At 49.5% G+C, this 69,684-nt stretch overlaps 2 protein-coding genes and 1 long non-coding RNA gene across 4 annotated transcripts; 2 read left to right on the forward strand and 1 right to left on the reverse strand.

The window, feature by feature from the left end:
* Positions 1–9,058: 9,058 nt before the first annotated feature.
* Positions 9,059–10,199, reverse strand: LOC125114681 (uncharacterized). Its single transcript, XR_007131874.1, has 2 exons — positions 10,123–10,199; positions 9,059–9,835 (listed from the first exon to the last, which is right to left on the reverse strand). It is a non-coding gene; the product is annotated as an uncharacterized LOC125114681 (long non-coding RNA).
* Positions 10,200–10,698: 499 nt separating this feature from the next.
* On the forward strand, positions 10,699–39,655 carry KPNB1 (karyopherin subunit beta 1). The gene is made up of 22 exons (XM_047756873.1): positions 10,699–10,835; positions 10,938–10,996; positions 13,151–13,333; positions 16,338–16,538; positions 17,453–17,605; positions 20,173–20,232; positions 20,877–20,966; positions 22,334–22,444; positions 23,110–23,211; positions 24,635–24,859; positions 25,971–26,162; positions 26,957–27,087; positions 27,964–28,111; positions 28,434–28,505; positions 30,629–30,773; positions 31,917–31,999; positions 32,477–32,584; positions 33,052–33,195; positions 33,309–33,414; positions 34,098–34,212; positions 35,516–35,677; positions 36,590–39,655. Coding segments are annotated over exons 1-22 (2,631 nt in total). The 5' UTR covers positions 10,699–10,795; the 3' UTR covers positions 36,591–39,655.
* A 7,033-nt stretch (positions 39,656–46,688) lies between these two features.
* TBKBP1 (TBK1 binding protein 1) lies at positions 46,689–65,249 on the forward strand. Of its 2 annotated transcripts, none has more exons than XM_047757497.1 (10): positions 46,689–46,791; positions 48,718–48,977; positions 49,829–49,951; positions 50,409–50,513; positions 51,831–52,011; positions 52,613–52,785; positions 52,985–53,046; positions 61,397–61,515; positions 61,725–62,452; positions 63,738–65,249. In XM_047757497.1, the coding sequence occupies exons 2-10, from the start codon at positions 48,753–48,755 to the stop codon at positions 63,864–63,866; spliced, it is 1,845 nt and encodes a 614-aa protein (XP_047613453.1). In that variant the 5' UTR covers positions 46,689–46,791; positions 48,718–48,752; the 3' UTR covers positions 63,867–65,249. The 2 variants fall into 2 exon arrangements, with proteins under 2 accessions (XP_047613453.1, XP_047613454.1); XM_047757498.1 differs by lacking the exon at positions 46,689–46,791 and adding an exon at positions 46,896–48,350.
* Positions 65,250–69,684: the final 4,435 nt, after the last annotated feature.

The following is a 69,684-nucleotide window of genomic DNA, read 5'->3' on the forward strand; positions in this document are numbered from 1 at the left end:
CACTATTCCTTTGTCCTAATCACCCCAGGGCCAGATACTAGACAATGAGACAATCCCTGTGCCCCAAGGTCCATTGAAATGATTAAACTAGCTAATCCTAAACCTGCTTACCCTGCCTCACCTGTCCCTGGAAACCACGGGAAAGCCTCTAGCCAAGTTGTACATCCACACAATGGAATACAGTGAAAAGGAAGGAACTATTGATATATGCCACCACATTGATGAATCTCGAAAATATGCTGAGCAACAGTGAGTTAAGAATCTGGTGTTGCTGCAGGCTGGGGTGTAGGCCAGCAGCTGCAGCTCAGATTTGACCCCTAGCCCAGGAATTTCCATATGCCTAGAGTGTGGCCCTAAAAAGACAACTCCCACTACCGCCCCCCCCCCCCCCCAAAAAAAGAATGCTGAGCAAAAGAAGCTAGGCACAAAAGAGTATATACTGCATAATTTTATTTACAGAATTCTTTTTTTTTTGTCTTTTTTGTTGTTGTTGTTGTTGTTGTTGTTGCTATTTCTTGGGCCGCTCCCGCGGCATATGGAGGTTCCCAGGCTAGGGGTTCAATCGGAGCTGTAGCCACCGGCCTACACCAGAGCCACAGCAACGCGGGATCCGAGCCGCATCTGCAACCTACACCACAGCTCACGGCAACGCCGGATCGTTAACCCACTGAGCAAGGGCAGGGACCGAACCCGCAACCTCATGGTTCCTAGTCGGATTCGTTAACCACTGCGCCACGACGGGAACTCCCAGAATTCTTTTTTTTAATTGATTTTTTTGGCCACACCCATGGCATGTGGAAGTTCCTGGGCCAGGAATCGAACCCACACCATAGCAGTGACCCAAGCCACTGCAGTAACTGCTGGATCCTCAACCCACCGCGCCACAAGAGAACTAGCTGTTTTTTTTTTTTTTTGTCTTTTTGCTATTTCTTGGGCTGCTCCCTCGGCATATGGAGGTTCCCAGGCTAGGGGTTCAATCGGAGCTGTAGCCACCGGCCTACGCCAGAGCCACAGCAACATGGGATCCGCGTCTGCAACCTACACCACAGCTCACGGCAACGCCGGATCCTTAACCCACTGAGCAAGGGCAGGGACCGAACCCGCAACCTCATGGTTCCTAGTCGGATTTGTTAACCACTGTGCCACAATGGGAACTCCCAGAATTCTTTTAAAAATGCTGTGTGGGGGAGTTCCCATTGTGCCTCAGTGGTTAACGAATCCGACTAGGAACCATGGGGTTGTGGGTTGGATCCCTGGCCTTGCTCAGTGGGTTAAGGATCCAGCATTGCCATGAGCTGTGGTGTGGGCCAGCAGCTGCAGCTCTAATTCGACCCCTAGCCTGGGTACATCCATATGCTGCACCTGCAGCTCTGAAAAGGAAAAAAAAAATTGAATTATGTTGGGAAGTACACCAATTTAGTGGATATAATTTGGGATTATACGTGTTTTCTGCTTAACTCTTTATGTGTCTCAAAATTTCTCCAGTGAGAAGCATGTACTACTTTGATAATCAGAAGAAGAATAAAGGAAGGAAATAAAGGAGGACTGAATTGATGAATGGAGAAAGCAGCTGAGGGTGTCTGGTCCGTTGCCAGGCTATTTGGCAAACACAGAAGGGGGCGGGATAAAACTACTGCACCCACAGGGCTCAGAGGCCCTCCTAACTCAGGATTCAGGAAACTTTTTTTTTCTTTTGGTCCTTTTAGGGCCACATCCACAGCATATGGAGATTCCCAGGCTAGGAGTCTAATCGGAACTGTAGCTGATACCAGAGCCATAGGAACGCCAGATCTGAGCTGCATCTTCGACCTACAGCACTGCTCACGGCAACACTGGATCCTTAACCCACTGAGTGAGGCCAGGGTTCGAACCGGCAACCTCATGGTTCCTAGTTGAATTCGCTTCTGCTGCACCACGACAGGAACTCCCAGGAAACTTTTATCTCTACATTCTTGCCTTTTTTCTTCTTCTTCCTTCTATGTTCCCAGTTGTGAGTTCCTTTCTGCTTTGGGGTGTGGGGAATACAATTTTTTAATTTTTTTCTTTTTTCTTTTTTTTTTTTAATTTTAATTTTTATTTTTGGTCTTTTTAGGCCTGCACCCATGGCATATAGAGGTTCCCAGGCTAGAGGTCAAATAGGAGCTGTCGCCGCTGGCTTACACCACAGCAACATCAGATCCAAGCCGCATCTCCAACCTACACCACAGCTCACGGCAACACCAGACCCTTAATCCACTGAGCGAGGCCAGGGATCGATCCTGCATCCTCATGGATGCTAGTCAGGTTCGTTTCCACTGAGCCATGATGGGAACTCTGGGGCATATATATACACATTTTTTTTTGTCTTTTTTTTTGCCATTTCTTGGGCCGCTCCTGTGGCACATGGAGGTTCCCAGGCTAGGGGTCCAATCAGAGCTGCAGCCACCAGCCCACGCCAGAGCCACAGCAATGCAGGATCCGAGCCTCGTCTGCAACCTACACCACAGCTCACGGCAACGCCGGATCCTTAACCCACTGAGCAAGGGCAGGGACCGAACGCGCAACCTCATGGTTCCTAGTCGGATTTGTTAACCACTGCGCCACGACGGGAACTCCTGGGGTATATATTTTTTTAAATCACCTATTTTCAGAAAGTTTATAGGGCCTTAGTTGTGCCAGGTATTGCAGGGCCCTTGCCCCTTAGCTTACAAATCCTTCCTCAAATTTTCTCCCTACCCTTCTTCCCTAATTTTTTTCTTCATAACAATACCAATTTATTTATTTATTTAGGCCATGCCCATACTTGCCAGTCCCCAGGCCAGGGATTGAACTAATACTGGATCCTTAACCCATTGAGCCACGAGGGAACTCCCCTTAATTTTTAAAAACCACTTTTAAAAATATTTTTTTCTGGAGTTCTCATTGTGGCTCAGTGGAAACGAACCCAGTCAGTACCCATGAGGATGTGGGTTCAATCACTGGCCTCACTTAGTGGGTTAAGGATCCTAAGTTGCCTCGAGCTATGGTTTAGGCCGAAAGTGCAGCTCAGATCTGGCACTGCTGTGACTGTGGCACAGGCTGGTAGCTGTAGCTCCAATTTGACCCCTAGCTGAGAACTTCCATATGCCATACTTGTGGTCTGAAAAAAAAAATTTATACATATATATTTATACACACATGTTTTTTCTAATCAAAAAAGTAATACCTGTTCATTGAAAAAAACCTGAAATATACAGCAAAGAATCACAAATGAATATAAAAATCCATCTGTGGAGTTCCCTAGCAGCTCAGCAGGTTAAAGATCCAGTAGTTACTGCTATGACTCTGATTACTGCTGTGGCATGAGTTCAATCCCTGGCCTGGGAACTTTTATATACACGAGACACAGTCAAAAAAATCATTTGTAATTCTCCCACCCAGAGGCAATCATTATTAACACCTGGTTTACATATTCTGTCTTTTCCTTATTCACAGATATACAAGTGTAACACATGTGTATCTTCTTTGAAAAAATAGGACATCTATATGCAAAACTTTATTGAGGTATTTATACCAAACCTACAGTCAAGTGCAAAAACTGCACGACTCTTTTTTTTTGGCCATGCCCGTGGGCGATCAAACTGACACCACAGCAGTGACGATGCTGGATCCTTAACCCACTTAGCCACCAGGGAACTCCAAAAAATGGCATGATTCTTAAGTGTACCTCTTGATAAATTTTTAATATAAGTACCTACAATATTTTAACTTGCTTTTCATGCTTGGCAATGTATTATGAACATTTTTCATATGATCTGATGATCTCCCACAGCATAATTTTTAATGGCTAACCACAATTATAAAAGTCTGTAACTTATATGTTGTAACTTATTTAGCCAATCCATCACTGTTCGGTACCGAGGTTGTTTTCAATTGTTAATCATTGCATTCGTTTCCTATCACTACTGTAACAAATTACAATTTTACTGGCTTAGAGCAACACATATTTATTCTCTTACAGTTCTGAAAGATCTAAGGGAGAATCTATTCCTTGCTTCGAGCTTCCAAGAGGCTGTCGACCTTTGCTGGGACACATCTCTCAGGCCTTCACTTCTGTCATCTCATCACCTTCTGCGACTCTCATCCTCCTGTCTCCTTCTTAAAAGGATCCATGATTACACTGGGTCCACCCAAACAATCCAGGATAATCTTCCCATCTCAAAAATCCTTAATTTAATCACAACGGAAAAGACCCATTTGCTAGGTAAAATAACACATTCTTGGGTTCTAGGAACTAGCACATGGACATCTTTTGGGAAACATTATCGAGACCACCCCAGCTATGAACAGTTTACGCTCCCATTTTTTTTTCTTCCTTTTTTTTGCCTTTTCTAGGGCCGCATCCGCGGTGTGTGGAGGTTCCCAGGCTAGGGATCTAATCAGAGCTGTAGCTGCCAAGACTACACCAGAGCCACAGCAATGTGGGATCTGAGCCACGTCTACAACCTACACTACAGCTCACGGCAACGCTGGATCCTTAACCCACTGAGCAAGGCCAGGGATCGAACCTACAACCTCATGGTTCTTAGTAGGATTCCTTAACCACTGAGCCACTAACTCCCTCTCATTTCTTTCTTGCTTTTTTTGTTTTTTTTGTTTGTTTGTTTTTTAGGGCCACACCCACGACATACAGAAGTTCCCAGGCTATGCCACAGCCTCAGCTATGTAGAGATCTGAGATCCGAGCCATGGGATCAAAGGCCAGGGATCAAATCTGCATCCTCATGGGAACTCCTGCTCTCCCATTTCTTTTCCTACCTTTGCTGTTCCTTCTCTTCTTCTCATTTTTAGTGTCTACCTGCTTGTAACCCCATTTCCAGTCCCAAAATCTTCTGCTTTTCTTTCTAGAATGTTCTTCAAGATGTAATTTACTCTTGGGAGCTCAATGACTGTTCTTGATCTATTGACTTTTTTTTGGTCTCTTTTAGGGGTGTATCCTCGGCATATGGAGGTTCCCAGGCTAGGGGTTGAATCAGAGCTGTAGCCACCAGCCTACACCAGTCACAGCAACACCAGATCCCAGCCGAGTCTGCAACCTACACCATAGCTCACGGCAACACTGGATCCTTATCCCACTGAACAAGGCCAGGGATTGAACCAGCAACCTCATGGTTCCTAGTTGGATTCGTTTCTGCTACGCCACAACAGGAACTGCTTGATCTACTGACTTCTAATTTATTTCCCAAACAGCAGCCTTTCTCCCAAATCCTAATTAAGAATGTACAGTCTGGAGTTCCCGTCGTGGCGCAGTGGTTAACGAATCCGACTAGGAACCATGAGGTTGCGGGTTCGGTCCCTGCCCTTGCTCAGTGGGTTAACGATCCGGCGTTGCCGTGAGCTGTGGTGTAGGTTGCAGACGTGGCTCGGATCCCGCGTTGCTGTGGCTCTGGCGTAGGCCGGTGGTTACAGCTCCGATTGAACCCCTAGCCTGGGAACCTCCATATGCCGCGGGAGCGGCCCAAGAAATAGCAATAAAAAGACAAAAAAAAAAAAAAAAGTACAGTCTCAGAGTTCCTGCCATGGCTCAGCAGTAACAAACCCAACTAGTATCCATGAGGGCATGGGTTCAATCCCTGGCCTTGCTCAGTGGGTTAAGGATCTGGCGCTGCTGTGAGCTGTGGTGTAGGTCACAGACATGGCTCGGATCTGGTGTTGCTGTGGCCGTGGTGTAGGCTGGCAGCTACAGCTCTGAAAGACCCCTAGCCTGGGAACTTCCACTTACCTCAGCCCTAAAAAGACACACACACACACACACAAACCCAGAATGTACAGTTTCCCTTAGGTGTCCCCTTATGATCTTAAAAACTAAATGTTTCTAAAACTGGATACATGACCCTTCCCCCAACCTCTACCCCCCTTTACTGTACCAACTTAGCTTCTAAATGTGATTTTTTTTTTTTTGGTCTTTTTGTCTTTTTCCAGGGCTATACTCACAGCATATGGAGGTTCCCAGGCTAATCGGAGCTGTAGCCGCTGGTCTATGCAACAGCAATGCCAGATTCGAGCCGGGTCTGCCACCTACACCACAGCTCACAGCAACACCAGATCCTTAACCCACTCAGCGAGGCCAGGGATCGAACCCCGAAAACTTGTGGTTCCTAGTCGGATTTGTTAACCACTGAGCCACGACGGGAACTCCCTATATGTGATCTTGTGTCACGATCAGGACACAATTTGCAGGCCCCTTTGTTCAAAAATTATTAGGAATTTCAATATGGTGACAACTGAGTATTAAGCCAAGTGAGGAGCCAGCATTTCTAAGCACCTGTGTGACTGTACAGGTCTCATACTCACAGGCCAACCCTGGCTCCAACTATTATTCTCATTTTACAGACGAGGAAACTAAGACACAGAGCACCAAATAAGCTCTCACTGTTTAGGTGGCGAGAGAAGCATGCACAACAGTTAGAGAAGGGTTCCTTGTAATCTCTACAAAGTTCTCCAATCCTTCAAGGTTCAGCTCAAAACTCTCCTTGTCTAATAAGAGTCCTCACCAAAGGCCAGGAAAAAAAAAAAAATCTCTCCCTCCTCTGAAATTTTAGCTTCATAAGGGTATTTGGTTTGTACATTTCTTATGGACTTTCTCCCATAGGGATCTATGTTATACCTGAAATAACATGGGGTGGGTGTACATCTAATAAATTCATGTGGTTGAATAAACAAATTAAAAAGAATGAAGGGACAAATTTGTGCATGACTTGAAACACTGAGGGGGGCAAGCAGGGAACTCTTGGCAGGGGACAGGCCTAGGATAGAGCCGAATACTTATGCAGGAGCAGGGATACGGCTGGCTTGATTGGGCAATGGGACCATGGGTGCTAATGTGGATAACACTGGAAAAAAGGACAAGGTTATAAAGTGCCTTTAACAAAGCTAGACAGTCACTTCCCACGGCCCATAAGCTTTATGTGCTGCATGTGCCCCTCTCAGGTCAGCCAGCTTTGCCCAAGAGGAAAAGGCATCGGGTCATAGTCTGACTGCTTCTCCCCTTGCAGCTGGTCTTCTTACACATAAGCACAAGGATTAGTGAGGGGACTGAGCTATGGAATGCCAGCTGATCTCATCCATTCACAAAGTCACTTGTTTAACAGAGAGCAGTGAGCTTCTCCCAGCACAAGATACTTGCACCAAGCACCTCACAGAAAGGCTCCCATTTATGATCAGACCAACCAATGGCAGAGATTCACCCATTTCACAGATCTAAGAGGTTAAGTAACTTATTCAGGATCAGACAGCAGAAGTGGTAGAGTAGGACTGAAACCCAGTGTCTCTCTTTAATTTCACTTTCTTTTTCTTTTTAGGGCTGCACCCATGGCTGTTCTGTTCCCAGGCTAGAGAAATCAGAACTGCAGCTGCTGGCCTACGCCACTGCAACCCAGGATCTGAGCCGCGTCTGTGACCTACAGCACAGCTCACGGCAACACTGGATCCTTAACCCACTGATCGAGGCCAGGGATTAAGCCTGCAACCTTGTAGTTCCTAGTCGGATTCATTTCCACTGCCACGCAGGGAACTCCTCATATCTGGATTATTGCAATGGCCTCCTAACCAGTCTCCTTGCATCAGCTCTTCCCTCTTTCCAGTCTAATCTCCACATTATGAACACCAACCTTTTTTAAACTTTTGAATAGCTGCCTTTGGCCTTAGAGCACAGACAAAAGCATTTACACTGCATGCAAGGGTCTCATATGGGTTTTTCCCTTACTCAACACTCTAGCTTGATCCTAACCCCTTGTTCTGTTGCGGGGGTGCTGGCCTTCTTGTGGTTCCTCATAATCCCCAAACTCTCTCCCACCACAGGACCTTTGTACCTGCTCATCCCCCCTTCACCTGAATAACTCTCTTCCCTTTCTCAGGTACACATTTCCTGAGCCCCCAACCTAGGTCATTCTTTGGCATCTCTCACTTTTACAACTTTACATGTGTTTGTGAGATTGATTAAAGTCTTTCTTCTCTAACAGGCCAAGGATCAAGAACCACTCACTTAGTACAAAATGATGCTAAGCAGATAATAGCCTATGTACACATAACATATGCAATACGCCAGGTGTTTGGCACACTTAACATGTATAAAGTCACTAAGACCTCCCAAAAGCTCCATATGAGGCAGGTACAATTATTAGCCCCATTTTACTTATAGTAAATCATACAAGCTAAGAAGTGGAAGAATTGGGTTATGAACTCATGCAGTCAGTTTCTGGAGTCTGAGTGCTAAACACATTACAGCGCTTCAGCAGCAGTTGCTGAGAGCAGGACAATGTTGAGTGCTTCTGATAGGGACTAGATAGCACCCTCCTTAGTTCAACTAAAACATCAATTCAGTTGGGTTGTGGTAAGGATCTTAACGTTTGATTGGAACTTTGCTGCAAAACATTTAACTTCCCAGCATTTTATTTCAACCACTTTTTTTTTTTTTAAGGGCAGCACCTGAGGCATGTGTAAGATCCCAGGCTAGAGGACGAATTGGAGCTGCAGCTGCCAGCCTACACCACAGCCACGTGGGATCTGAGCCGCGTCTGCTACCTACACCACAGCTCACAGGAACACCGGATCCTTAACCCACTGAACAAGGCCAGGGATCAAAGGTGCATCCTCATGCATGCTGGTCAGGTTCATAACTCGATGAGCCACAGTGGGAACTCCTATTCCAGCTACTTTAAAAATCCACTTGCCATCACTGGTAGTATCATGACTGATGGTGAGCAGAGGAGGTAGCTCAACAAACTGGTAAGAGGATAGGAGAAAGCTATCTTGGAGTGAAACAGAACTGTGGAACATTTGTAGTATGGGAAATCCTCATCAAGGCAATTCAGAGATTTTCAAGAAAGTCATCTCACTTAAACTTGGATGATTCGTAATAAAATCACACACAGAGAGCAGTTCTTCCTCAGCTGAAAGGTGAAGCAGAAGGCTGAGGTTTGGAGGACAGCTAAGCCATGGGAAATCAAGCAGGCACAGGACGGGCAAGGAATAGTGTCCCCACACTTGCAGCTTCAGAACTCAGATATTTCTGATAGAGAAAAATGTCTTTTTTTCTTTTCTTTTCTTTCAAGGATTAAAGGTAGCTGGCCAGCCTTTCCTAATTTTTAGTTGGAACTTCTTAGCAAGGCCAGAGTTGCTCTTAGGTTTTCCCAGTATGGCGAGAGTAGGGCAATTATTTCAGAAGCTCGAGCTAGTGTAGAGAAGAGATCTGTAAGCTAGCTACATTCTATTAACCCTAGGTCAATATGGTGAAAATGTAACCATTCAGCAACTTCTTCACCTGGAGCCCATTCCCAATCTAAAGGAAAGTCCAGAAATTGTATGCACATTTTCCTTATGCACATTTTGCTAAGGAAAGGCTTTCATTAGTTTGTCTCAGGGCTTATAACTAAAAAAAGGCGATCTTTTAGGGCTGTACACACATTTTCTCTGGTACACGGTTGTGCCTTTATAGAAAAGGTACCTTCCAGGGTGAAACATTTCTATTCCTTCAAGTACCCGAGAGCTTACGGATGAGGGTTTAAGGGGAATCCAAGTGTCCACCCCACGTGTTACGTCTCACAACAGCACAGGCCTCAAACTATGCATATGTCCAAAGGGACTGCTTTTGCATTCACCTCCTTGGAGGTGCTGCGTGTAAAAGCCACGGTAGTCTGGAGTGCTTGAGTCCAGTCCCAACCAGGCCACTAACTGGCTGAGTAACCTTGGACAAGTCGCATACCCTCTCTGGCCTTCAGTTTCCACATCTGCAAACTGGAAGTTGAACGGCATGGTCTTCAAGGTCCTTTCCAACCAAGAGTCTGGTACCAAGTAGGCCTAGCCATTAAAGCAGCTTCCTGTGGGTGCGGTGCAGAGTTTTAACGGTCCCCCCTCCCCCGCTCGAGCCCGCGAAACCCTCTTTAGCACGCCCCTCGGAGTGACGGCGCTTCCCAACCGCAGCCCGGACACGGCTCCGCCCCTTCCCGGGGGCGTCCCATCGTGCCCCGCGCTGGCCTTCTAAAGCAGTGGGGCACCTCCCGCCTTTCCGCGGCCCCGACCCCGAACTCTTCTCCCCAGTTCTCCCGGGTGCCCTATCCTATCAACGTCTAATATCCCAGCCAATCACGCGGGCCTACATTCTTACCTTCGGTCCACCCTCCTCTCGGCGCCCAGCCGGCCTGAGCTGAAGGCCTTTACCAGGCCAACCCAATCAGCGGCCGGCTCTGGCCTGCCCCACCCCAACCTCCCTCCCCTCGGCCAATCCACGCGCTCCATCCCACTGCCCGCCCAGCCAACCCGGGCCTTGAAACCAGCCGGCGAATGGGCGCAGGGCGGCCCTTCAATGCTAACCGCCTGGCCAATTGGGGATTCCGCGTGGCCACGGCGGTGGCCAATCGACATGGAGCGCGGTGCCGCCGCGGAGAGGTCCGGCCCGAATATCCCTCCGCCTTCCTCCCTCCCTCTCTCTCCCTCCCTGCGAGCCGCCGTTCACTTACCGCCTCCCTTCCCTTCTTTCTCCCTCCGCCACCCGAGCACCAGCCGCGCTCAAAGCTGCCCCCGGGGTCCCTCCCCCGCCGCCAGAGGAGCAGCTGCTGCCGCCGCCAGCAGCAAATTAGGAGGGAGGAAGGAAGGAAAGGAGGAAGGAAGGGGAGCTGGAGCGACTACCAAGAGGGAGCCAGTGAATGGGATTGTGGTGACCCCCGCCCCCCACCCCACCCTCCCTTCCCACCCGACCCCCAACCCCCATCCCCAGTTGGAGCCGCCGCCCGAGAGGCCGGACAGCAGTCTTAAGAGGAGTCGCCGCCACCACCTCCGCCATGGAGCTGATCACCATCCTCGAGAAGACCGTGTCTCCCGGTAGGACGCGGGGGCCGGGGGTCGGGCTGAGGTGATTGGGTGGGGGGAGGGGAAGCCCTGGCCCCTCTGACCTGTCCCCTTTCCCACTTTCCTTCCCCCCAGATCGGCTGGAACTGGAAGCGGCGCAGAAGTTCCTGGAGCGTGCGGCCGTGGAGAACCTGGTGCGTGCCACCCCGCCGTCCCCGATCCCGCCCGTCTCCCCATCCCCTGCGTGCGGGCCTTCCCGCCCTCCTGGAGGCCCAGGCCTCGGGAACCCACCCCGCCCCATCCCGTCCCCCTCCCCCTCCCCCGGTCCAACCTAACCCCTCCGTCGGGAAGCCGGTGGGTGTGTCCCGCCCCGGGCCCCGGCACCTGGCCAATGGCGCGGCGCGCCGGGGTGACTGCCGCCCAATCGCCGCGCGGCCTGAGGGCGGCGGTGCAGCAGGAGGGAGAAAGAGCGAGGGAAGGGAAGTTAGGTTGCGCGGCGCTGCGTGTTCAGCAAGGGTGGGGGTGGGGGAGCCGGGCCTAGGGGCCATGTGGAAGCTCCGAGCCCCGCTGCCCGCCCAGTTCAGACCCCGGCCTCCTCCTCCTTCCTGTCCTGTGACCCCTATGATTCTCTCCACCTACTTCCCAGATCCCTACCCATTCCCTTCTCCCTTGGTCTGTGCTCCTGGCCAGGCCTGCACCCAAATCCCTTTTTACCCATTCCGGCAATGTTTTTCCCTTTCTTGACGGGTTATTCCTCTCCAGGGGAATTTTTTCCCCCGGCCCCGATCAACAGAGACTTCATCTGCACCCAGATAACAGGCTGAGGCTTATCCTTGAGATCGGGCCTGTTTCCAGAGGAAATCATAGAGGAAAGTTCCTCGTTTTTCATGGTTTCAAATTTAGGGGGTACAGAAAAAAAATGAGTGTTAAGTCCACTAGAGGCTGGACCTCTGTATAAAATCGAGAGATGGATTGATTGAAACAGCCTTTGTGCCGGTAATATTTCTCCTTGGATTCACTCCTCCTGTTGGGGGGTGGGGAGCAAAGAGAACGGTGGATAATACGTCTCTTAAAGGTAATAGGTAATAGATCTAAATAACACTGTAACCAAATGTGTTCTTTTGTGTTATCTAGGCAAGCCAAAAAAAAAAAGTGACAAGGCGTTTTTTTATTTTCTACAAACTGCCTTTGAATTGTCTTGGATTTTTTTTTCCCCCTTACACGTTCTGGTTTTTACCATCAACCTTTTTATACTTAGCTTTCCATAGAAAAGATTTTTATCTACTAGCATAGACCCATATTTCCGTTTAATGTGTATTCCTGTTTCTGCTTTTGCTAAAGTAAGACGGCTTTCATCTTATTCCTAGCATTTTATCTTATTCCCATCATTCTTAACATTCTTTAGTGGTACCTAATTAATAAAACTTAAGAATTATCTTCTGCTGTAACTGCAGAACTTGTTAGCGGTAAGAAACTATCTGCTTTTGGTTTTTCCTGTTAGCTTTTCCATTGGAGAGAGCTTTTTGTGGGGAAGAAGAATGTGTGTTAAACATTTTAAACAAAAATAGTAGTTTTGGGGGCCTGTGCAGTACGAAAGATTGACTATTATTTTCAGTAATCCACTGTGTTTGGTGAACAACTGAGAACCAAAACGAATAGTAACCTTTAGTGTTTTAACTGTTGACTAGTAAACATAAAATTATTTTCCTTGACATTTTTATTTTCTCAGTTGCTCCCTATTTCTAAATATTTGTTAGCACATTTTCCTTGTAATTTTTTTTTTTCATTATTAGTCTCTTGCTGAGACGCTTTAAAATAGAGACAGCTAGCCTCCTAAGCCTGTGTTTTAAAGTTTTGAAGTACTTTTCTCTCTTCGATAAGATTACCTGCTTCCATGAGATCCCAAGCCCCCCTGAGTATCATTCTTTTTGGGTTAAGATGTTTTTAATCTAAAACAATTTTTTCTACTCTGTTATAACATATTTATGTAACAAAAATAATTTACGGAGTACCAAGTACTGTTCTAGATACATAGAAGAGTCTTCTGACCACCAGATTGCCAACTTGCTTTAATTCTGTGGAATTTAATGTGAAGATTTGGCACTCAGAATGATGTTAATAGGAGAACCTGTAACTCCGTGTTTAATGCTGAATCTGTGTGAGAAGGAGGATGACGTCCCTATGTACTAAGTAACATTTTTATAGGAGTCTTGAAGTAGATATTTTGACATTTTATGAGACATTATAATGGGTCCTTAAAAACTTGAGGTTTTCCCCATTGTTTCGATGCTTTCTTCCATCGGTGAAATTCCTAAGAGACAGTCTTCCTTCACGTCTTCTCATAACAGCCCACTTTCCTTGTGGAACTGTCCAGAGTGCTGGCAAATCCAGGAAACAGTCAGGTTGCCAGAGTTGCAGCTGGTCTACAAATCAAGAACTCTTTGACGTCGAAAGATCCAGATATCAAGGCACAGTATCAGCAGAGGTGGCTTGCTATTGATGCTAATGCTCGACGGGAAGTCAAGAATTATGTAAGTAACTTTCATCTCCTTTTGGTCGTGCTAGAGAAGGTCAGTTCTTTTTTTCATTTACGTGGGATAGAACTGACTGTAATAGATGTCTGTAATCTAAACTTAACTTGAAGATTTGATTTGTCTTCTTCCTCGAACTGTCTTTTCCCAAGTGATTCTTCCTTAGTTAACTATAACTAGTATCTCGCTCTTGTTGAACTGCTGCTGTAGGTAATTCTCATCGTTCCGTGACTCCACAGTGTGGAATCAGAAGGGGACGTGCATGGTCTCTCTTGGGCCTTTTAAGCCTGAAGAGTTTGTGGAATAGGATTGACACTAATCATGCTTTTATCTACTTAGCAAAGTATGAGAAACGTTTAGCTTTTTGTCAAAGTGTTTAAAGAGTGAGCCGATGGTTTTTGTGTGCAGTGGTTTTGTTTTGTTGTTTTGGGGTTTTTTTTGTTTTTGTTTTTGGAGGAAATTTGAATGCCCCTTGTTCTTCTGCATTATGGAGTTCTTGTGGGAGTTCCTGCTGTGGCTCAGCAGGTTAAGAACCCGATTAGTATCCATGAGGGTGCAGTAAGGTTCCATCCCTGGCCTTGCTCGGTGGGTTAAGGATCCGGCATTGCCATAAGCTGCGGTATAACCCAACGCCACTCGGATCTGGTGTTGCTGTTGCTCTGGCTCCAATTTGATCAGCAGCTATAGCTCCAATTCGACCCCTAGCCTGGGGACTTCCATATGCTGCAGGTGTGGTCCTTTAAAAAAAAAAAAAAGAGTTCTTGGGACTTTCTTGTTGAATCAGAATTCTTGCTGCACAAAGAAGGATTCAGAATATATGGACAAATGCTTTTTAAAAAAAACAAGAAAACTTTGGTTCTTCAGTGGCCTGTCTTACATGGATAGTGCACAGAGGGTAGTAAGTCAGACACCTGCTCAGTCATCAATTGGTCCTTGGTATTTGAGGGGAAACCAGTCGGGGGATTCCTGCATGTGTACTTGAGCTGGTCATGCTTCTGCACATCATATTTGCTATTTCCTGCTTCTGGGTATCAGCAGTAGGTAAATTAGTGCCCCTTACGGCGGTAACTTCTCTTTCTAATTCTGTACCTCCTTCCCTCTCCAGTCTTGCATGGAGAGACTCATGACAGAAAACTAGGTTACAAAAGCCAACTTATTTTGAATCTTATTTGAAATATGTAGAGCTATTTCTATCCACATTGGGTCTGCTTATGTAATAACATTTTAATCCTCTCCTCAGTAATTTGATATAAATGAAGTTTATTCACATCAGTCACTGGAACTCTTGATGCTTATTGTGCCCATTCGATTTCTCATTTTCCTCAGATTACACAATAGTAAATGAGAGAAGGCATGATGGGAGCTCTAATTGACTTTTGGGGGATGGGGCACATCACATCAGTTTTAACGCCTAAAATTTTTATTTTGAGTAAGAATTTGTATAGGTGTTCTTGAGCTTTCGTGCACGAAAAAAATAGCAATTATCCTGGGTTTTTTTCCCTTTTCATAGCACATCTGGTAATACATTCTTACTGCTGGTGGTTATTTGTTTTTTGAAATCTAGGTCTTGGACACAATTGAGAGCCAATTTCTTATTCCTCTTATTTCTGATAATTATATCATTAGCACCACTTCTAGTTTTAAAAAAAACTTTCAGTACTCAGGAGTTAAATACTTGTAGTCTCTAAATCACCTTAAGTAATATTAATTAAGGGTCTTCTAGAAGCAATTCAAAGGAGAGGAGTTCCCACTGTTGCACAGTGGGTTAAGGATCTGACTGCAGTGGCTCAGGTTTCTGTGGAGGTTCAGGTTCGCTCCTTGGCCTGGGAACTTCCATATGTTGCAGGTACAGCCAAAAACAAAAAAGGGAGAAAAGATAAAGATAGAATGGGATTCAGTATGTGTCCCATATCCGTTAGGAGATGGCGCAGTAGAGAATGAAGGCACCCTGGACTTCTCATTTAGACCTGAATTAATACTTATTCAGCCCCGTTCTGTGCAGTTCATCTCTTTCCTGCCTCTTCCCCACCTCCAGGTGTCTCTGACATACAGTGGGGTTTTTTTTGTTTGTTTTTGTTTTTTGTGTTTTTGTTTTTTTAAAGGGCCACACCCGAGGCACATGGAAGTTCCCAGGCGACATGTCAAATCGGAGCTATAGCCCCTGGCCTACACCATAGCTACACCAACACCAGATCCGAGCCATGTCGGCAGCCTGCCACAGCTCACGGCAACGCTCGATCCTTAACCCACTGAGCAAGGCCAGGGATCAAACCTGTGTCCTCATGGATACTAGTCAGAATTTGTTTCCGCTGAGCCATGACGGGAACTCCTGACTTAGAGTTTTTGTTAAAGTCTGGTCTAGTTTCGGTCCCCCTAAGAGAGCAAAACCTTCATTTGGAATCCATCAGAACTGTTACTGGGTAGGGCTGTTGGGAGTGAGCATGGGCAGGGATGATGATGTACCCTATAAGGGGGAAAGATGGGGAGTCCATCATTATTAGCTACAAAGCAGGATACTCAGTGACCTGGCCCAGTCAGCAGAGCTGGCCTGAAAATCTGGCAGCTACTCTTTGTCCAGTGTTCATGCCAGGAACAGTTAACTGTTTGCCTTTTGAGTGATTCTTAGTGAGTTCATTGACTGAATTAGCTGATCATGGTAATGATTAACCTTGGGTCAGTTGTGGCTTCATTCTTTATCTGTACCTGTGCCTTTACTACTCTTCTGCCTTGTGTTGACCATTGAGGTGAGGTGTCTGGCTTTGGAGAATTCCATTTGGAAATAAGGGGGTGGTTGGTTTCATTTTCTAGCCTTTGGGGCAGCACAGATTGTGCTGCTGTTGGTACTGAGGCTGGCACTTTTCCTGACAGTAAGCCTATACTATGTATGCCTTTTTCTACTTGACTATAGAAAAATCAGACTGATGTAAGAGGTATGCCGGTAGGCAAAATGTGTTCCAATAAGGAGCAGTTGACATCTTTTGTCTTTGTGTGTGTCCATGCACAGGTTTTGCAGACTTTGGGCACAGAAACTTACCGGCCTAGCTCTGCCTCACAGTGTGTGGCAGGTATTGCTTGTGCAGAGATCCCAGTGAACCAGTGGCCAGAACTCATTCCTCAGCTGGTGGCCAATGTCACGAATCCCAACAGCACAGAACACATGAAAGAGTCGACATTGGAAGCTATTGGTTACATTTGCCAAGATATAGTAAGTGCTGTGTCTAACTTATCTACTTCTTATTCCCCCTAGTTGTAACATGCGTGGTGTTAGGATTATGCTTTATCATCATGAACAAAAAAACCAAGCTATTGCAGTGTTTTAAGAGTAGAACTGCTTTATTTGTTAATTTAGACTTCTGTATTTGGACAGTTAGCCTATCCTTACGTTGCTAATCATGCCCTAAAGCAGAGACTTGGGTCACAAACTCAAAATGGAAATCCCTGTTTGGAGAGGCATAAATATTTCCTCCTATCTTAGCGCATCCTTGACCTGATCCCTTTCTGAAGGTCCTCAGTGTACCATGGATGTTGTGTTACTTTTTCAGTTACTATTTTACTGAAACATTTCAAGCTTTTGCTATAGTTGGTTGAGCCACAACACAGAATGTTAAATGCAGCCCTCCTAGGACTGTTGCTGCTGCTGAGGTTACCACTCTGTTTTGATGATAGAGATATGAATATCAGCAAAGAGGTCCACAGCACTTGACATGGACTTGGACTCCATAGATGTGCCCAGGTGTTGATCCTTGGTCCTCATGTCCTGAAACTTTACTTTAGTTGGTCCAGATGGTCTGGAGAGGGGGAAAAAAAACCCCACCAGACTACCATCTCCATTTGCACAGACAAAAGGGGAGGGGAAGCCAGCATTACCTCATGCCCAGAGTCGTCATGCTGAGAAAGTCAGAGATGAACTTGATGGGTTTTTTTAACTTGTTTCAGTTCAATTTTGGACTGCTGGGCCCTGGGATATTTTGCAGGTGGTTTGTCCCTAAGTGGAAATGTGTGGGAAAAGATCAGAGAAAGTCTCATGATACTCTCTGGAGTAGATTTTACAGTTAAAAGGACTGCTGATTAGTCATGAGCTCAATTATTATATTCACTGCACTTCTTTGCTTGTTTCAGGACCCAGAGCAGCTACAGGATAAATCCAATGAGATTCTGACTGCCATAATCCAGGGGATGAGGAAAGAAGAGCCTAGTAATAATGTGAAGCTCGCGGCTACTAATGCACTCCTGAACTCACTGGAGTTCACCAAAGCAAATTTTGACAAAGAGGTAAGTGTCTTTTGAATAAGAGGTGTAGGTTCAGAGGATGAGGCACGCGAGTTAAATGAAAGTTTTCTTTTGTTTAAGTTTATGATTTAGAAACTGCCATATTATTTAGAAGCGTTTGTTTCCCTGTTGTGTGAAACATGGCCATGGAGTAGGTGTTTGCCATTTTTCATCAGGCATTTGGGAATAATGTGATCTAAAATGTTTCTAAGCTTAGGTTTTCCCTTTTGCAGTCCAAAGTGTGAGTATGCTTTGGGGTTTTTTTTTTAATTATGGATTCATACTCTCTTAGAAAGGTGCTTTGGAAAATTAATGTGTAAACAAGTTTAATTTACCTGAAGGTATTTCCCCACCTTAACTTTTAGTTGTGGTAAAATGTGTAATAACATAAAGTTTACCATTTTTAAGTGTACAGTTCAGTATGTGCACATTGTTTCGCAGCCAATTTCTAGAACTTTTTCATCTTGCAAAATTGAAACTATGTTATTAACCTTTCATTTCCCCTTCCCAATCCCTGGCAACCACCTTTCTACTTTCCATTTCTTTGAGTTTGTTTATTCTAGACAATTTATATTAGCAGAATTTCAAAGTGTTTGATTTGTCTCTTTGTGACTGACTGATTTTACTTAGCATAATATCTTGGGTTCATGCATGTTAAAGCATGTATCATCAGAATTTCCTTTTTATTTTATTTTATTTTGTCTTTTTGCCATTTCTTGGGCCGCTCCCTCGGCATATGGAGGTTCCCAGGCTAGGGGTCCAAGCGGAGCTGTAGCCACCAGCCTACGCCAGAGCCACAGCAACGCGGGATCCGAGCTGCGTCTGCAACCTACACCACAGCTCATGGCAACGCCAGATCCTTCACCCACTGAGCAAGGCCAGGGAGTGAACCCACAACCTCATGGTTCCTAGTTGGATTCGTTAACCGCTGAGCCACAACAGGAACTCCCAGAATTTACTTTCTAAGGCTGAATAATATTCCATTGCATTCATTTGTCAATGGGCATTTGGGCGACTTTCTTCCATCTTCTGGCTGTTGCATAATAATGCTGCTATGTATATGGGTGTACAAATACATCTTTGAGAAGTTCTTTTCAGTTCTTTCAGATATATATCCAGAAATGGAATTGCTGGATGATATGATCTGAAAGTATTTTTGCATGTTTGTTGATATTACTTGGGCTTTTTGCTGTTTCTTGGCCTTAGAGTGGACATGGTAGAGAAGTCTAAGAAACCAAAGCAAATTAATTCTAATTCCTTAGAAAGCAGGATTTTTCCTTTTAAATTTCAGAAGACTTAGGATGGTAGCAAATAGTCTTCACATTTGATCTGGGTTTGTTTTGTTTTAACCATCTTTCTTTAAACCTTGTGGCCTATATTTTCCTATCCACTTCCTCCCTAAAGTCTTGTTGGTGAAGGTCACTTGAGGGATTAAAAGATTAGGGACCTCCTTATAGGGCAGGTCATATAGTAGACAGGGAGGGAAACCTTTTTCTTCTTTTTGTCTTTTTTAAGGCCGCGCCCAAGACATAGGGAGGTTCCCAGGCTAGGGGTCCAGTCGGAGCTATAGCTGCTGGCCTGTGCCACAACCATAGCAGCATGTGATCTGAGCCATGTCTGTGACCGGACACCACCACTCACAGCAACGCCAGATCCTTACCCACTGAGCGAAGCCAGGGATCAAACCCGAGTCCTCATGGATGCTAATCAGGTTCATTAACCACTGAGCCATGACGGAAACTCCGGGAAACCTTTTTTCCTTTCTTTCTTTTTTTTTTTTTGTCCTTTCTAGAGCTGCACTCTCAGCATATGGAGGTTCTCAGGCTAGGGGTCTAATCTGAGCTGTAGCCGCCGGCCTACGCCACAGCCACAGCAATGTGGGGTCCAAGCCACGTCTGTGACCTACACCACAGCTCACGGTAGCGCTGGATCCTTAAGCCACTGATTGAGGCTAGGGATCAAACCCCCAAACTCATGGTTTCTAGTCAGATTCGTTAACCACCGAGCCATGACGGCAACTCTGTGAAACCTTTTTTTTTTTTAATTAATGTATAGTTGATTTACAGTTTTGTGCCAGTTTCTGCCGTACAGCAAATTGACCAAGTCATACATACATATACATTCCTTTTCTTGTATTATCTTACATCATGTTCTATCCCAAGACTGGATATAGTTCCCTATGTTATACAGCAGGACCTCGAACTTTCCGTGTGGCTCACAACAGTATGCAGTAGGACCTCATTACTTATCCATTCTAAATGTAATAGTTTATGTCTATTAACCCCGAACTCCCGGTCCATCCCACTTCCTTCCCCCCTCCCCCTTGGCAACCACAAGTGTATTCTCTATGTCTGTGAGTCTGTTTCTGTTTTGTAGATAGGTTCCTCTGTAGGGCAAACTCTATATAGCCTTCATAATGCTAATACTGTATCCAGGAAAACCTGTTTGATTGGTCCAGGGCTGTGTGGGTCCCTAAGGGAGTAAGAGGTCTTCCTTGGAGGGACAGTCCAGTAATCTTTATATATATGGTTTATACTCTTTTAATTCTTTTATTTTTATTCTTCCTGCAGTCTGAAAGGCACTTTATTATGCAGGTGGTCTGTGAAGCCACACAGTGTCCAGATACAAGGGTAAGGTCATATGTGAAGTCATGTGAAAAATCTGTTTTATCTTTTATCTTTCCTAGGAAATGCTAACTCTATCTAGAAAGTAGTTTGAAATGTTGGAATCGGGGGACTTTAGAAATAAGCTTTGACTAAGGCTGTTATTAGTAAGAATTTTTTTTCAATGTATTGGAGAAAAGGGGGAAATAGGAAATAGTCCTTCTAATGTTAACATGCTGAAAGTCGCCATCCTCTTAAGAAAGGTTTAAGGGAGAAATGGTTTTTGATCAGCCTTGCTGCTTAATTGTTGTAGGTTGTTCAAGCGACTGTTTCTATTGTAGCCCTTGAAGCAGCTTTGCTATTGTGGTAACTTGAACTTTGACCTTTGAAGCAGGTGGAAGTAACTTCCAGCCTGATGGTGTTAGTTTAGTCCTGCCAGGGGTTCCATAGGCAACTCTGAAGTATGAAAGAAGGAAAGGAAAAAGTAAAGAGGGACAGTGAAAAAAATGAAGGAAGAGATTGTCTTGGGGGATGATAATAATATTATCCAAACACACTCTGATTGACCCTATAGATGATTTACCTGTTTGAGTGAAGTAGTTACTTAGCCTTGTAAGACTGGGTTGTTATTAATCTGAATAGTAAACTGTTTGTAAATCTGTTTGTAAAAGGTACGAGTGGCTGCCTTACAGAATCTGGTGAAGATAATGTCCTTGTATTATCAGTACATGGAAACATATATGGGTCCTGCTCTTTTCGCAGTAAGTATTTCTCTTTTTTAAGTAATTTTCTTACTGTTATAGTTGATTACAATGTTTTGTCTGCAGTAGGTGTTTCTTTATGTACTTGAACATGTAGCTAATTGCAGAACCCGTTTTTGGTTTTTTTGTTTGGTTGGTTTTTTGGGTTTTTTTGTGGGTTTTTTTTTTGCCTTTTTTTAGGGCCGAACCTACAGCATGTCAAAGTTCCCAAGAGGGGTTGAATTGGCACTGTAGCTGCCAGCCTTTGCCACAACCACAGCAATGCCAGATCCAAGCTGGGTCTGTGACCTACACCACAGCTCATGGCAACGCTGGATCCTTAACCCACTGAGCAAGGCCAGGGATTGAACCCGCATTCTTGTGGATACTAGTTGGGTTTGTAACTGCTAAGCCACAATGAGAACTCCAAAAGCCCATTATTCTTAGTTGCTGTTTTGTCAAATTCTGTGATTTTTCTATTTAGTATTGTGAAATCAAGGAAATTCCTTGACTCTGAGTATTAGATTTAAGTTCATCAGCAATGTGCCAAGAAAACTTATGCCACCTTTGTACTGATTAAAAAGAAGAAGATCGGAGGTCTCGTTGTGGCTCAGTGGTTAACAAATCCGACTAGGAACCATGAGGTTGCGGGTTCGATCCCTGGCCTTGCTCAGTGGGTTGAGGATCCAGCGTTACCATGAGCTGTGGTGTAGGTTGAAGACGAGGCTCGGATCCTGCATTGTTGTGGCTCTGGTGTAGGCCGGTGGCTATAGCTTCAATTGGACCCCTAGCCTGGGAACCTCCATATGCCAAAGAAGCCGCCCTAGAAATGGCAAAAAGACAAAAACAAAACAAAACAAAAAACAAAAAAAGAAGAAGAAAAATGTATGTAGGAGTTCCTGTATGGCTTGGCAAGAAATATCTGGTGACTCAGGTTCGATCCCTGGCCCTAGAACATCCACATGCCACAGGTCCAGCCAAAAAAAATTTGTTTCTTCCTTTTTTTTTTTAAGCTTTTTAGGGCTGAATGTGCAGCATATGGAAGTTCCCTGGCTAGGGGTCCAATTGGAGCTGTAGCTGCTGACCACAGCCACAGCAGTGCAAGATCCAGGCCATGTCTGTGACCTATGCCACAGCTCACAGCAGCGTGCGCTGGGTACTTAACCCACAGAGTGAGGCCAGGGGTCTTACTGGCATCCATGACATGGATACTAGTCGGGTTTGTTACTGCTGAGTCACAACGGAACTCCTGCTTCCTGTTCTTTTCTTTTCGGACCTAGCTTTCATAAATCTACATTTCTGAAACTTGAATGTGTGTGGTTAGAAGAGGGGCTGAACTTGAACTGGCACTTATTTGGTGCCTGGGGTGTTGTGTTTTCTCTCTTAAGATCACAATTGAAGCAATGAAAAGTGACATCGATGAAGTGGCCCTACAAGGGATAGAATTCTGGTCCAATGTCTGTGATGAGGAAATGGATTTGGCCATTGAAGCTTCGGAGGTGAGCCTGGGAGAGTCCGTGTAGTGAGAACTGTTATTCTGACTGGGCTTAGAAGATATCTCTATTTGTAGGGATTTTGATTTTTCTGCAAGACAAGGCCCCCTCCATTTTTACCAGTCAGTCAGGATTTGTTGTAAATATTAGTACTGTGAACACAAGGGGGCAGCAGGCAGTCACAGTTTAATGAGGTGACATGTTGCTTTAATTGTTTGCTTTCAGGAGTCCTAGTGATGGCAAGCATTTGATGTATAATTGATAGTTTACTAACTGGTGAAAAAAACTAAGATTAAGGAGAAAGGGGTTTGTTCTGCACTTGCGGTTTTGAATTCAAGCTTTGTTTCCAACCTTGATTGTCTTTGTGTCCCTCAAAAAAAAAGTCTTAATTTTGGTGTTCTTATGTAACAAACTTAGTACATCGCTTCATCCAAAGGTCTCACTTAGTGAAAAAAGAGCGAAATTCTTAAGGTTGCCTTGGTCCTTTAAGGTATATTATACATATAGCCTAAAAGAATCTCATTAAAGTAGCCAAGAAATGAGTGCCTCCAAAGATCACAGCGCATGTTACTGTTTGCTTCTATACAGACCTTTGGGCCGCTTTCACTGTATGCCTTGAGTATCACAGCTTGTTTGCTGCCTTCCAGAATTTGCTTTATATTTTTCCTCAGGCAGCAGAACAAGGACGACCCCCTGAGCACACCAGCAAGTTTTATGCCAAGGGAGCACTGCAGTACCTGGTTCCAATCCTCACACAGACACTAACTAAACAGGTGAGTTTCCTTCCAGATCTAGCAGGTAAGCTATGAAATCTTCTTAAGGGTTGGTTTGCTTTGGAGCACTTGCCATGAAGGAGCTCAGCAACTCTTGAACTAGTAGATGTTCTGTTATAGATGACTCAGGAAGAGTTGAGCTGAGCTATAAGATCATCTATGCTCTGAGTAGTTTGCGACAAAAAAAAGTAATATGACTTCATGAAAATGTGGGTTTTTTGGTTTGTTTGTTTGTTTGTTTGTTTTAGGGCCACACCCATGGCACATGAAGTTCCCAGGCTAGGGGTCCAGTCGGAGCTGCAGCTGCCAGCCTACACCTCAGCTCATGGCAACACCAGATTCTTAATCCACTGAGTGGAGCCAAGGTTCAGACCTGTGTCCTCATGGATATTAGGTTCCTTACCACTAGTGAGCCATACTGGGAACTTCAAGGTGTGAGTTTAATGAGTCAATATAGAAATTATTTTATAAGAAGTGTATCTTGGGCACCATTGTTCCCTTTTGACTTTACGCATCACAGGTTTTCTTGGTGTGGTGTTTGGAAAGATTCTTTCTGTCACCTCATTTCTTCTGGTGCATGTGAAATATTACCAAAGGGCTGGCAGCTCTCTGAGGAAACACTGCTATAACTTTGAGCACTGCAAAATTTCTTTGTACACAGGATGTAATTTGCTTCTAGGGAAGTACATGACTTTTAATATAGCAATCTCAAAAGATAAATAGAGATAGATTTACTTTGAAATAGACTGAGTGCTCCCTTAAATTTTCATCTCATCTTTCAGTTCTACAGTTGCTAGTTTGTATCTTTTGACATTAGTATTTTTGCTTTTTTATATTTTTGTAATGCTTGTCTCATTTGGGAACAAATCATTCCTTAGGTATATAATTTTCTGAAACTGCATGGGCAGCCTGCCTTAAATTACTCTGAGGTGTAATAAGAATAGAAAGAGAAAGGTAGACCTTGAATTCTAGTCTGAATGGGATCAGATCTCCCTTGCCCTTATTTAACTTCGTATTGAAATGTAATAATGATGAGCACACTGGAAGCTCCCCCCACCTTGTGTTCTTCCTGGTCTTTAACTCCAAATTAATTTTGACCGATTGTGACTTTTCTGTAACTAGAATCATAAAGCATGTACTCTTTTCTACTTTTTTGACTGTTTGCGATTCATCCCTATCTCATGTAGTTGGAGTTTGTTCATCTCATTGTGTAGTACTAAGAAGGATCTTCCCTCTGTGTGCATCATGTTTAACAAAGGCTGTACTGTGATGAATCTTTGTGGAAGAGATTCAAGATATGAAGGTCTCATATTTTATTTACATCCCCTAAGCTTAAATGGAAGTATTTGGGAGTAGTCAGAGGACTTTTTGAGTTCAAGTGGTTCTTTGGAAAAACCTAACTAGTGCTGCATCCTTTTACCAGGACGAAAACGATGATGACGATGACTGGAACCCCTGCAAAGCCGCAGGGGTGTGCCTCATGCTCCTGGCCACCTGCTGTGAGGATGACATTGTCCCTCACGTCCTCCCGTTCATCAAAGAACACATCAAGAACCCTGATTGGCGGTACCGGGATGCAGCAGTGATGGCTTTCGGCTCTATCTTGGAAGGACCAGAGCCCAATCAGCTCAAACCACTAGTTATACAGGTGAGGCTGAGGGAGCAGGGGTGGAAAGCGGGATATTTACTCTTTATTGAGACTTTTTCACTTGAAGATTTGCCTTCATTTTAATAACAAAGCTGGAGTTCCTGTTGTGGTGTAGTGGTTAATCCAACTAGGAACCATGAGGTTGCAGGTTCGATCCCTGGCCTTGCTCATTGGTTGGGTTAAGGATCCGGCGTTGCTGTTGCTGTGAGCTGTGGTGTAGGTTGCAGACTTGGCTCAGATCCCATGTTGCTGTGGCTGTGGTGTAGGCCAGTGGCTATAGCTCCAATTCGACCCCTAGCCTGGGAACCTCCATATGCCATGGGAGTGGCCCAAGAAATGGCAGAAAGACATAAAAAATAAAAATAAAAGCTATAAATGGTCATCCACAAAGGTTACTTCTAGATAACTATTTTCTGTCAATGAAGTGTAAAATATATTTCGTAACTTTTTTTAAATTACAAAAATCATATGACTTGAAAAATGCCAAAAACAAAAAGTTACCTTTAATCCCAATTGTCCAGTTAACTCTTGGTTTTTAATCCTTGAAGGTTTTTTCCTTTGGGCATGTATGTGCAACAGAGAAGAGATCTTAACTGTACGAAGTCTTACAACTTGTTTGTTTTTCACCAAATGCTATGTCATAAGCATTTTCCCATAGTTTTTAATGTGATTATTCTGTCTTCAGGACAGAATGACATTTATGTGTAATGAAAAACCGTATGAAAATGTTATAATTATTAGGCCATTATAAGTGACACAAGAGTGCCTCATAGTGAAGTTTAGCTCATGTAGAGATAACCTTTCAGGAGCAGCCACGTGCCCTCACAGTTGCATCCTGGGATCTCTGCCTCAGTAATTGAGTAACGATTGCTGATGGTATTCATATCAAACTCTTAATAAAATTCTGTACTGGGATTTGGTAAAGAGAGGGGGACTTTTTCGTGTTAACAGTTACTTTTATTAAGTTCAATATTTGATAAGCATGTGTTATAACAAAACCATCCTGATGCTTGGAATTAAAACCTAACCGTCAGTATTTCCTCTTTTGAGGAGTCAGTCAACCTAAACTTGAAGCATTGTGTTGCTTTGCTATTAACTGTTGTATTTTCAGGCTATGCCCACCTTAATAGAATTAATGAAAGACCCCAGTGTAGTTGTTCGAGATACAACTGCATGGACTGTGGGCAGAATCTGTGAACTGCTCCCTGAAGCTGCCATCAATGATGTCTACTTGACGCCCCTGCTGCAGTGTCTGATTGAGGGCCTCAGTGCAGAACCCAGAGTGGCTTCAAATGTGTGCTGGGTGAGAGCTTTTCTTCCTACTGAAATAAGGAGCTTGGCTGAGCCATTGGCAAGGAAGTAGGAGGTGTGGGAGAGAAATGGGTCTACCTCACTCTAGTGAGGCTTTTTCTAAATAGCAAGTCCTTTCTAATTTTTTCAATTAAAATGTGGGGGAGATGTGAGCTGCATGACCCAATGGGAGCTATTGACTCATGGTGACTGATTCCTTGACCATTTAGAACAGTCATGCCAACCCAGTGGGAAAATTATCTGGACTTGGTTTTTTTCCCCTTCAGTTGCTTGGGGATAAGAAATTTTGATTGAGGTAGAGTGTTGCCGGCTACAAAAAATACCATTGCTGAGAAGGGGGCAAGAGGGAAGGTAGGCGGCCCAAGTGCTGAGTCAGTATAGGCTGAAGGTAGTTCATTAGGGACCTTTGGGGGTGTGGGGGAGGAAGTTGAGATGAGGAAGGGGTCGGGGGTGTAGAAAGCTTTCTGTGAATGGCAAGAGAAGTGACAGGCACTTGTGGTAGGTGAAAATACTCTGTTCTTCAGAGAGGTGTGGGCAGATTATTGAGCAGAGGAAATGAAGTATGTATAAACACACACACAGGTTTATTTAATTTTAGAGATACCTGTAGATGTTAAGTTGTCTTGAGATGACCTTAACAGGAAGAGTTAAAGATTCACTGCCATTGGTTTATTCTTAGATGGGTTGGAAGGGAGCACTGCCCAAGGTGTCTTAAGGGAAAATGAGGTAATCCTGGAGTGCAGTTCTTTTCAAGACTAATTAACATTAACTCTGTCTGGGTTTAAGGCTTTCTCCAGTCTGGCTGAAGCTGCTTATGAAGCTGCAGATGTAGCTGATGATCAGGAAGAACCAGCTACATATTGCTTATCTTCTTCTTTTGAACTCATAGTGCAGAAACTCCTGGAGACCACAGACAGGTAACTGATACTACACAGAAATGACTGGGATCTTTGTATCCAACTCCTTTTGTCCTCTGGGGGGGCTGTCTAACTTAATCATAGAACATTGCAACAGGAGAAATTGAGTCAATTAAAGCCATGCTCAAAAGAAACCATTAGGAAGAGGGCTGGGTATAAATTCTTCCATGCTCAACTAGTTCATTTCTACTTCGCTATTCAAGATTTTATATAAAGGCATTGCTCACAGATGAATGAAGAAAATTCGTTTTTTCACAGCTATTCATGCAGCCTCTTCAATTGCCCACATGCATTCTTCAGCTTTTTTTGGTGGTGGTGACGGGGGCGGGGGGGGGGGTTGTCTTTTTTAGGGCCGCACCATGGCATATGGAGGTTCCCAGGCTAGGGGTCAAATCGGAGCCACAGCCACAGCAGCACTAGATCCAAGCCGCACCTGCTACCTACACCACAGCTCACAGCAACGGCAGATCCTTAATCCACTGAGTGAGGCCAGGGATTGAAGCCGCATCCTCATGGATGCTAGTCGAATTCGTTACTGCTGAGCCACAACTGGAACGCCTCTTCAGCATTTTTAAACCCCCCCCCCCCATCATTTTAGCGCCTTCTAAAAGAGCCATTCTAAAGTTTAATGGAGTCTGGAAACATAAAGAACATAGTCATTGACAGGTTGAAAACTTGGTTCCTGGCTGTATTTATTGTATTAGCCAAACTCAGAACAGGTCTGCAACCATATCAGTTTCTGAGGTATTCTCATTGAGACCATGTCTACATTATAACAACTTCTCTGTCCTTTCTCAGTGAAAGCTTTAAGGGTTTTTTGTTTTGTCTTGTTTTTTTTTTTTTTTTTTTTTTTTTTTTGCTGTGTATCCCTTACAGACCGGATGGACACCAAAACAACCTGAGGAGTTCTGCATATGAATCTCTAATGGAAATTGTGAAAAACAGTGCCAAGGATTGTTACCCTGCAGTTCAAAAGACAACTCTGGTCATTATGGAACGACTACAGCAGGTGCTCCAGATGGAGGTGAGCCTGCAGGCTTCCTAGTTCCTGGTAGGAAGGGTGCAGTACTTAATAGATAGCTTTATTTTTAAGGCTATTCTCGTCTTTTAATGTCTAAGTGTATATGTTCTCAGAAGGAGAGAAGAGAAGACTTACACAAAATATGTTGCAACTTTAAACTGTATTGCTTGATACAGTTTATTATACATGTGCTATTTCCTTTCCTACATCAGCACCAGTAACGATTATTTAATGGTCCTGTCAAACCGAGTAAAAATGTAAGCTTTAAGGGAGCTTAGAGCCCTTTGAGAAGGTGTTTATTCAACACATGATCTTTCTGTTGTAGTCACATATCCAGAGCACATCGGATAGGATTCAGTTCAACGACCTTCAGTCTTTACTCTGCGCAACTCTTCAGGTATGATGGTGCCTTATCACGTACAGCTCCAGGGAAGAGAATCGCATCTCGGGATGACAGGTTTATGTACAGAGAACTCTGAAGATGGTGGCCTGCATGATGATCAGAAGCTTTTCTCAAAAGACTTTAGTCTGATTGATTAGGAGAGTAATTTCACATTTTCCTTTCTTGTCTGTCCATAAAAGTGCGGTTTGTCTTTTGCACAATGGAGAGAAGGAAATTACTCCATTGTGATGGTTCTCCCAGTTGTGCAGCAGCTATTCTGTGTTGGCAGCTTTGGCTTTTCGGTTTTCATTGGCTTGTCCAAGTGTAGCCCAGTCAGATCTGGTTCCCAGCTGTGGTTCGCTCAGCTAAAAATATAGTGTTGTATTTTTATCATCATCTTTTGAAACCATTGCTGTTGGAAACTTTATTATAATTATTTATAGTACTTGGTATTCACAGTAGACTTTTTCTGAGGAGAAACTAGGAAGATTAAACTAATGTTACTTATGACTAGAGTCATGGTGTGGCTGAGGAGCTATTCCGTTTTTCCCCCAAGAACAGAAAAACCTGTCTAGCACTTAGGTAGGTACTAGGTTTTAGGATTGAGTGATGCCGACTAGATCATCTTATCCCTTTCTCTTTTTTTAGCTCCAAACTTAATTCTTAAAAACATGACTGTTAAAAGAGGTCTTTCCTTATTCATCAGACAAAGTAAAGGAATGATCCGGTAACATGAGTTGAAATAAATGGTCTAAGGAGGGAGATTTGTTAGATTGGCTTCAGTTTATCAAGACTGTGTCTTCTGGAGTTCCCATCGTGGCTCAGCAGTTAGCAAACCCGACTATGAAACGTGCGGACACGGGTTCGATCCCTGGCCTCACTCAGTGGGTTAAGGATCTGGCGTTGCCCTGAGCTGTGGTGTAGGTCACAGACAAGTGGCTCGGGTCTGTGGCTATGGCCTAGGCTGGTGGCTACAGTTCCAAATGGACCCCTAGCCTGGGAACCTCTATATGCCGCTGGTGTGGCCCTAAAAGACCAAAAAAAAAAAAAAATACTGTCTCTTTTCTTTTTCAAATTTTTTTTTTTTTTGGCTGTGCCCAAGTTCTCATACCATGGATGGAACCCAAGCCTCAGAAGTGACAATGCCAGATCCCTTAACTGCTAGGCCATCAGGAAACTCCCTATCAAGATCGCCTCTTGGCTGTCATCTGTAAATGGGTTAGGCTATATATAGGAAGGGTTGCTGTGCTGTTTAGTTTTATGAGCAAGAACACTAATATGATAGGTCCTCCCCCTCCCTGCCATTGGCTTCACCTGTGGCGTGCAGAAATTCCTGGGCCAAGGACTGAACCTGCGCCATAGCAGTGACCTGAGCCACTGCAGTAACAGTGCCAGATACTTAACCTGCTGAACCACAAAGGAACTCCATATGTCTTTCTTTAAAGCTGAAGTAGTTTAGGAGTTCCCTTTGTGGTATGGTGGAAAGAGTCCAATTAGGAATCATGAGGTTGCAGGTTCAGTCCCTGGCCTTGCCCAGTGGGTTAAAGATCCGATGTTGCTATGAGCTGTGGTATAGCTCGCAGATGTGGCTCCAATCTGTCATGGCTGTGGTGTAGGCTGGCAGCTGTAGCTCCAATTAGACCCCTAGCCTGGGAGCCTCCATATGCCACGGATATGGCCCTAAAAAGCAAAAAAAAAAGCTGAAATAGTTTAACTGCCGTTCTAATATGACTAGAATATGGAGGCTACTACCGGGTTTGTCAGACGTAAATGAGCTCCAGGGGGGATGACTTTCTGCGCCATGGAAGATCATCTGGTGTTTGTTCTGAATTGGGAAATAGGTGAAATATTTAAATGTATGTTTTGTCGCAGATGATTTGCACTGTCAAAAGGAGTTCCCTTGTGGCTTAGTGGGTTAAGGATCTAGCATTGTCACTGCTGTGGCAAGGGTTTAACCCCTGGCCTGGTCTGCATACCGTGGGCATGGCCAGAAAGAGAAAAAACATATTAGTATAAAAATACCGTCTCACCCCCACACAGATAGGCCAAAAGCACCCCACAATATTCTAGGGGCTTGATTGATTTTTTGATTGGAGGGTTTGAAATCAACAGATTCTGAACTCTCATTCATTTTACAGAATGTTCTCCGGAAAGTGCAACATCAAGACGCTTTGCAGATCTCAGATGTGGTCATGGCCTCCCTGTTAAGGATGTTCCAGAGCACAGCTGGGTCTGGGGGCGTGCAAGAGGATGCCCTAATGGCAGTTAGCACACTGGTGGAAGGTCAGTGAGCCAGATCGGGATGTCTTTTGAAAGAAAGAGGATGGCCATAAAGAATTTTGACTCCAGAATGCGTAGTCCTATCTTCTTATTTATTGGGGTATTGAGTCAGTTCAGAGTTGGGTTAAATGGAAGTGTAAGTTTGTGTATAAATTTCCTTGCCACTCTCCTTGAAGTGAATGGGGAAGAGATTGGCAACCCTTTGATGGGGGAACATCTACCTCTTGTTCTTCAGGTTCCTTTTCCCCCTGAAGTCTGCTTGCTTTGTTGAGGTTTGGCTCCTGTAAAGGATGGAGGAAGCAGTGGTTTCTATTTTCTTTCCTGGCACTTGGTACCTTCTGGTTTGGGTTGTAATGCTTTGGATTCAGGTTGACACATCATGGTACCTGATATGAAATGGAATGAAACACTGAGTGAGTTCTAGGAATTAATTGATTTTCTGCTTGTTACATGTTTATGCACAATTGCTGTGGGGAAGCCATATCTGACATAAGACTCCTTGAAAGGCCAATTGAAAACATATTAAAGAGCACTTCAGACGCTTGGAATGATTCTTCAGTGGTGGCCTATCAGGTGTCTTAGGAGGACCAGACCCATTTCTGGCATAAAGAGCTTTTGTCCCACTGGTCTGGCAACACGTGATCACCCCTGGCAGGGCACAGAAGTTGACTTTGGTTCCTAGAGTGGCTGATTTGGATATGAAGCCCAGACAGCTTTTCTTGACTGGCTTGTTAAGTGAGTCCTTGATGGAATTGCCTTAGAGACCCTGTTTTAAAGCTGGCTTTCAGAGAGGACATGTAATCAGATGAAGAGGTGGATGAGAGGCAGTAACTCAGCCAATTCAGAATTAACCTTGACATTCCTTGAGAACCAACCATACATACCACTTGGTAGTTTCTGTCAGAGTAAGGTCCTACTCCGGAGATGTGACGTTATCTCCAGGGGGCAAGAGTTAGGCCCTTCCGCAGTTAATCATTTGGCTTGCCCGAGGCAGCCTGTGACGTAATCACTCCTTGTGATAGAGTCAGTAACTAACTCACACTACCCAGCCTGTTGGCTGGAGTGCATACATTTTGGGAGAAGTAAGGTGGTATTTTTGCTGACTTCCGTGACATCCAGTGGTGCTAATAGTTTGTTTCTTTGCAGTGTTGGGTGGTGAATTCCTGAAGTACATGGAGGCCTTTAAACCCTTCCTGGGCATTGGATTGAAAAATTATGCTGAGTACCAGGTAGGTTGTGCTTTCAAATAATATATTTATACCTCATTTGTACCTAGTAGTCATTGTAGTACGAAAGTCAGAATCCCATGTGATTCCTGGTCATGATTCCCTATGTGATAGCCCAAGGGTTGAATGACTTTTTTCCCGAGTATGTCTGAACTAGATGTAGTTAGTGAAAACAGGATATCAGATGCACCAGAGTAGCATCCTAAGAAGGGGTTTTTGTTTTGTTTTCAGTAAACAACTCGCTTCTGCCACCACCATCCCTGGTGGATAGGAATGTCCTTTCTTAATGATATTTTAGATCGTCCTGGCTCTCTTCCTGCCATGTTGGTTGTTAAAAATGAACTAATCGCAGAGAAGAAGGGTCTTTTCTTTTTGACTCTAGGTTCAGGTGATAAGGGACCAACAGCTAGGTAAAAATCAGGCCTTACCCCTGCAGGCAGCCTTTTCTGTTGGAGAGATCATTTTCTTGATTCTTTGCAGGTCTGTTTGGCGGCTGTGGGCTTAGTGGGAGACTTATGCCGCGCCCTGCAATCCAACATCTTACCTTTCTGTGATGAGGTGATGCAACTCCTACTAGAGAACTTGGGGGTGAGTGTCTGTACGCACAACGTAGTTTACCAGTATTGGAAGAAGTCATTGGTTGGAAAGGTGGTTAAACATCAAGATGTGTGACAGGGAGCTATGTGTATATATATATATATATATATATATATATATATATATATATATATATATGTATGTTCCAGAATGTTGGCTGTGGGCTTTTGAAGGGAACTGTTCGTTTTCACAAGATGATTCCACCTCAGTTTGTAAAGTTAATTAAAGGAATGCATGGAACTTGGTGGCGGGGGTGGGGGGGGACAGCAAGTAAAGCACAAAGGAAAATAAATACCTAATCCCTCTATCTAGAGATAACCACTACTAATTTTTGTGTATGTTCTTAAGGTGTATATACCCAGCATATTAGTAGTTGCTTATTATTTAAAACACTTTTCTATCCTTTGGACAGAGCTAACTTTGACTTTTTTTAATCTGCTTTTCCCCCCCCTTGTCAGAATGAAAACGTCCACAGGTCTGTGAAGCCACAGATTCTGTCAGTATTTGGTGATATTGCCCTTGCTATTGGTGGGGAATTTAAAAAATACCTAGAAGTCGTATTGAATACTCTTCAGCAGGCCTCCCAAGCGCAGGTGGACAAGGTAAGCTTAACACTATCTTTAAGTCCAGCCCTGACTGGAGGAGCAGCCCTTTTGGCAAACGTACAACTAAAGGCAATCGATGTGATGGGAATTCTGTTCTTTTTCTCTTACAGTCAGACTATGACATGGTGGATTATCTGAATGAGCTAAGGGAAGGCTGCTTGGAAGCCTATACTGGAATCGTCCAGGGCTTAAAGGGAGACCAGGAGAACGTACACCGTTGAGTATACAACCCAGTTGACTTGGTCCAGTGTGCCCTTAGCTAGATGAGCCGTGTGTGTCACTGTGTAGCTTACTTGCAAACTAGCACTTACTGCTTAAAACAAGGCAAGAAGGAGGAACCCTTCCCTAATGAAGGGAGGAGCTTTGGGGGGTGGGGGGTAGACACTTTATTATTTCTGCTCCCTGCTTCCTCAGCTACCTTGTCTCACATTTCTTGAGCATTCTAGGGGATGGAATCCAACAAGGTTGATGGTGCTGGTTGTGCCCGTACCAACTCTAAGTGGGGAGTTACTGATGCGTGTGCCACCATGCCCACCTTCTTGCCCCCCTCCAGCACGTCTGAGTTGAAGGATTGGGAGTCAGGTTTCCTCTACCACCTGATGGTTCTGCTCCTGATTGGGAAAAAAATATTGGTACTTCACCCCTTTGATATTACAGGCTTAGAGCAAAGGTTCCATTTGTTCCTTTGTACATCTGTTTGTGAGAAGAGGAATATTGGCCTCTTCTGTTACCTTGAAGAAGGACTTCTTGATCTGAGGAAGAATAATTTGGTGTAATCAGAAGCAACTAGTTCAGCCTAAAACCTGCCTGATGGAGGCAGAGTATTTAGAAATTATGAAACAGGGTGGAGTCTTGCCAAATGTGGCACGACTTCATCACACCTTCTCTTTCTTTTATAGCGGATGTGATGCTGGTACAACCTAGAGTAGAATTTATTCTGTCTTTTATTGACCACATTGCTGGAGATGAGGATCATACAGATGGAGTAATAGCTTGTGCTGCCGGACTCATAGGGTAGGTCATACTCTGCTTCCAATAGCTGAATAGAACTCCTCATGCAAAATGAGAAGACATGTAGTAAAGAATTTTGAGTGGCCTGGATGGTAACTGCCCACTTTATTGGCAGAGAGGAGATTTCTTTCTTTAGTAGAACCCATGCTGTCCCGGGGTGTGTGTTTGTTTGTTTGTTTGACCACACCTGCAGCATGTGGAAGTTCCTGAGCCAGGGATAGAACCTGAGCGGCAGTTGTAACCTGTGTCACAGCTGCGGCAGCGCCAAATCCTTAACCTGCTGCGCCACGCTGGAACTTCCATGATGTCCTGTTTTGAGTTCTCAGATGATTATTCCTTCTAGACTTTAGCCCTAATCTCACTCCAGGCCCCCCATATTTCTAATTTCTCCCCACCAACCTATGAAATTAGCTCTCAGAGAGAGGCAGCATCTGATCTATGTCCATCCCGTGTTCTGGTGTTGATCAACAACTTGCCTCTGTGTAGCCTCCTCTACTGAGGGTTTCTGAGGCATCGTTGGAAGAACATTGGTTTTGAGGAGCTCAAAGATCTGGAGTTTTTTTTTTTTTTTTTTTGTCTTTTTGCCTTTTCTAGGACCGCTCCTGCGGCATATGGAGGTTCCCAGGCTAGGGGTCTAATCAAAGCTGTAGCCGCCGGCCTACACCACAGCCACAGCAACGCAGGATCCGAGCCACGTCTACAACCTACACCACAGCTCATGACAACACCGGATCCTTAACCCACTGAGCAAGGCCAGGGCTCGAACCTGCAACCTCATGGTTCCTAGTCGGATTCGTTGACACTGAGCCACGACGGGAACTCCAAGATCTGAATTCTAGTTCTGATTTTACCGTAAATTAGCTGTGGCACCTTGGCTAAGTCATTCTACATATTAGACTTCATTTTTGTTCCTCCATTGAGGACAAGTGTTAGACTCATTTATCTTTAAAATTTCTTACAGCTTTAAAAAGTTGAATACTCAAAATCCTAGAGCTGGCTTAGAACTGGTTTGGAAGGTTCGAAACATGATCTTGGGGGAGTTCCCACTGCGGCACAGTGGGTTAATGATCCAGCTTGTCTCTGGCATTGCTGGTTCGATCCGTAGCCTGGAGTAGCAGATTAAGGACCTGCTCTTGCCGCAGCTGTGGTGTAGGGCACAGATGAGGCTTGGATTCGATCCCTGGCTCAGGAACTTCCATATGCTGCAGGTGCAGCCAGAAAGGGGGGCGGGGGACCAAAAAATACGATCTTCATGATCTTGGTATAGGGCCAGGAGCTCACTTTCAGGTGTGTTTATCTTGCCCAGGGACTTGTGTACAGCATTTGGGAAGGATGTACTGAAATTAGTAGAAGCTAGGCCAATGATCCATGAACTGTTAACTGAAGGACGGAGATCGAAGACTAACAAAGCAAAAACCCTTGCTACCTGGGCAACAAAAGAACTGAGGAAACTGAAGAACCAAGCTTGGTAAGAGCTTGTCCCTTTCTTCCACTTTCTTGGGCAGGCAGGTGGGTGGTGCATTTTTTCAGACAATTCTGAGAAGGGCCTTTTTTTTTTTCTTCTTCGGTGTTTTGTTTTGTACTCTTCCCTATGTTAAGTGCCTCTAAGCCAGGCCTTTGTTCATCAGCCTTGTACTAGTGGAAGGTCAGGCAGACAGTCTTTGAGCCAAATATTTGGTTCCTCGTGGTGATGAAGAACAGAACTTAAATAATTAGAATTCACTGAAATCCCCAAATAATTTTGGACCCTTAATGAAGTAACTGATAGGCGTATTTTCCCATAATTTTCTTTCTACCCTCTATTTCCATCCTCATGTTCTTTCTTTACTGCAGTGCTTTTATTAATTTTTTTTCTTTTTTGGCCACCCAAGCATATGGAGTTCCTGGGCCAGGGATCAGATTTGCGATGTATACCACAACTGGGGCAACACCAGATCCTGAAACCCATCGTGCCAGGCCAGGGATAAAATTAGGTCCCAGTGCTCCATAGATGCCACAGATCCCGTTGTGCCACAACAGGAACTCCCACTGCAGTGCTTTTAGACATTGCTTTTCTGTACGGAAGATACCCAAGGTCAGAGTTGACCTCTGCTTTGAAATGTAGTTTTGTTTTCCTCTCATACTCAATTATCTTATACCATAGATCTCAGTAAAATTGGCTGTTTTGGGTTTTATCTTTTTAGTTTGCCTCCCACCCTCTGTGGGTACTAATGAAAGTAGGTGGATGGCACATAGAAAAAGAAGAAAAATAATCAGTCCTTGGAAAGTTGACAAATGATGTTCAAGCCTGTGAGCGCTTAATTCTAGGAGTCAGAGAAGTGTTTGGCTCTACTGGCTATACGGAATCTCAAAGATTGACCTTTTTTCCGTCTGTTTTTAGATCTGTTACCAATGGGATGATAACCTGAGACCCCCACTGGAAATCTCCAATCTTTTGAAAAACCCGGAAGTGAGGAGTGTGCACGGATGCTGAATGTTTGGGAATGAGAGGATGAGTGAGTGAGGCTTGAAAACACACCACATTGAAAATCCTGCCACAGCAGCAGCTGCAGCCGCCAACAGCAGCGCTGTTAGTGAGCTAAGTAAGCACTGACTTCGTAGAAAAACCATAACGTCGGCCATCTTGGAAAAGAGAAAACGGTGGATTTACTTGCTTAAAAAAAAAAAAAAAGAAAGCTCTCTCTTCCCAGGAGAGGCCAGAACTAGCTTTTCTGTCTCTTGGCCAGTGCCGAGTGGATTGACTAGTTTGGGAGAGGAGGAGGGACTGGGTTCAGCTGTGGTGCTTTGTTGTAAAAGGCAGCTTGGCCTTTGCTACTGATGAGAAAGATGGGAGCCTGGGTCTCAAGCCCACCTTTGGTGTACCTTTGCCACACGGTACTGGTACTGTATGCGTGCCAGCTAAAAGGAGGGTGAGGGATTCTTTCCAGCCTGAGAATGAGTGTGTGTGAGTGAGGCGGTATCCACATTCTCAACTTCAAGTCATTGCAGTTTCTTTTTCCCAGAAAAAAAGGGGTTAGACGTTGCATTTCATAAAACTAACTGAAGTTCTGTCTACTGATGCAGCACAAGAGATGTAAGGAAAAAAAGGAAAGACGCTCTTTAGGTTTTGTTTTGGGTTTTTTCTTTTCTTTTCTTTCCCCCCCCCCCACTTCTAGGGAAAACACTGACGAATGGTCAGAGCTCCCATCCTGATCTTTTTATCAAGGCGCCTTTCCTAATAATATGGTTCAACTGTGAATGTAGAAGTGGGGGGAGGGGGGAGAAAAAAAACTCTGGAGTTAGAGGATATAGAAAAACATAAAAATACAATTGTTACAAATAAAGAATGCAGACTTCAAAAAAAAAAAAACAAAAGAAAGCCACAACCCAAACAAACCAAAATTTAAATGCTCAGAATTGGCAGCACAAAAGAAAAGTTCTCTCTTGACATGTGTGGTGGCAGTCTGAATGCCCCCAGAAAATTGTGCCAAAGAGTTTAGGAAACATACAATAAAAGTAAACAGCAAACTTCAGGTAACTATTTTGGATTGCAAACAAGGATAAATTTAATGTTTAAACAATCTGATAAAATAACCATTTGGAAACTGCTTGGCCTTCTGTTCTCTTTTATTTGATTACTATAAATGCGGTATTGGTCTCTTGCTGCACTTCAAAACCAACTGATCAAAACAAAATATATATGTGTGTGTATGTATACGTATATATACACACACGTATATGGTAGAACTCTTGTGATGAAAATGGCACTTGAAAAAGGTTATATTTTTCCACTGAAGTTGAAGATTAATAAAATGGTGTCAAAGCATTCCCCTGGTCACACGCTTTAATATTTTTTTAAAAGTGTGATGTACTATGATAACAATAAATCAGACTTATTTTCCCTTTTACAAGGGAACAGGGCGCCCTGAATTTTGGTTTTAGAATCTTTCAGCAATAAGGAGGGATGTTGGTGAGCTTTGATCCCCTTTTGATTTTGCAGTTATTAGGAGTTTTTGCTGGCATTTTGAATATGCTGCTTTCAAAAGCACCAAGGAAGATTTTAAATTGCTTCCTGGTATTTGGAGGATTCAAAAAAAAACAAGACCTTAATATTTCCACTTTCATTTACATTCTAGCAAAAAAAAAAAAAAAATGGGCTTAGGTTTTTCTCTTTGCCAACTCCCTGTTCAAGCCTTCCATTCATAAGTGGGATTGGCTCAGTTTTGCCCATCCATACGGCAGCATCTCTAGTAGCTCTTGTACAGGGTATCAGATATTGTGCCTTTTGGTGCCAGGTTCAAAGTCAAGTGCCGATCTATGAACCAGTGTACAAAAAAAAAAAATAAAAAAAAATTTTAAAAATCCAGGTGTTTGAAGGAAAGATGCTCCATTGTGAATAAAGAGCTCGCACCAGGTCCTAAGCCCTAGGAAGACACCTGGCCCTCTAATGCCTTGTTTAAATTTACATTTTCCTTGAGGGAAAGGATATGCTAACCATTCCTGATAAGGGTTGGTCAGGGCTTAGGGAGGGGGCAGGAATATTGGGGAGAAAAAAAATCTGATCATTCCTCAGTGCTACCCATTTCTGTCCTGTGTGGGCTGCTTAGCTAGACAGCAGGAGAATAAAGTACACCGAGAACCATAATGAAAACAAAACCTTCCGTGTGTTTTGTCATGTTTTGTTCCAGGGAAGCAGTTGACAAGTGCTGTTCTTAAAGCTTTCTCCCAGATCCATTCAGTGATGGAGAGGAGGAAAATGGGCTGGTTGGATTGTGGTCTTGGTGCCTCGCAGTTACTCTGCACTGGTTATGCATTTATTAGCCGCCTCTTTTTCTAGTTACCTGTGGCTAGTGGGCCTTCCCACTGGGTATTTGTCCTTAATCAATTATACCACCTAAGGCAACTGGATGCAAAATGCATTCTGTCCACTCACGTCTGGGCCTTCCCTACTCTAGGCACGTTCCTTCAAGAATGTAGTTACCGTCTTGGGAAGATGTCAGTGCAAAGGGGAAGAAAATAGGCATCGGACTGGGCTTTGGTCTGCCACAAGTGGCAGCTGCCTGTATCAATTACGTTTATTAATTTTGCTTTTCATTTTCTCAGCTCCCCTCTGCTGAAATGTTAAGATTTTGGCTGTCAGAGGCAACTGTGACATTGCCTTAGGGACTTGTGGAGGAGGGGAATTGCTCAGTGTAGTATTTTCATTTCACAACCAAGTAATCTAGTCACTCATATGGAAGAAGTGTGTTAGTCCAACTTTAAAAGAAATCCAAACTCCATCAGCTTTTGATAGCATCTTGGTTTTTGAAACAACTTCAATCTGTAATTGGCATTCAGAATGCCCTTGGCATGCCAGTCTGTGATGGCAGTAAAGACCTGTGAAAACACTTGAGCCCAACTTTATTAACCAAAACTGATACCACCACCTTTATCTTCTAAATAAAGTCCGTTTTATTTTTATTTTCAATATTTTGCCGCTTCATTTTTGGTTCCAGATGGTGTCACCTCCTTGGAGGTGAAATGAGTGGTTTGAAAGAAGCTGGAGCGTGTGGTGATAGATGTGTGAGTTGGGGAAAGGAAGACACATCTGTCTTTAAAGTGGACTCTACGTAGTGCAATGGGAAGTGAGTGAAAAACAATTTCCTGCAAGTGAGGTAGTGAAAAGGGGCTACGTGGAGGTTCCTGTCCAGAGAGAGATTCCAAAACTGCTGGAGATTGTCCTCTGTCTTGTCTTTTCTTGGGCTAATGATCTGATCTGTATAATGGCTCATCCAAAGGTTGGCTTTTTAGTTTGTGTATTTAATTTCTACTTCTACCCCTGCCCCCAAACTTGTAGAGGAAAGAACTTATTTAAAAAACTGGGTCCTTTCCTTGAGCCTCCTGTTGTTAGTTCAGTGACACCTGCAGGCTACTCTATGAAAAATGCACTTTCTTAGTTTGTGTTGGGTGAGTAAAATGAGGGCTGACCTTCATTTTGCTACCTTAGCCTCCACGTGGCCTTTCACCATTTCTGATCGCACACCCCTGTCAGTAGGAATTTTTGATCATGCATATCCCCATGTGTTGATAAATTATATACCTGTACTACTGTACCCTATATGTTGTGTAATCAGACCCAAAAATAGATATTAAAAAGCAATTATATGAAAAATAAATAAAAGTAGGAGTTCTAATATTTTGTTTCTATACCCAAGAATGTTGGAAATTACTGGGTTATAGAGGGTAACTTGAAATTCTTACTAAACTGCATTAAATTTTTAGTGATGGCAAGAGCTTTTCTCTATTGAAGGTGTACTTAGAGGAGAGAATGGTATGAGTTCATTATTTGAGGAACTGCTTCTAAGACTTTTTTTTTCAGCAGTCCTCCAGCTAATTCCCTCATACCCCTTCTCCAGCAAACACTGAAAAAGGACATACAGTACAAGGTTACAGTATGACTTGGCCTCATTTGGGAAATGGTAAACGGTAAATGTTGAAAACATTTTTATGTTTCATTATATCTTAATTCCCACAACAACCTTAACAGTCACTCTCCATATAGAGGAATAAATGCAAATGAGCAATTTATCAGGCCAGTGCCACATGGAGCCCAAATTCAAGTCCAGTTCTGTCAGCTACCAAAACCCAAGCCTTTCTCACATTTGTCTTGGACAGATGCTGTCAGATTCTTAGTAATAGGAAACAAGGATCCATGCTGTACAGGTTTATGCCACGCTTTACAGCATTATCTAAAAGTAAGTTTGTTGCTTATTTATTGCCAGTTTTCCCAACTATAATGAAAACTCCCAAATTTGTATCCCCAGCCTAGAGCAATGCCTGGCATACAGTAGACCTGCAACAAATATTTGTTGAGCTAATGACATGCCAGTACAGTTCAGGGAGTTCTTTGAAATGGCATCACTTAGCCTTTGAAGGGCAGAGCTTCAAGAGACGGGCTCCTGGCCGCACCCTCATTTGCTGGATGACTTCAGGCTAGTCTCTTAACCTTGGGTTGATTGGAGGAATAGAAGCAGGATTAGTCAGTAGGTAGGTATTATATGGTGTTGATTTTATGCACTTACCAGATGCCAGGCTTGTAATAAACATCTTACATAGAATAATAAAAGTAATCTTCATCAGCACTATAACAAAGGCACCATTTTAGTCCCAGTTCCCAGATGAGGGAAAAGCAGCACAGAAGGGCCAAGAACCTTGCCCAAAGTCATGCAGACGAGCCAAGCCATAACAGCTCCACAAGTTGTGCTCATCCCACTGGGCTCTTGTAGACTGTGCTGTGCGGGTTAGAGGATGAGCAGATGAGCCTCTGCTGCCAGTGAGCTGACTGGTAACAGGCCTAAATGAAGGGGCTTGGGAATTAAATGGCAAAGCCACTTTGCCTTAATTCTATAATGATGTCCCTTGTTAACCTTTTGGCTACTATCAAACTCAATTCAAGGATTGGGGTGTGTGTGTGTGTGTGTGTGTGTGTGTGTGTGACATATTTCCCTAAAGCCAGCTTTCCTCCCAACTGGAGTTTTGAGTCATCTGCCTACATTCTGCTTCATTTTCTGAGCTAGCAGCTTTCGGGAACCAGGGCTGGGGGTTGGGATGGATGTTGGTGCCTGGTGGCCTAAAAGGCCACAGGCTGCTGAGTAAGCTCCACATCTGAACCCAGCACCATCAGCTGATCCTGAGCAGCACAGTGCAGGCAGGAGGCCTGAGCTTTTCCCTCTGCCAGGTGCTCCTAGGCTATAGGTTCCTGAGCTTAGCTCTTCATGTGAAACATACACTCTTGTTTGAAAGCGAAGAATATCTCAGCTTTGGCACCACGCGTGAGCTCTGGATGCAGAGGCCCAGCCTGTCACCATCCTGAGGAAAGGAATTACATGGCTTCATATGAATAAGCTCTCCATAGCAATCAGTGAGCAATGCCTGCTATTTTCTGAGCACTGCCCTTCAAAATATTGTCTTTAGAGTATAACCTTGGGCAAATTCAACTTTTCTGATTGTTAGATTCCTCATGTGCAAAATAGAGATCCCAATGAACGATGTACATAAAGTGCTTAGGCGTTCCTGTCGTGGCGCAGCGGAAACGAATCTGACTAGGAACTGTGAGGTTGCGGGTTTGATCCCTGGCTTTGGCCAGTGGGTTGAGGATCTAGCGTTGCCGTGAGCTGTTGTGTAGGTCGCAGGTGTGGCTTGGATCTGGCATGGCTGTGGCGTAGGCTGGCAGCTGTCACTCCGATTAGACCCCTCACCTGGGAACCTCCATATGCCGCAGAAGCGGCCCTAGAAAGGCAAAAAAAAAAAAAAAAAATTATAAAAATAAAGTTCTTAGCTCAGGACCTCTCAGGTGCACTAATTAAATTAATCGACTAACAACTTTTACTGACTATATGTCAGGTATTAGGGATACAGCAGCGGATGAAGCAAATAACACCTCCGGCCCGTGGAGCTCACATCTGATGAATAGCACATAGTATTAAAAAATTCAATACAGGCATACCTCCTAGATACTGCAGGTTCAGTTCCAGGCCACCACAATAAAGCAAATACCACGATAAAGTAAATCATGGGAATTTTTTGGTTTCCCTCTGCATAGAGCATAAAAAAGTTGTAATTTACTACACTGTATTAATGTGGTCTACGTACAATAGCCATGTGTCTGAAAAAACAATGTTCATAGCTAAATTTAAAAATAATCCTTGGGGTCGTGGCTCAGCAGAAACGAATCTGACCAGCATCTATGAGGACTCAGGTTCCATCCCTGGCCTCGCTCAGTGAGTTAAAGATCCGGCATTGCGGTGAGCTGTGGTGTAGATGGCAGACGCAGCTCTATTCTGGGGTTGCTGTGGCTGTGTGTAGCCCAGCTACTACAGTTCCAATTTGACCTCTAGCCTGGGAACCTCCATTGGCCGTGGGTGTAGCCCTAAAAAGACAAAAAAAATAGAAATAATCCTCTGTGGTGCAGCAGATTAATAATCCAGCATTGTCACTGCAGCAGTTCAGGTTGCTGTTGTGGCATGGGTTCGATCCAGGAACTATGCCATAGGTGCAGCCAAAAAAAAAAAAAAAAAATAGACAAAAAAGAGAAATAATGCTGTTAGAAAAATGGTGCCAACAGACTTAATGCAGGGTTGCCACAAACCTTCAAAGCACAATAAAACGAGGTATGCCTGTATACTTTTGTTTGGGAGATAGCAGAAACAACACAGTTGTGAAGAATATGAAGCACAAATTGTTATAAACTTTCCATCCAGCCTTGCCAATTGGAGGATGTGCATTACCTCCACAGATAATGGAGGATTTGGCGACGGAATAAGTCTTTCCGCCACTGCCCAAACCTCCGATTTGATGGAAGACCAGCAGCTATAGTTGGGAGTCCCAGGATGGTTCTGCAGCAAACCCTAATTTTCTAGGGTCTAGAATTGGAGGGCTAAGGTGGCACCCAGATCCTGCATTGTCACATGTGTCTAATCAATTTTTCTGCCTGCCTGGTTCTATTTGAGTCATCTGGGTTTTATTTTGATTCAGTCTTTTTGCCAGCTGTTAACGCCATCTCCTCCTACTCCTTTCAGGCAAGAATGGGGCTGGAAAGATAAAGTTTTTCTCCAGAGCAAGAGTCCTAGGAGTGGGAGACAGTCTCTCTCTGATGGTTTGCGTGGAGGAAACATGCAGGGGTGACCTGGGCTCTGCTTTTGCGCTGTCTCTCCTACCAGCAGCCACTGGAGGAGGCAGGTCTTCTCTCACAGCACCCATAAATGCTACTGAGAAATGTCTTATAACCTGAGCCTGCCCAGCTGTCCACCCTGTCCGCATTCCCCCTTCTCCTCTCACTTCATCTTACCTCCCTTCCCCTTTCACCAGGATCCTAGGTTTCACCTTTCTGTCTCTACCATCATGAGCCCTGCTAATATCATGAGTTCTCTGAAGGAATCCAGCCCAATCTCCCATTTTCTCAGAGGAAGAGATAGGCCTAGAGAGGTGAAGCAACTGATGCAAAGTCACACCACTTCTTTCACCTTAACTCATTCAACCAGGAACATGCCTCCTACCCTTTAAGATTTAGCTTAAACATCACCTAGTCAGAGAGACCTCTGTTTTTTTGTTTTTTTTTTTTTTGTTTTTTTTTCGCTTTTTAGGGCCGCACCTGCGGTAATTATTTCATTTGTTAACTTCCCTTTTTTTCTTTTTTGGTCTGACTCCTCTACTAGAATATAAGCTCCAAGAGGGCAAGAGAGACATGCTGGTCCCTCAGGGACAGGCCCATTACTGTGCTCTCAGCATCCAGCAAATAACAGGTGTTCAAGGAATCTCTGTCAAATAAATAAATGTATAGTGAGCAGGTTCTATTAGGGCACCTGGGGATATAAAGACGAATGGCATATGGTCCCTGCTCTCAAAACTGTCTATGAGCAACAGGAAGTTCTTGCGGTACACAGTGGGTTAAGACTCACTGTAGTGGCTTGGGCCAGTGCTGAGGCGAGGGTTTGATCCCTAGCCAGGTACAGTGGGTTAAAGGATCTGGTGTAGGTCATATCTGTGGCTCAAATTCAGCCCCTGGCCTGGGAACTTCCATATGCCACGGGTGTGGCCATTAAAAAAAATAATATATATATATGACAGACCCAGAAAGAGAATGCAATGAGATCAGATATAGATTTGGGGGAGATATTCAGGGGGCACCTGAACCAGGCATAGCCTCTGTTGGGGTTTTGCCACCAACTGCCTATACTCCAGGATAAGTCATTGGGCCTTGCCTGGTGACTCAGGCCTGTACCCCTGAGCAGCCCAGCAGCATTTAGAGGCTGACAACTCATCCCACAGCGTATGTGGTCAGACGGTACCTGGACCCAGTACCCTTTCCAGGGAGGGAAAGCTTGCCAGCAGTTTCAGGTCCAGTTGGTGGCCAAGTCCACACTCACGAGGCCCCAGAGATAACCCCACACCTTTAAGCCCAGCCTCCAATCTTTTGCCTGGTCTTCTAAGAGTTCTGGAAGAGAAACTGTGCAGCCTTAAGGGAGATGACACCTGCCTAGCCCTCAGGATTAGTGGGGCGACAGGTGACCCAGCCAGCTAGCCTTCCTATCTAGAGGCAGGTTGTCTTGCACGGTTCAGAGAAAGCTGGCGTTCTGGACTGTAAAAGGGAGGAGGAGCTAGCAGGAGAAACTAGAAGGGAACCCAGAAGGAGGAGGAGGAAGGGAGCCAAGGAGAATCCCTTTCTTTGAAGAGAAAGAGTACACAGCCCCTGCTGACTCTCCTGGGTGGCAGAGCTCACCTTTCAGTCCAGTCTTCTCCCTGGAGTGGGGCAAGATGGCAGCAGCTGCTGCTCTCAAAGCTCAAAGCAACCAAGAAACCTTTTCTCTTGACCCCTCCAGATTCACCACCCCCTCCCCAGGATCCAAAGTAGGCTCAGGTTCCCAGCAGCCTGTACCATCTGTCCAGATGGGAGGCTTCAAGCTAAATGCTGAGCCCCCTGCTTAGCCCATACACACCCTGCTTCCAGGGTTGGCTGGTCAGGGGTTAGCCAGAGTCCTCTGATCATTCCCTAACTGCAACCGGGCTGACCATACTTCTGCCCACATTTTTTTTAATCCATCAGAGGATACAGAGGATAACCATTAACACCCCCTAAGGATTCATGGAGCACCTTTAGTTCTGATCCCCTTTTCTCTCCCATAGTTGCCCAGGTCAGGAATTATCTCCAATTTAATTCAGAGAGGTTAGGTAACTTGCCCAAGGTCACACAGTGGGAAGTGGCAAAAACTTGTGACTCCTGCCCAGCAGTTTGGCAGGTGCTCAAATAATCTTTGTGGAAAGGGTGAAATCTGTTGTTTGTTCATTTCGCTGGCCTGTGGGTGCTTCTGTGTGTTGGAGGAGGGGACTGTGTGTGCGACAGAGGAAAGCTGTCCCCCTTCCTAAATGAACCTTAATCCACTTAGTTCATTTTCACTTCCGAAGAAGTTACTGATTTAACTCCAATCACTCCGACTGGACCCTATGGCCAGTGTATTTATTATCAGAGCAATGCCCCCTCCCCCAAGAGCAATGAAGAATCAGTCTAATATTTTTCTTCTCAAAAGAGCAAAGACCAAAACAATCCAAATAAAGAGCCTCCCTTTCCCCCAAAATATACAGCCCCAAAGCAAATCCCAAAGCATCACCTGAGCCCCTGCGCGGTCCACGGACACCCCCACACACTCCGCCACGCCACACTGCGTTGGGAGGCGTCGGGGAGGGGGCGCGGAGCGCGGGCCGCTCGGCAGGGAGCCGGTGGGCGCCGGGCGCGCTGCCAGGCCAAACCGCACCGCGGGGGCCGGCCGCCCCTTGCCACGTGGTGGTGGCCGCGGCGGGGTCGGGGGCGCCTTCCCAGCCGGAGAAACCCGGAGCAGCCGGGGAGGAGGAGGCGGCGGCGGCGACGGCGGCGGCGGCGGCGGAGGAGGAGCGGGGCGGGAGCGAGGGAGGGGGGTTGGGGGGAGGGGTGGGGGGTGGGGAGAGACCCGGCGGCGGCGACAGGGCGAGAGCAGAGCGCGGTGCCAGGGGGGTGGGGGCACCGGTGCCCGTCTGGGGAGGGAGCAGGCGGAGGGGGTAAGCTGCGATTACCAGCAGGAACCAGCAGCAGCTGTAAGTCCCGGCAGGGCAGGGCGGGGGGGAGGGGAGCGGCGCCCAGGGCCGGCCCCCGGGGGTCGCGGGGTGGGCAGGAGGAGGGGGCGGGAGGTTGGCCTGCAGTTGGCTCAGGGTGGCAGGGAGGGGAAGGGTCCGGCGTCGGCCGCCCGCAATCCCCCTTTCCCCCCTCTCCGCCGCTCCTCAGGCCGCGCCGCCTCTGGAACCCCTTCGCCGGCGCGGGGACAGCGGACCGGGGGGCCCGGGGCGAGGCCGGCAGCGGTGGGGGAGGGGGCTGCCTGGTCTCGGCCCCCGAGAGGGGAGGGGCGACAATTTCTGTCCGCCGAGCTAAAGGGGTTTAAAGGGCGGCTCTTAAAGGGGCCGCAGAAGGGGTCCAGGGGCCCCGAGGAGGCACCCCCCTCCCCACCCGCCTGCCGTCGCTCTGGCGCGGGGCCGCTGGGCAGAGGCGAGAATGCGGAGGAAGCAAACGCGGGTCGGGGCAGCCCTGGGGGCAGAGCCTCTGCTAGTGGGATTGGGCCCAAGGTGGCCGGCCGCGGGGGTCGGGGGTGTGGTGAGCGCTGGCGGGCAGAGTTGGGGGAGAGAGGATGGGCCTGGGGAGGAGAGGGTTAAAGGTGGGGCCAGCCCCACAAACACGCGCACACACTCCTCGCTCAGACCCGGTCACAGGCGTTCCCCTGGCACTTCATGAGGGGCGGTGTTGGAGCCTGGGCCTGAACCCTCCCCATCCCAGGCTCCTGCTGCCAGGCTTTGGGGGTTCGCAGACCCCACGGCCTCAACTCACACCTCGGGAGCCCCCTCTCCTAACTCGCACACACGCTCCGGCGCGCGCGCACACACCTCGGACATTCCCATAGTGCCTCACGTGACACACGGCCCCGAACGTGCCCACCCTTCACACACGCTCACGCACGCGTGCACACACTCGCACACACAAACACTCACGGCCTCCTAGCCACTTCCCCACTCCACCCGACCCCCACCCGAAGCCCCGCTAAGGCACTCATTGACTGTGACACACCTACACTCATTCACAGACGCACACACTCCCCCCACACATGCCAACCACAGACACACATTCATAAACAGGGCCAGAAGAAGTACACACGCACCCCCTCGCCTACTCTTTCGGGAGCCCTGAGTCATTCCTGCCCCCTCCCAGGGCTCCCCATTTCCCTCTGTGCAGGCACACAGGCCAGGCTTAGGAATTTTTTGTCATTCCTCTTCACCTGTGCCAGGCCCTCTCCCAGAACCCCCTTCCCCACTGGGTTCCCTCAGACACCCCTCGGACACGACACTCAAGCCGAGGCCTTCCTGTGGGTCCCAAGTCAAGGGTGAGGAGGGCCTGGAGGGTTGCCACATACACCACCACCCCGCTTCATGCGAGTGGGGGAGGCACTTCCTTTTCCTGAACTCTGGGATCCTACCGGAGGAAGCTGGGAACTTGGGCGGGGGCCCAGCAGAGGATGTGCTGGTGGGACTGACCCTCCCAGAAGCGCTGGGCCTTCCTTAGGGAGGAGCCAGGGTTGCCAGAGGCCTGACATGAGGAGCTTGGCAGAGAGGTATTTGGGGAAGTGCGGCCTGGGGTGGAGAAGGGGCTGAGGAGTGAGTCTAAGCAGGCCCCAGCTGGGCCCCCTGTGCTGGGAAGGCAACCCTCTCCCGTCCACAGGTCTCCCGCGGTTCCGGAAGGAGCCCTTCCCTGCTCCTGGCCTTGTTTGTCTCTGCTTGTCACTCACCCACTCCTGGTCCCAGCCTCTTCCCCTAAAGGCGACAGAGAAGATGAGGCTTAGCAGCCTGGGAGGGGGCTTTGAGACCCAGGGGCAGGAGCAGGCTGCGTCTCAGCTGGCCACAGGGCTCCTCGGGCCAGGACAAGGGCTGTCAGGGACAACCTCTGGGCCACCCTCTCCACCGTTGCTCCTGCTCTCCCAGGAGGCCCAGGGTGGGCTGCTGCCCAGACCCTTGCCATGGAGTCCATGTTTGAGGATGACATCAGCATCCTGACCCAGGAGGCCCTGGGGCCCAGTGAGGTGTGGCTGGATGCCCCTGGAGACCCCTCGCTGGGGGGGGACATGTGCTCCGCCTCCCACTTTGCCCTGATCACAGCCTACGGAGACATCAAGGAGCGGCTGGGGGGCCTGGAGAGGGAGAATGCCACTCTCCGCCGCCGCCTCAAAGTCTACGAGATCAAGGTCAGAACTTGGAGATGACGGGGGTCTGGCTGTGTGTGTGATAGGGGAGGGCACTGTTGGGCGGTGGGAACTGGGGATCCAGCAGAGATTCCCAGGATCCAAAAGAGAGGCCAGGGTAGGGACCCTTGGGAACTTGAGGGTCCCTCATGAGGGATGTAGCCACTCTGGAGAGCCCAGCACCAATCAGGAAGGGATTGGGAAGGATCTGCTTTGGATCTTGGGTCTAAAAAAGGTCTGGTTGGGAGTTCCCTTGTGGTGCAGTGGGTTAAGGATCCGGCATTGTCACTGCAGCAACTCAGGTTGCTGCTCTGGCTCGGGATCGATTCCCGGCCCAGGAACTTTCTTATGCTTCGGGTGAGGCCATTAAAAAAACAATAAATTTTTTAAAAACCTTAAAAAGGAAAAATAAAAAAGATCTGGGAGTTCCCATCACGCCTCAGTGGTGATGAATCTGACTAGTATCCATGAGGACATGGGTTTGATTGCTGGCCTCGCTCAGGGGGTTAAGGATCCTATGTCGCTGTGAGCTGTGGTATAGGTCGCAGACGTAGCCCGGATCTGGTGTGGCTGTGGCTGTGGCAGTGGCAGAGGGCGGCAGCTATGGCTCGGATTTGACCCTTAGCCTGGGAACTTCCATATGCTGCAGGTGCTGCCCTAAAAAGAAAAAAACAAAAAACAAAAAACAGAAACAAAAAAACCTGGTTGGTGGGCAGCGCCTAAAAGGCAGTGGGAATCGGGATGTACAGATCCCACTGGAGTTGTGGGGGGGGGGAGGCGAGGATGCTGAGGCCGGTCGTGGGATGGGAGTGCAGTGAGGCTGAAGCCCTCCTGGGGGCCTGCCTTACCCACAGTACCCGCTGATCAATGACTTTGGCGAGGAGCACGGCTTCTCTCTGTATGAAATCAAGGATGGCTCCCTGCTGGAGGTGGAGAAAGTCAGCCTGCAGCAACGGCTCAACCAATTCCAGCGTGAGGTGAGCCCCCCCTGAGTTCTTTGCTCCAATCAGTTTCCACTACCCCCCACCCCACATCCTCTGGCCTTCTGTCGCCTTGATCAGAGATGGCCATGGTCCTCCCTAGAACCAGCTGCAGCTCCTCCTGCCCCTCCACTGGGTGCTGGGAATAGAGGTGGGAGGCACAGGGTGCTGCTCTACCCCCAAGTCAAGATGGGCCTGGGAGTTCCTGTTGTGGCGCAGCAGAAACAAACAGGACAAGTATCCAAGAGGATGTGGGTTCAATCTCTGGCCTCGCTCAGTGAATTAGGGATCCGGCGTTGCCATGAGATGCTGTGGCTGTGGCATAGGCTGGCAGCTGTAGCTCCGATTGGACCCTTAGCCTGGGAACTTCCACATGCTATGGGCGCGGTCCTAAAAAGAAAAAAAAGACAAGCCTGACTGTGGCTGCACCCCATCCCCTGTGGGCCCCATCCAGTTGCAGAAGAATAAGGAGCAGGAAGAACAGCTCGGGGAGATGATCCAGGCTTACGAGAAGCTCTGCGTGGAGAAGAGTGACCTGGAGACGGAGCTGGGGGAGATGGTGAGGTCCAGAAAACCGGGGCACTTGAGGGGGTGGCCCTGGTTGTGTGATTGTGTGCTTGTGGTATGCGCCTGGCTGTGTCCTTGTGTATGAGTGCCCGTTTGGCCTTGTGAGTGGGGTTGGGTGTGTCATACAGGTTGTGAATGACTCTGTGTACCTCCTGGCCATGTAGTGACAGGAGGTGATTGGGTGAGTGGCCCTGTAGAACATTGTATTTCTGTGTGTTCATTTGGGTCTCACGCTGAGTTGACCCTGTACCTATGGCACTGTGTGGGAAGGCTGTGTGGGTAAGGGCAGAGGTGACCAGAAGTATTTGTGGCTGCTGGGATGGGCCTGGGCCTGGATGTGATCCTGTGTCAGGGTATGGCCGTGCGTGTGAGCAGGTGGGCAGGTGTCAGAATCAAGAGACAGCGTCCCTTGCTGACTTCTAGCCATGATTGCTGGGGCAAGTCACTTAGCCTCTGTCCTGCCTCTGAAAAGTGGGGCAAATAATAACAACCTTGGAGTTCCCGTCGTGGCTCAGTAGTTCACGAACCTGACTAGGAACCATGAGGTTGCGAGTTCGATCCCTGGCCTCGCCCAGTGGGTTGGGGATCCGGCGTTGCCGTGAGCTGTGGTGTAGGTCACAGACATGGCTCGGATCCCACGTTGCTGTGGCTCTGGTGTAGGCTGGCGGCTACAGCTCCGATTGGACCCCTAGCCTGGGAACCTCCATATGCCATGGGTATGGCCCTAGAAAAGACAAAAAGACAGAAGAAAAAAACAAAAAACAAAAAAACAAAACAGCCTTGCTGAGCCGTTGTGGGCCATTTGTAAATGCTGTGTTTTAACAAACACTTCCACGGCACTTAATGTGTGCCAGGCATCACTGTGGGTCTTGAGATACATTTTCTGAATTTAATCCTCGTAATGACCCCACCTGAGAGGTAGGTGTGGTCGTCCTCATGGTAGAGGTGAGGCAGATGAATCCCAGGGTGGATCAGCCACGTACGCAGATAGAAGTTATGATGCTCCGGAAGGGGTGGCTGTGCCTGCACAGGGGGCTGAGTGTTCTTATTAGTGTCTCTGCGTGTTAGTGGCAGAGAAGAGGCATTAACTCTGACCTTGCAAGGGGCAATAGCCAGAAACATCTGCATTGCAGTTGCTGGGCCAGGAGACCTCGCACTCATGGCCACTTGGAGAGGGGAGTTGGCATGTGTGACCTGGGCCTCTGCTCCGTTTAGAGGGGTGATGGATACCCTGACATGGGGAAGCCCGAGGTTGGGGGGGCACACAGCCTGGTGCAGACGACCCTCACCCCTTTGTCTCCCCACATAGCGGGCCCTGGTGGAGACCCACCTGCGGCAGATCTGTGGCTTGGAGCAGCAGCTGCGGCAGCAACAAGGCGTCCGGGACACAGCCTTCCCCAGCCTGAGCCCCCCACCTGCCCCTGCCCCGCCCTGTGCTGATCTGGACCTGCACTACTTGGCACTGAGAGGGGGATCCGGCTTGAATCACGGTGAGCTCTCGCCACCCCTGATTTCTATACTCCAAAGTCCCCAAGGCAACCCCCCATTTCAACACCATTGGACACCTCCAGCATCTCTGATTGATGATCAACACCTCATTATAATGTCTCAAATTTCTCACATAATCACCCCGTCCCGCCTTACCAACTGTCCACTCACCTCATCTACTATCACCCCAGTTTCTCCCACTGACATCCCTCCCCCCTTAACTCCTTCATTCCCAGGCTCCCCCCATGTAATTCATGTATGTGCCAGCAGAGGGCGTCCTCGCCCAGAGTCCCCTGCTTGTCTTTGGCTATGGTTAGAAGGGTGCTTAGAGCCTTGAGTCTGGCCAGGGTAGCCTTGCCAGAGCCCATCTTACTTCTCCCCTGGCCTCTGGGAATATTCGAAAAAGCAGCTCAGCCCCCCCGTTTCCCTCTGCCCTCGAGAGAGGTATCTCTCATCCTGGGATATCTGCCCTCTGGCTCTCTCTCTGGGATCCCTCACGGTGCAGTTTTCAACGGCTTCCGTTTGTGTTGATCTGGGAGTCAGTGGAGGGTGCCCAGCAGCTGGATCCAGCCTGACATCCATTGTCCTTTCCTCTGCCGCCAGGCTGGCCAGGCCCCACGCCGAGCATGAGTGAGCTGGAGCGGCGGCGGCTAGAAGAGGCTCTGGAGGCTGCCCAGGGAGAGGCCCGGGGGGCTCAGCTCCGGGAGGAGCAGCTCCAGGCTGAGTGTGAGCGGCTACAGGGCGAACTGAAGCAGCTGCAGGAGACTCGGGCCCAGGTAAATGATGGGGGGCGGAGGGTGCTGACTCCGGGCCCCTGCTCTGGTACCTGCAGAGCTCTGTGGAGGTCTAGGCGCCGCTGGAAACAACGTTTAGCAATATGGGACTTCCTCCCCGAGTACAGAGCAGCTCTGGGAATGGGAAAAAAACGGGGAGTCTGGGCAAGATTGATGTCTGATGGCTCAATCTCTCCCTTAGGATCTGGCCTCCAACCAGTCGGAGCGGGACATGGCCTGGGTGAAGAGAGTTGGGGATGACCAGTAAGTCACTCTGTACTCCTCTTCCTCTTAACTCTACACCCCAGGGGGTGAAGCCTCCTAGGTTCCCTCTGGTTCGCTCCTCTCTCTCCACGTTCTTTGGGGACCTCTCTTCCAAGCGCTCAGGGCTGTGGGGGTTTGGGTTGCTCGTGTGGCCCCGTGTCCTTCACAAGAAGGAGGCGACGTTCTGGGGGTGCTCAGGTCCTTTGGGGGGGAGGTTCGCTTTGCTCTCCTCTGGCCCCTAGGCCTGTGTCTTCTCGAGGTGTGAGGGCTCGAGAGAGACTTCCTCAGCGCTTTGCTGATCTGTTCTGTGCCCCCAGTAAGGCCTCTTTGGGGCCCATTTTTCTATCCCAGTAACAAGGCCCAGCAGTTGGGTTAACCTTCCCTCCCCAGCGAGGAGGGAGGCGATGGTCTCTCTCAGGCTTCGTGGTTCCTCGTGTCCTGGAGAGCTGAGGCAGAGGAGAGAGCGAGCTGAGGCTTAGGCAAGGACCGGCTTCCTTGAGATCGTACAGCAGCACTCAGGGAATTAGAACCTACTCCGCTGGGGGTCCCTTGGGAATCCTGCCATTAAAGAGGGGCAGCAGGAGGTGGGGAGGGCGCTGTGTCAGCAGGGGGCCTGGTAGCGGGGCTCTGGGGCAGTGCTGGGCAGCCGGGGAGAGTGGTGAGCACAGCCTGGCAGCGGTGAGCCTGGTACCTTTCACATCCGCACCCAAACTCATCCTCTCCCACTTTCTGAGAAATAGAGCACAAACCTCCTTCCGCCTAAGCCTTCTCCCCTGAGACGAGGCATGTGGCACAGCCTCCCTGCTTTCACTGGAGGGAAAGACTGAGGCCCAGAGAGGGCGGGAGGTGATGCCCCACTACAGTGCACACCCGGCTCCAGGACCCCCGGTCCTCCTCCCTGCAGGCTTCTTCCTCACCTTCCTCCCAGCTTCTGGCCAGTTGGGGGTACCCCTCGCCTCCCTCTGCACCCTGGGGCGAGCGCCTGGGTGGAGCTGTGATAGCTCGGGGGGTGAGAACCCAGTTTGTGGGACTGTTGGGTGGTACCCCTCAGCTATTAAGGGCCTCTGCAAAGAGGGTCCACCCTAGCTTGTGGCTGGGGCTCAGAGCCCATGAAAGCCTCTGTGCCCAGACCTGGGAAACACACACACACACACACACACACAAACACACATTCTAGAATCTCAGCTTGCCCCTAAAAATAAAGTCACACCGTAGGGTCCTTTACGGCTCATTGAGTCCAACTCCCTCGTAGAAGCCCAGCAGTAAAGCCCCCCGATTGGTTGAACCCAGAGAGAGGGATTATTTTGGCTGGAGTCTGCACATCCAGGCTTCGAATCCCAGGGACCCTTCTTGGGATGCTGAGCGGCTTAGCTGTGCCAGCTTCACCTCTCTGGCCCCAGGTCTCCCGCCCGGGCTCAGTGGTCCATCGTTGCTGAGAGATATGTGGGGAAGGTGATGTGGGTCCCAAGGGGCCAAGGCTCTGAGTAGGAGAGAACCCCTTCTACCAGGTGCTTTTGGAGGTCACATCATCCATGCCACTAATTCTGGCCAGAGCCGCCCCTTTCTCTTCTCACCCCCACGGCACCTGCCCCACCCTGTCCCTTTGGCCAGAGGGAGCTGGGCTCTGCTCCGGGGCTGGTCCTACCTGAGGTGACCTCCAGCTCCTCCCTTGGTCTCCACGGTTTGGGCTCTGCCTCCTGGATGGCTGCCCCTGGAGCCAGCCAGGCCCCTGCCTGCCCAGCCTCACGCTTCCTTTCAGGCCAAGCATCTCTGGACAGCCCCAGCTTGGCAAGAGTTAATTCTCAGAGGAAGTCCTCACTCCCCCGGTAGTTTTATTTTCTTATAAACTCAGCTCCTTTTAGTAATAAGCCGCTTCCCGAGTGCTCCCTCCCCTGTCCTCCCACCTGAGGCGGCCTCAGTCACCTGCTCTCAGCTCCTTTCCCCCACCAGCCCCTCCTCTTCCTTCTGCTTCTTCCTGACCCTCTGGGCTTGTGGGAATTTTACACGGGCGCCTTCCTAGGAGAGGGATGCAGGGCCTGGGTTATCCAGATGGAGGTGTGAAGGCTGAAGAGGGGGCCGCAGAGGCTCCTGAGGGCAGCCGGCTGCCCCGTGGGAGCTCGGGGCACCTCTGAAAGGTGCTCACTCATGTCAGCGTGGCTGCCTTCAGGGCGGCCAGTTTCACCATGGGAGTCCTGGCCGCTGAAATACCCTCCCTGGCACTGCTGCTGCCTCTATTCATCCCCCTCCGTGAGTCCTCCCGGTGCTGACGGGCAGGCCTGGGAGGGAGCCCCAGGCCCCAGGTCTCCAGTCCCCTCTATCCCAGCCCCTGGCCCACAAGCCCCGGTCATCAAGGTTTGTCTGAAAATGGGTGCCCAGACCAGACCCCACTGCCACGCTCCAGGTCTGACCTCTGGACCAGAGCTCCCTGCCATTCGGTTAGCCCAGCATCTAGTGGTTGGTGCCCAGGGGGACCAGTTGCCCCAGAGAGAGAACCACCAAGGGTGACTCGGGGGCCAAAGGCAATAAGGAAGGAGGAGGCGGGAGTGGAGACCACCCGCTCCTAAGGATGTCCGGGGAGCTGGGGACCCCAGGGGGTCCCTGCCCAGGGAGAGGTGCAGAACCCCTGACCCCCTTCCCTCTGGGCTCCACTCAGTCTCGGGTCCTGAGTGAGGCCTTCCTGAGGCAGGGGCTGGCCCTGAGGGAGGGAGGGAAATTTCGGAGAGGGGGCTTCTCGAGGGGGCTCAGGGAGGGGAACGAAGGCCGGTGAGGGAGGGGACTCGTCCATGAGGGGAGCACCCTGTGAGAAGATGGGGGCTCAGGATGAGTGATGGGGGGGAAACTCTAGGCCTTTTTTCCCATCGTGGGGGGCTCAGCGTTGCAGCCTGGGCGCTTTTCCGCCCACCTCCCCCTCCCAAGCCCTCTCTCCGCCCACAAGCCTCTGCGTGGGCTGCGGTTAGTGGTAGGGGAGAAGTGTGAACTCGGAGAGAGAGGATGGAAACTCTGCACAGAGGTCAAGGGCAGTGTGGGGTGGGTCAGGACGGAAGTCGGAGACCCCCGCGTACCCTGAGCTTAGTCTCATGCCCCAGAACCAGCGGGCCCAGGGCCTCCACCTTCACGCTTCTCACCCTCCCTACTTCCTTTCTCTCAAATCTCCTTCAGCCCAGGCGCCTGGCCCCCGGGAGTTAACCTCTGAGCAGCACTCGCAGCCTCAGGGCTCCCCGGGGGTGGGGGTGGGGGCAGGGGGGCCTCGGCAGTCGGAGCCCACCACGCCCACCCAGTTGTGGTCTGAGGGATGGTGGGCTTTGAACCGTCTCCGACCCTTTCCCTGCCCCGGAGGCAGGCTCTTACCCACGCTCTCTCCCTAGATGGGGAACTCCACGTCCTCCCCTCATTCAAAGCAAAGTCATTGAGCTGGTTTCTCCAAAAAAGGATCAACACTGGTTTCCCCCTTTCTCCACCCATCTCTCCGAGGCACTCCCCCGAGTCCTCATCCTCACCAGACGCCCGCCGCCCGCCGTGCTTGGCACTTTACCTACAAAATCTCATTGACTCTCTCTCTCTCTCTCTCTCTCACACACACACACACACACACACACACATGCACACACGCACACACGCACACACAGTGTGTGTGTGACAGCGTTATCCCCTTTCACAGCTGAGCAGACTGAGGTACAAAGAAGTAATCAGAGAAGTTACGAGCAGATGGGGTGATAGTACCTCTGCGGTGTTTTTCTGGTTCGAGTTCTTCTCCAGGTCAGAGGCCCTTAAATGAGGGGCACCCAAGTGATTTGTGGACCAAAGTTGATCACTTTTGAAAGTGAAAGGGGACCCTATTAATAATTCTACCCCGGCGACCGCTGTGAACCAGGACAGCTCTGGGCAAATTGGCATGTGTGCCCCCCCCACTGCCCCGCACCTAAATGGGGGCTCTGGTCCCCAGCCCCGCTGCGAGCGTCTCAGTTTGGCTGCATTTAGGGAGGCTTTCTAGACACAGAGATCATCTGGCTGAGCTGGAAGCACGGCAGGGGCTGCCATGAAGAGCTGGGCTCTGCGGACCGCAAGTCTTAGCTGGTCGAGGAGAGTGAAGGGGCTCAAGGCGCCTGAAAGGAAGTGGTGGAGCGCTGGGTTGTTGCAAGCGACTTCCTCCCCCTCGGCCCGCAACCTCAAGTCCACGGCCCGGTGCCTGTGGTCCCCTCCCTGAGGGTCGGGCCGGGCGGGAAGATTGATGCTGGGTGTGCCTGTGGGTGGTGGAAAGTTTGGTCCCTAAATTCCCCCACCGGGCTGAGGTGGCTGGGGGCCGCCGGGGCGGTGAGGGGCAAGGACGGGAATGCTGGATTTCTGCTTCCCTCCTGGTTCTGTCAGCCGGGGATTCACACCATGTGACCAGCTTGCGTCCTGACCCCAGCCCTCACCCTACTACTGGTCCTGTCCCTGCCCGTTCGTTCCCCTCTCCCTCATCCTGACCCCAGCTCCATCCACAGTCCTGGCTGAAAATGAACGCATCTGAGCCTGACCCCAGCCTTAATCCTGACCTCAAGCCTGTCCCTAGTTCTAATCCCTTGACCCAAGGCTGGCCTGAATTTCGACCCTGCTGCATCCACACTGGCATTCGAATCCTCACAGAGGCTCCAGTGCAGCACAGGGCACTCAGTGAACTTCCCTGGGGAAGACGCTGCCCTCGGGAGCCCATGTGTCTGCCGGCCAGTTTGGGGCAGAAAGAGGCCTTTTATGCTGAGGTCCCTACTCTTGCTCATTTCAGTTGCTTTATCAGTAACAGTGAAGGTGATTGTCTCCAGAGGAATTTTTGAGATCCCCAAACTATTCATGGAAGGAATGAGTGAAAGGATAAGTCAACAAAGGATGGAAAGGTTTGCAGCGGAGGACACCCTCCTTCCTGCCAGCGCTGCCATTTGCACCCTGGCTCCTCCGAAGGTGCCAGCTCAGCAAGCTGAGGTGCCAAGAGCCTGTCTGAATCCCTGCTCTGTGCCACCACTGCTCTGTGACCTTGAGCTGGCCTTTTAATATAGCTCTGCCCTTCCACCCCCCACCTGCGGCTGGCGCCTCCTCTCCTCTCCCAGGGCAGGGCTGGGGGTGCTCAGGGCTCCCAGACCATGCTGGAGGGCCTCAGCCTCTTTCTCCCCCTCCTCCTCCTCCTCTTTCCCTTCTGCTGCCTTCCCATCGCTCCATTTCCCCCTCGCCTGAGCCTTCAGGAAGGGAGTTTATAGCCTAGTGGTCAGTAGCCCTGGCTTTGGAGTCTGGAAGATCAGAGCTCCCATTCCAGCAACTCCACTATTTCTAGGCTTTGTGACCTTGGTCGAGGGACTTAACTTCTGTAAGCCTCAGTTTTCTCTTCTGTAAAGTGGAGATAATATGAGTGGCAGCACCGTGTGGGTGTTGCAAAGATTAAGTCCTTAGCACAATGCTGGCCCCAGATAAGGGCTCATCTCATACAGACGATTTATGATTCTTTTATGCCCGGGTCCTTCCCAAGTTCTGAGAGAGTCAGACAGACCTTTCCCCCATAATTGAAGCAATGAAGAAGCACCCAAGCGTGGCCATCTCCTGCCATTCACCTGACCTGTCCTTCCCAAACAGCTGCGATGGTGGAAAATAGGCTTCAGGTGTAGGCCAGGAAGCCAGGAAACGGAATGTGTATTCAGGTGCATGTGTACGACTCTTGGTTGTGAAGTTGAGATTTTTTTTTTCCACCGAATTGGCAGTGTTTTCTAACGTGAGTCATTCGGGTCGTTAGCGTACTTAGCAGCCCCGGCCTGTGCATCTTGAGATGCGGAGGGAGGTCCCACAGGGCCACGGGGCATCAGGAGGTCAGGTCCCCCTCTTGCCCGGGGTCTCGGAGATTCTTGCAAGGGCGGCCTGGAGCTCCAGGACATGGGGTCAGAACTTCGAGAGGGGCTGGGCATTCTGGTCCAGGCCTCCTCCTTTCATCTTCTGCTGCCCTGTTTAGCTCTGAGGAGGGTGCCAGGAGCTGGGTGGTGGAAACTGGGGTAGCTCCTGACAAGGGGAGGAAGGCCAGCAGGGGAGAGACAGGGGCCTGGGAACCGAGTGTGGCAGGTGAGATCTCCGAGGCAGGGTGTGAAAGCGACGACCTGTATCTGTCACCTGAGATAGAGCAGTGAAGGCAGATGGGGAAAGAGACTGTGGCTGCTTGATCAGAGAGGATGTTCCCTTGGTGCCCGGCCCAGAGCGTCCCCCCTAGCCCCCACCGCTGAGATGTTAGTGTGATCCTCTCCCAAAGCCCCCAGTGGGATGGGGGAGATGCAGAGTCCCTCGGTTTGAAGGAGGGAGCCTTATTTAGTGTGGGACACAGACTGGACCTCCCAGTCTGCTGAGGGTGCTGCCGTTTCTCACCACAGACCCGTGCTGGAGAAGAGGGTGGGGGAACACAGGACACAGAAGGGCCAAGGGTGATGGGATCGAGGGCTCCCACAGCACCCCTCCCCCTCTGCTCCCGCCCATCCCTGGCACCATCAGATTGCTAGGGGGCACTCTCCCTCCCTAAGAAGTGGGCTTGTCTCCCAGAATCCCAGCCTGTTTGGCGTAACTTGGCTTTGGCCCAAATGGGTTAAAAATAGTTTTGTTGTGGGAGGGGCTCAGGGTTGGCCCAGCTCTGCCCCAGGATTAGCAAGACAGAGAGAGACAGACAGAGAGCGAGAGAGAGAGCGAGCTCAGTCATCCTCTATGCTCTGCGCCTCGGCTTTTCCTGCCCTCTGAAGCCCTAACCTCACGACTTCCCCTCCTCTCCTCCAGGGTCAGACACACGCGCTCTCACACTGCTCATCACACCGGTCTCCTCCTTCTCGGCCCATCCCTGGGTCCATTATGGGGGGCGGGGGGCGGGGTGAGGACCGGGCCTCAGGGTCTGGAGAACTCCCCCTGCCACCACCACCTCTCCTTCCTCCCAGGGGCCAGAGGGCATCCCCTTTGAGGAAATCCCTCTGGGGTGGCTGGGCCTCTGCCTGCCACTTCCCTCCAGCTCCAGCCTCCACAGCGTTCTGCTGGTATCCCTTCTGGATTGGGGCTGGGATGACATCTGAAGAAACAAGACCCCTACCTCCCAGGTTCTGTCCAGTCCCAGGTCAGCGATGAAAGCAGTGACCCAAGGCCACGGCGGTGGAGGCCTCCTGTGATGTCAGGACTAGCTCCCTGGAGGTGTGCAGGCCAGGCTGGGAGAGAGGGGAGGGGCAATGCTGAGAATGATAACCTTCGGTGGTTCTGGGTCAAAGGGACCCAAAGAGAAAGGAAGAGAAAAGGAAGTGGTTGAAATCTTTGCTGAGTCTGTTCCAGCTCCGTAAGGGTGGGTGCCCAGGAGGCCTGAGCAGGAAGTGGAGAGAAAAAAAAAGGGAAGAGAGAAAAATGGATAAAGAGGCTCAATTCACTTTTCACTTACTGAATAGCTACTGGGTACCAGGCCCTGGACAAGGTGCCAGGAATATGAATACAGTGCTATCATTGCCCACCTTCGAGGAAACCCCAGTCAAGTTCCAGAACAAGGCAACTTTTGTTAGTGCTTCATGTGAGTGGCGCCCCCTGGAGGTGTGCAGCGCACAACAGCGATCTTTATGTAGAGGGTTCTCCAGGTGATCCTGAGAATTGCGAGGCTGAAAGGAGCTCAGAAGCAGCTTGGAGATGGAAGCAAGTGGACCTGGAACTGGGCAGACCTGGGTTCAAGTTTATCAGCTGGCACCGCTGCCAAGCCAGGAGGCCAGGTTTTCACTCATGGAATGGGGCTCTTCATAGGTTGTGCAGCAGGGGTCCCTAATGTTTCAAAGGTGAGGACTCCTCATGCGCCTCCTGCCCCCAGTGCACAGATTGCACTTACACTATCAGCATGAGCTCTTTTGAGAAAATTCACACTGACAAAAGCTACTATAAATTGAGTGTGGCTTTTTGATGAATCTGTGTTTTATTCATCACCGCAGCTTCTGCACAGATTAGAAAAACATTCACACATACCTGTAGGAGATGTGTTCAGGCCACAGACAGTGCTCAGTGAACACATGGATTCAGGAATCCTTTGAAATCACTGAGCTCCCCATCCCCAGCCCAGGGTCTGGGAACCACACTGCCTGAGCCCCGGGTAAGGCTCTCTGGGAGAGGTTCCGGTTAAGGTGTGTCTTAGTTAGTGCCCAAGAGGATTTCTGCAAAGGGGGTAGGAGGGCCCTGGAGGGGAGGGGAGGGCCAGATGCTGGGGCAGAGCCAGTTCTTCCTGCACGGCTGTGACAGTAAACCCACTTCCCTTCTCCTCTTCCTCACTCCCTGCCCTCTGACCTCAGGGTCAGGGCAGGCTGGGGTCAAGCCTTGACCCGGGTGACTGGGTGTCCTTCAGGGTGAATTTGGCGCTGGCTTACACGGAGCTGACAGAGGAGCTGGGCCGGCTTCGAGAGTTGAGTTCCCTGCAGGGGAGGATCTTGAGGACTCTGCTGCAGGAGCAGGCTCGGAGTGGCGGTAAGATGGGACGGGGAGGTGGTCGCTATGGTCACTGTCCTTCCCGCGTCCTGGGGCCACCCTCCACTTCTTTCCCGGCGACCCGGCCTTTTTCACTCGCGTTCAGAGGACAGTGGGTGGGTCCTGGTCGCCAGCAAGGCCCTGGCTCCCCAGTTCTGACGTCCTCTCTCCCCACCACTGTCCCCCACCCTGTCCTGCTTCTCTTCCAGGCCAGAGGCACTCGCCGCTGTCGCAGCGCCACTCGCCGGCGCCCCAGTGCCCCTCGCACTCCCCGCCGGCCAGAGCGGCACCCCCATGCCCCCCGTGCCAGTCCCCCGTCCCCCAGCGCCGCTCTCCGGGGCCCCCATGCCCCTCGCCCCAGCAACGCCGCTCGCCGGCCTCGCCCTCCTGCCCGTCGCCCGTCCCGCAGCGCCGCTCGCCGGTGCCGCCACCGTGCCAGTCCCCCAGCCCGCAGCGCCGCTCTCCGGGGCCCCCCGCCTGCCCGGCCCCGCAGCCTCGGCCCCCGCCGCCCCCGCCGCCCGGGGAGAGGACGCTGGCCGAGCGCGCCTACGCCAAGCCGCCCAGCCACCACGTGAAGGCCGGCTTCCAGGGCCGGCGCAGCTACTCGGAGATGGCGGAGGGCGCGGGCTACGCGGGCGCCTCCTCGCCCTGGCTGCAGGCGGAGGCGGCCACGCTGCCCAAGCCGCGGGCCTACGGCGGCGAGCTCTACGGCCCCGGCAGGCCCCTCAGCCCGCGGCGCGCCTTTGAGGGCATCCGCCTGCGCTTCGAGAAGCAGCCGTCGGAGGAGGAGGAGTGGGCCGTGCCCGCCAGCCCGCCCAGCCCAGAGGCGGGCGCCATCCGCTGCGCCTCGTTCTGTGCTGGCTTCCCGATCCCCGAGTCGCCCGCCGCCACCGCCTACGTCCACGCCGAGCACGCGCAGTCCTGGCCGTCCATCAACGTGAGTGCGCACGTGCGCGCTGGCCTGTGCTTAGACCCTGGGGAGCCCCGCCCCTCCGCTTTGCGCCTGCCTGGTGGGCGTGGCTCCCTTCCTTTCTCTCCGCCCTGGTCCCTGAAGCAGCCCTGGCCCTTCACCTCACCTGCGGCCCTTGACTGGTGTAAGTCAGGGTATCAGAGGACTGCAGGCGCTCCCCCAGCCTCTCCCCAGATGTCCATCTTTCTCAGCAGCATTAAAACTTGTTCAGTCCCAGGGTTAAAAGGCGCAGCCTTAAGAGTGCCGATCCTGGCTCGAACTCTGGACGCCACTGCTTAGTCGCTAGCTATGGGAACTCAGATGAGTTACTTATCGTCTCCCACCGTCAGTTTTCTCATCTGAAAAATGAGGACAGCGATATATTATCTAATTCCATTAGCAAATTTTAAAGAGGCAGAGTGAGCCCAAAGCATTCTGCACAGGGTCTGGCACAGCGGTAAACATCTATGACTTGGTGATGGAAACCACGCTGTCCGCCACGGGTCTTGGGTCCACACAGAACCAGGCCTGCTCATCCAATTCCCTCCATCGGTCCTCAGAGCCTCTGCTTTTTCCTATCTGTCCTAGAAGACAACCCTATCTCAGGGCTGTATTGTTTCACTGAAATAATGATTTTTCTGAATGTCAGAGCCAACCCTTGCCACCTGGAAGGACCAAAATATATTCCAAAGCCAGACAGAAGGTTATCTGGGGAGTTGCCATTGTGGCTCAGCAGGTTACAAACTCGACTATTATCCATGAGGATGAGGGTTCAATCCCTGGCTTCACTCGGGGGGTTAAGAATCCAGAGTTGCCATGAGCTGTGGTGCAGGTCGCAGATGCATCTCCCATTAGATCCCTAGCCTGGGAACTTCCATATGCCTCGGCTGTGGCCTTAGGAGAAAAAAGAAAGAAAGAAAGTTATTTTTGGTTGTACATTGTTTAGGATTATTCATTGCCTTCAGTTATCTGCGAGCTGTGTCTTAATCACTCAAGGCATGTCTGGGTCTTGGCTTCCTTCATTACCACAGATGCCCTGGGAGGCTGAGCATACCCACCTCCACACTCACACCTCCTGGGGGTGCTATGCCTAGGTTTGGGGAGCCAGATGCTAAACTGGTAGAAGTTGGACAGGGACAAGGAGGAAGCGGTCCCCGACCCCTTTTGCATGCTGCAGCCCTCCGTGCTTTGGGTCCCAGGAAAGGGCAGGCTGGGATGTTGGGAAAAGGAGGAAGGGTTGTGGACCGTAAATGACTCCCTTCTCTCTCCACAGCTGCTGATGGAGACAGTGGGCTCTGATATCCGCAGCTGCCCCCTCTGCCAGCTGGGTTTCCCTGTTGGGTACCCGGATGATGCTCTCATCAAACACATTGACTCCCACCTGGAGAACAGCAAGATCTAGGGTGCCTCCCCCACCCACTGGCTGTTTTTCCGCCTTCTCCCATCACCCGTAAACACTCACTTTGAATGCTGCATGAATCTCGTGGGGGGCCCTTGCCCCTCGCGACCCCCAGATACCTCCACTAGCTACCGAGTCAACGTGTGTGCCGTCTTCCCTGGTCCAGGCACCACTCAGCCCTGGCTTTTCCCAGGAGGTCAGCCGAGGCTCTCCCAGCTCCCTGGCTCCTGCTGGGAGGTGGGGGTCAGGGCTGGGATGGGAGGGGCATACCCCACTCAGCCTCTTCCTCTGCCTTTCTGTTTGTTCTGCACCGGTTGGATCCAAGAAGGTGTCTAGTGCTTGGGCCTGGGGGAGGGGGAGGGTATCAGAGGACTCCAGGCACTCCCCCAGCCCCTCCCCAGCCGTCCTTCTTTCTCAGGCTGTGCTCTGTCCAGGGAGCGCCTCCTTGTGGGGTCTCAGAGCCTGCCCTGCACACTGATGCCAGTTGCTCCATCCCGTGGCCAGGTTGGGGATCATGGCATGGGCCCCCATTGAGGGGAGGAGGCATCTTGTCTCTCGCCATCCCTGCAGGCCAGTCCTGTTCTCTCTGCTCTCCCCACCCTGGGGAATAGGGAGGGTGGGAGAGGAGAGGGAGGGCCCTGGAGGACGGGGAGCCTCAAGCCCGGAGAGGTTGCCCTGAGGCACCGTGACCCTCAGACCAGGGCACTATCTGTGCGGCCGGTGCCCTCCTCCCAGGGCCCCCGGCCCTTAAGGCAGATGCTCCCCTCCACCCTGACCCCACTCACGCCCCGACACCACAGGTGCCCTGGAGCCTGTGTGTGACTCAGCCTCTGTTAGCTGGGTGGGTGTCATCAGCCCTGCCTCCCGGGCCCGAACCTGTGGCCGGGCCCAGGGTGCTGTGGAGATCAACTTCAAAAGAGCTAACCCCCTTCCCAACACCCCAGCAACCCACATTCCCTCTGTGAAATCTACCTCAGAGTCGTACCCTCAGAAGGACGGGTAAGCAGGAGGCCAGGGGGTCCCCAGGGCTGAGGTGGGGAGCTTCCTACAGCAAGAGCCTGCCGCCCCCACGATGAATCCAACCCCCTCCACTGCAAGCCTCTCCCGGGTCTCAGCCCAGGCGGGGGGCGGCGGTGGACGCTACTGTCAGTGCATGTACCATTCTGATCCACCTCTTCCAGGCCCCCCACCTCCTCACACCCCTCCCCTCCCCCTCAGTGCAGGGGAGTGGGGGGGTGTGTCTGGCGGGGAAGGGGCCGAGGACTCCAGAGACACATGGCATCATACCACCGAAGGGAAATGGGGCAGGGGGTGGACAGGGGAGGTGGGGCCCCTGAGCTCTCTGAACAAGTTGAAAGTCCAAATAAAACTTACCTGTTCCATCTGCGCCCGGTCTGTGCCCTGTGTGGCTGGGGGAGGGGAGGGAACCCCTGCAGCAGGTCTTGGAAAACTGTCTCAAGCAACCACAACCATGGGTTGGTGGGCGGTGGGCAGGTAAGGAATGCGTGGGGCACCCACATCCCAGGGTGATTCTTGGAGACACGGGTGTGCTAGTAGCCACAGGTGACTTGTGACATAGGATTTATTTGGAACAGGTAGAGAGCAACAGAGGGTGTCTTCCTGACCAGTCCTGAGCAGGGCCAGGGCCTGGTGAATTTCTGCTCCCCCCGGGCCCCCAGCAGAACCTCTGGCAGGTAGAGGTTCTGTAGCCAGGGGACTCATTGGTTAGTAGCCCTCTTTTTTCATTAGATGATTTCTTGTGCCAGGAACCAGGCTGGGGCCTCAAAGAGGAAGGAACATCTGGGTTCCTTGTCCTTATGGGTCAGAGAGCAGGGGAGGGCTGGGCTCCAGGCCCAGCAGCTGCCTTGAAAAGTCCCACAGCCTGGGTGGTCAGAGCCAGGTCACGAACCCATGACTTCTGCCCCAGCTGGGGCTCTACCCTCCATTTGCAGAAAAGGCCTGAGCTACTTATGCATTAACTGGGTGCCTTTCGTTTCCACATGACATTTTCAGCTAAGGATTCTCTTTAAAACAAAAGGCAGAGGAGTTCCCTGGTGGCCTAGCGGTTAAGGATCTGGCATTATCACTGCTGTGGCTCTGGTTACCGCTGTGGCAAGGGTTCTATTCCTGGGAACTTCCACATGCCATGGGTGCTGCCAGAAACAAACAAACAAGCAGGGGCAGTTGCTCACTGAAGTCCTCAAGTTCAGCTCCAGACCCAGGGCGAACATTCCTCCCCATTAGTACCAAGGTCCAGACCCTCATGGGGAGTCTCCACTGCTCCTCTGTTGTGTCAACAACCATAGCTGGTCTCTAAAAGTTGATCCAAGAGTTCCTGTTGTGGCTCAGCGGAAATGAATCTGACTAGTATCCATGAGGACACAGGTTCGATCCCTGGCCTCGCTCAGTGGGTTAAGGGGCCGACATCCCTGTGAGCTGTGTGATGTTTGCTGCAGGTGTGGCTCGGATCTGGCGTTGCTGTGGCTGTGGCATAGGTCGGAAGCTACAGCTCTAATTGGACCCCTAGCCTGGGACCCTCCATAGGCTGCGAGTGCAGCCCTAAAAAGACACACACGCAAAGTTGATCCAAATGTGATTCCCTCTGTGGCCAAGTCCTGAGTGCCAGGGAGGATGATGAGAACAGCCATCTCTGTGGGACATGGCTTTTCACAAGCGCTGGGAAAGAATGTTCTGGAACATCTGGCACATGGCTTCCCCTGGTTCTCCTCCACTTCCATCAGCTCCCATGGAGGAAGGCAGGTTTCTGGGTCTGGGTCTTGTTTGGATCTCTGGAAGCATCTGCTAAGGGCAGGGGTCAATTAGGGATGCTACAAAGACACAAGGCACAAGGAAATCCTAGCCATTGAGAAAAAGGGCAAGGATGATCTGGGGAGGAGCTGGGGAGGAGTAACCCCTTCCGGTCCTTGAGCGCGTCTGAAGGGGGGCGGGAACCCCGGTATCCTGCAACCAGCACATTCCCCTTGTCACCGGGGTGAGGGGAGCACGGCGACATGGTGTGGATGCTGGCAGCTTGTCTCCTTGATTTCTGGGGACCCGGGCAGAACTCAGGTGTGAGGGAGGAGGTGGGACAAACAGACCAGGTCCTCTAGAACTGCAGCCTTGAACCTAATGCCCCCGCCCCCCGCCCCCGCCGCCAAAGGAGAGGCCATGGAGATGGGGGAGCTGAAGGAGGGGCTGGGAAACCCTTCTTCCCTGCTTCATCCTTCTCTTCCCAACCAGGGTTGAGGACACTGGCCGCCATGACTCTGTGGGAGTCGTTGAGGGACCCAGGGCCTAAGGGAGATGGGGTGGAGGGCCCGGATCTCTGAGCCCCTGGAAGAGTTGAGACAATTGCACAGGAACCAAGTGGAGGAAAGACCCTGTTGAGGCTGGAGAAGACACACTGGGGGCCCCACTCCCTGCTCACCATCACCAGCACAGACCCCCAGCCGGACATGGCGGGGGTGGGGGGTGGGGAGGATTCCCGGATGCTAAGCCGTCCATGGGCTCCCCTCCAAATGCCCGATGAAAGGCCAACCCCCAGCCTCCCAGCTCTGGCCGCGCTGCCCTCAGTCCCTCCTTCAACCCCCAGCTGCCCCTCAGGCCTCCCTGCTTCATCTTTAGGGACACGACAGCCCTGCCCTAGTCCCCACACGATTTCCTCGGCCAGAGCTACCAGGCCATGGCGACCCCTGCCCTTCTCCCAGGTCCCTGGAGAGGCTCTGCCAGGTGAGCAACTGAGGAGAGCAACAGATCCTTTCTTTCTTTCTTTTTCTTTTTTTTTTTTTTTTTGTATTTTCTAGGGCCGCACTCGCGGCATATGGAGGTTCCCAGGCTAGGGGTCTAATCAGAGCTGTAGCTGCTGGCCTTCGCCAGAGCCACAGCAATGCGGGATCCGAGCTGCATCTGCAACCTACACCACAGCTCATGGCAATGCCAGATCCTTAACCCACTGAGCAAGGCCAGGGATCGAACCCGCAACTTCATGGTTCCTAGTCGGATTCGTTAACCACTGAGCCACGACGGGAACTCTCAGATCCTTCCCGAAGCTGGTAGTGGGGATGGTGGCGGTGGCGCTGGTGTGTGTGTGTGTGTGTGTGTGTGTGTGTGTGTGTGTGTGGCGCAGTGGGGGTTGGGGAGAGCTGACTGCTAACAAATGAGAGGGTGTGTGGGTGAGTCAGCCGTGTTAATGAGAAACTCCACACCCCGCTGATTAGGACTAATGAAGAAGACCTGAGGGGGTGGGGGTTTCAGTCCGTGATCTCTTTATTGAGTAGAGGGAGGGAGCAGGGCAGCTCCCCCAGCCCCGTTTCGCCCTTAGCAAGGCCGAGAACAGGGCAGATGGGGCCACTCTAGGAAGCATGGAGGTTAGACACAAGGATGAAGCTTGTCCAGGGCAAGGGGGTCCTAACTGGGAAGGGGCGGAGACGGGGCTCTGGACAGAGACCACATACGGGGGACACTGTCGTGTGAGATCCTTTAACACCTGCCCCTGCTCCTGCCCGTCCCCCGGTGTAGACATCAGAGACATTCTTGGTGTGCAGAGCTGGGCCCCCTTGTTGCTTCTGAAATCAAATGGACATCTGCAGAGGGCCCTGGTTGACAGGATGCTGCAGAGAAGGCTCCAGTCCGTGCCCTTCCCACTGGCAGCCTGGAGGCGGAGCTCTGGGTTGGGGCCTTGATTATTTATGCAGATATGAACCACCCAGGGAGGCCTGGCAGGGCTGCAAGGCAGGAGGCAGCTGGGATAGGGGAAGGCCAGGGCATCAGCTGAGGGCCCTCTTGGTGGCTGCCCTGTCCTTGCGGCGGAGACTGAAGCCCCTGAGAACCTGCAGCATCACCCCACCCTCCGTGCCAACTCAGCCAAGGGCAAAGGCACCAGGCGCGCCTTGCAGATGTTCCAGTCCGCTGTGTGAGCGCAGGCATGAGTGGAGGGAGGGACGAGGTTCAGGGGAGCGGGGGGGGGGGGGGGGGGGGGACAGGATGGGTGTCGGCCAGCACCTTCAACACCTCCTAATTTGCATTACCACCGACACCCTTCTTGACCAAGAAAATGGAGCCAAAAATAACAAGGGGGGGAGGTGATTCCCTGGGGGGCCTTTGAGGTTCTTTTTTCCTTGCCTCCAATACTCTGGGGTCAGGAGGGCAGCCCCGCAGCTGGCCCCTGGCAGGGGAACTGCACCCACGGTTGCTCCTCCCTCCTCGGATGGGACAGACATCCCATCCCAGCATCCCAGTTCCCCCGGCCTAACACACCCAGCCCCTCTCCTTCTTTGGAACCTGCTCCACCTGCCCTCCCCTCCTCTGGGACCCCTCTCGCTGGAGCCCCTCTCACAGCGGCTTCCACCCCAGCTCCACCCAGCGGGGAAGTTTTGTTCTGTTCCGTCGTCCTGCCTCCCCCGTCAGATTGGGCATTTTTGCAGGGCAGGACCCTACTGGCCCCTGTCATCCTGGGAGCCGCTCAAGGGAATAAATAGTCCGCCTGAGAAAATAATCCAAACAATAGCAGGGGAGCTTGTGAGTCGATTCCAGAAATGACATGAGGTGAGCCAGGGTCCAGTGTGAGACCCGGCCCTAGGGCTACGGGGCGGGAGGAGAGGGGGCTCCCAGCTCGGTCAGAGGCCTTTGCCCACATGGCTTTACGTGGAGGTGTCCGGCCTCTCCGTTGTGAGATCCTTGGAGAAAAGGATCGGAACCATTCCATTTGGACATATTTCTCCTCTGCCCCACGGATCTATCCCATAGATCCCCCCAGATCCATTTGGTGCTCAGTTGATGTGTATGGAGTTTACTTCATACTCCACTTATGTGGAGTAAGTCA

Source organism: Phacochoerus africanus, chromosome 14, assembly GCF_016906955.1.
Source record: "Phacochoerus africanus isolate WHEZ1 chromosome 14, ROS_Pafr_v1, whole genome shotgun sequence".
NCBI lineage: Eukaryota > Metazoa > Chordata > Mammalia > Artiodactyla > Suidae > Phacochoerus > Phacochoerus africanus.

What these genes read in the sequence shown, in the direction of transcription:
- KPNB1 (XM_047756873.1), top strand. Translation starts at nt 10,796, where the DNA reads ATGGAGCTGATCACCATCCTCGAGAAGACCGTGTCTCCCG. An exon ending in CTCCTGGAGACCACAGACAG is followed by an intron (nt 27,088 to 27,963) that starts GTAACTGATACT and finishes TATCCCTTACAG; the next exon opens with ACCGGATGGACACCAAAACA. An exon ending in CCCAAGCGCAGGTGGACAAG is followed by an intron (nt 33,196 to 33,308) that starts GTAAGCTTAACA and finishes TTTCTCTTACAG; the next exon opens with TCAGACTATGACATGGTGGA.
- TBKBP1 (XM_047757497.1), top strand. Translation starts at nt 48,753, where the DNA reads ATGGAGTCCATGTTTGAGGATGACATCAGCATCCTGACCCAGGAGGCC. An exon ending in TCAAAGTCTACGAGATCAAG is followed by an intron (nt 48,978 to 49,828) that starts GTCAGAACTTGG and finishes CCTTACCCACAG; the next exon opens with TACCCGCTGATCAATGACTT. An exon ending in AGTCCTGGCCGTCCATCAAC is followed by an intron (nt 62,453 to 63,737) that starts GTGAGTGCGCAC and finishes CTCTCTCCACAG; the next exon opens with CTGCTGATGGAGACAGTGGG.